This window comes from Polypterus senegalus, chromosome 13 (genome assembly GCF_016835505.1).
Source record: "Polypterus senegalus isolate Bchr_013 chromosome 13, ASM1683550v1, whole genome shotgun sequence".
Lineage (NCBI taxonomy): Eukaryota > Metazoa > Chordata > Cladistia > Polypteriformes > Polypteridae > Polypterus > Polypterus senegalus.
In genome coordinates, this window is record NC_053166.1 from 106,676,563 (window position 1) to 106,748,651 (window position 72,089).

General features: G+C 37.8%; 1 protein-coding gene across 2 annotated transcripts; it reads left to right on the plus strand.

Annotated features, from left to right (window-relative positions):
- The first annotated feature begins 7,380 nt into the window (after nucleotides 1–7,380).
- LOC120543005 lies at nucleotides 7,381–45,420 on the plus strand. Of its 2 annotated transcripts, none has more exons than XM_039775816.1 (5): nucleotides 7,381–7,590; nucleotides 31,727–31,888; nucleotides 32,161–32,326; nucleotides 42,477–42,553; nucleotides 44,934–45,420. In XM_039775816.1, the coding sequence occupies exons 1-5, from the start codon at nucleotides 7,512–7,514 to the stop codon at nucleotides 45,071–45,073; spliced, it is 624 nt and encodes a 207-aa protein (XP_039631750.1). In that variant the 5' UTR covers nucleotides 7,381–7,511; the 3' UTR covers nucleotides 45,074–45,420. The 2 variants fall into 2 exon arrangements, with proteins under 2 accessions (XP_039631750.1, XP_039631752.1); XM_039775818.1 differs by lacking the exon at nucleotides 44,934–45,420 and adding an exon at nucleotides 42,642–42,733.
- Nucleotides 45,421–72,089: the final 26,669 nt, after the last annotated feature.

A 72,089-nucleotide genomic window follows, 5' to 3' on the forward strand; every position in this document is an offset into this window, starting at 1 on the left:
GAATTGGTTGTAGTAAAAAAGTTATTCAGTGTGGCTCACCAGGACAAGGCTCCAGCATATTGATTTAAGTTGCCTTGTCACTTTTGAGAGTAACAGAGACATCTCAGAAATATTTTTCTTTTTTATTCCTCAAGAACTTTTCACTTTAGTTGGCATTACAGTTCAATATGACATATTTTTCATCAAATATCACTTGCTTGGTCAATAGTAACACTAAACAATGTCTTAATCATAATACATTTTCCCTTAGTATTTTACAGAATTTGGTACTGATACAAGATTGTCCATTATTGGTTAACCCCTCTCCATCCCAACACTTTCCCTAGTGGCTCTCATCAGTGAGTACTAGGGTTAGTCCATTTTGTCAATCATAACCTTCCGAGCTCACATCACATAATCATGAATACAGATGTTATGTTTCTGCCATTTGTACTGTAAAAGCTCATTCATATTCCTGTTAGATCCAGCCTTCCAAAGTATTTAATTGGAACTGTCTTCCCTGATATCTATTAGCCAGTACTAGCTTTTCTACTATATATTAAGCAAATCAAGACCATTATTAGCCAAGTCCCCTTTTTCTAAAACCCTGTACAATTTCATACCATTTAGTACTCAGATCAACAAAACCACCCTTTTTCAAACTGCATTCCCTTGCCATCTCACACCAGTTGCAATCTGAATTTCATATAACCATTTTTCGCCTATTAGAAAAAAATAAGATGAGGAAAGCAAACATTCCTAAGGACTCTTTTTCTATTATCTTGTACAAGTTATTTCCACATTAATACCTTTCCATCCCAGTCACCTCAGTGATAACCCTTTAATTATTCACTACATAATGCACATAAAGGCTGTGCATCATGTCACAGCTATCCAATTTGAGACTCGACTCCAGTATCAGTAACAATAGTGTTCTTCCTTTCCTTACCTGGTACAAAAAGAGCTGATGATTGATAAAAAGACTGGTTGCTTGCTGTGACTTCTGCTGCACAAGATGCTGTATGGTTATCCAGTACCTTACCTCAGAGTACTATCTTTAAGCCTCAATGCTTTTCTGTGCATTCTGACTTGTCCTCCACTCCTTATGTCTCCCCCTATTTCTAATCATATGTACCCTTTCTACCTTTATGCACTCATGTCAATCAGCCCACTTCTGTTCCTTCCTCCCTCTCATTATACAACATGTCTTTCTTGTTTCTCTGAAGCACACCGTGATTCAGCGGCCAACCCTGGTGTAAGTGTACACACAATGCCCTTTTTGCAATTGATGTTAATTCGTTTATCTTCGTCTTGAGACATTTTCCAAACTTGAACCTGACTATAATAGTTAGAATAGGGAGGCACCGGGTGGAGTATATGGTGAAGTGGCTCTTGACGCTGTGGCTCTTCAGTAGAACAAATCTCAACAAGGGGAGTCATTAATGAGAAATCCCTCCATCCAGCTGTCCACCTCAACCAAAGTGTTCAGGTGTAACTTGGAAGCATTTGTGGAGAACTGAGTATGTCTGGCTGAAGAATGAGAAGCAGTGGGTGAAGCAGAGCCAGCCTTACACTGCCTCAGTTTCCATTATTCCAGCTTAATTCAGTATTATGATTCAAAATTGCAAAATTCTAGAAATAAAATCTGCCCTGCTAAAGAAAGAGTACAAAAAGTAATAGGGGGAAAAAGGAAACAAAATCAGATCCAAGGGCAATTACATAAGGAAAAGTGACAGTATCTTTTAATGAAGTGAAATAGACTTAGGAATATTAAGAACCGTAAATTAAAAGAGCACAATAATGAAAATTACATTGAGTAGTAAATTTAGTATCCTTTCACAATGAACACCACAGTAAATAAAGTGCTTTGAAAAAAGATACACACTACAACAATTTAAAACAAACTGTAAATAAATACATAGTTCTGCACAGACTTAAAAAAGGAAATACAAATACAGGATCATTGACATCCACAGAACATGTTGCCTATGCAAAATTTCCTCGGAATTACAATATTAATAATGTTCATAGAGACCAATTTAATAATTTAATAATAGTAAATAACACTGCTATAAAAAATAACCCCAAAAGGCATCTAATTCCTTGGCTTTAAAAGGCATTTTTACAATACACATTTTAGTTATTGATATTATAATACAATAAATTGGTAAAGTCTGCTGCAAGGTTAGAAGAGACTGTAATATGCATGGCTGCCTCTATCATCATGGTGACTTGTGTGTGCCCCCTGCCAGGGGGACAAGGGTGGGAAGTCCAGCATCTTCCCTGGACGCTAGATGGCAGCACCCCTGGGTTGCAGTGGTGCCTCAGACTCCCCCAGGGCTTCATGGTGGTTGGAGTTCTGTGTAGCTCTGTGGGGTTCCACAGACACCACAAGGGGGTGCTTCAGCAGGAGCGGCTGGCCCCTTTTGGGCACTAGTTTTGCCTTACCCAGAAGTACAGCCGGATGTCAGCAGTCAACCACCTGGAGCACTTCCGGGTGCCTGATAAAGGGGAGCTAGCAACCATCACTCAGCGGCCAGAGGACAAGGTGGGGGTGGAGGACGAAGCTTGCTGAGTAGGAGTGATGGTGAGAGAAGAAGGTGCTAGGTGACTGTACTGTGGTTTGGGACTGTGCTGTGGCTGGGGGGTTCACGGGGGAAGACGTGCCCTCCAGCTGAAGAAAAATAAAGGTCAGTGTTTTTATACGTGCCTCTGGTGTCAGTCTGTGTCAGTCGGGTGCTATACAGCGTCTATATTATAAACATCACGAGAGACAAGTGAGACATCATTTGTTGGATTGCTATTGGCAGACACGCTTCATATGCTCCCAGCTCTTAAAACAACGACAAGCGACAAGCAAAAGCTCGCCAGCAGCAGAATGCCAGCAGATGATCCGACCACTTCTCCTTAGCGTGTGTTCATCCGCATCCCCTTCACAAAACAAGCAGCATTATATGTCCTGCGAGAAAGAGATGTAACCACACCCAGGGCTGGAAATAAAGGACAAAGTATTGTTTTGACAAAAATTTTAAAGTAAAAGTGAAAATAATGCATGTGTAACACTTCCCATGAAACTAACAATGTCTTTAAATTGTATATCCAGTAAACCAAACCTGGGGGTGGGCCAGCAAAGTGAGCAGGGGGCAGAACCTCCTAGTAAATGACAAATTAGTCCTGATTGGTTGATATGAGTGAGGCATGATCAGATCAGCTGTTTCATTTGTCACTCTTATTAGGTTGTATATTTGAGCTTTTACAGTGTCATAAAAAAGTAAACGTTTGTATGGATAGTCATTAAAACAAGCGCTCATGCAGCAAGTTACAAATAAAAGACCCTGTTGTGCTTAAAACTGTACTAGTCATTTAAAAAAATATTAGTAAAGTGATATTAAGAACTGTGATGGGCTGGCGCCCTGCCCAGGGTTTGTTTCCTGCCTTGCGCCCTGTGTTGGCTGGGATTGGCTCCAGCAGACCCCTGTGACCCTGTGGTTAGTATATAGTGGGTTGGATAATGGATGGATGGATGATATTAAGAAGTACTTTGAAAATATCGCAAATACTGCAGCTGAGACCAACGAGTATGACCTTAAGATAATCAATTAAGGCTAGCATCACTGCTTCTGACACCTTTAGCATCAATGTGCAGTTCAACAAAGACAAAGGCATAAACAAATAACAATGTGGCAGACAGCAAGGTAACTTCAGCAGACAACATGATAAGCACGAAGCAAAGCCAAACCTAAAACCAGGACTACTTTCTGGTGTTTTATATTATTTTACCCCAGAGCAGTTACAGACAATTATAGTGTATCTAAATCAACAACTCTGTTAACTGTTTTAATGCTCTCGTGAACAGTAGCGACAAATTTGCATGTAAACACACTACATGTTTTTAGGTTTTATTGATTGATAATTTGGATACTGTTATAACTATTTGCATCAATTTCCACCTGGGTTACATAAATCCCGATCAGCGTGAAAACTAACGCTCGTGCACGCGCATTATGTAACGCCCCAAATCCTCCCAGAATTACGCCTCTTTGAATACGCAATCAATATAAATCACCCTTAAGCGCAGCCTTCTGTGAAAAGACAATGGGAAAAGCACAGGGAAAATATAAGAATTTCAGCGAATACCAAGTGGAGGCAAAGGAAAAACATACTATTTGTTCAAATAAACCGTGGTATAATCAACAAAATGAAGTTGATCGAGTGACATAGCGTGTTGGAGAAACTTGAAAGCTCACATTCACAAAATCGTACAGTGCCAGAAATAAAAAAGAAGTAACATATCAAAGTTGCCGTGAAAAAAAGAGTTGTAAGCCCACTGTCTGAGTGTCATATGAAAGTTTATTAGGGTACAGAGAAAAAAGGGCACGGTGGAGAAAAAGCACGAAATGTCAACTTCAATCTCGACATTTCCACTTTAATCTAGTAGTTTATTTTGTCATTTAGTAGAACATTATAAACTTCATCTTAAAATCGTTTAATTAACCAGTTTCTCAAATCACATCGTAATTAAAGTAGCATGTTAAATGCTTTGTTTTGTATTTGATCTTCTACTCGTATGTGCTCTATGTGTGTGAATCACTACTTGCTTCTTAAACCGGCTCTCTTCCTCCAACTGGACACAGAGTCCATTACATTCGTGATATTACAGCTCTCTGAATAACTAAAATACTGAGATGTATACGTGATGTCATTTTCATGATGATAGGAGTTAAAGCACATTATTAAACATGTGTTTCACTTCAATGAAATAATTTATTGCAGCAGTACTCAGGGGCGGCTCTAGGCTTGTGGTGGCACTGGGCAGAGGAAGAATCGGTGGCTCCTTCGTCGGCCAATGTCAGTAAGGTAGCTTATCACGGTGGATGGCCACGTCCGTTGCTGACACTGCACAGCAGCCTCGTGCTCATGACAAGCATTTATCTTTTGTCGAAATTTGTCGCTGCGTTTTTAGCTGTGTTGTTATTTTCTCTTTCTGTTTTATATTCAATATATATTGGAAGAGTGCTTTTCTTTCCCCAAGTAACCGATCGCCATACAATCAGCTCTGTAATAGGCGTAAAGCCATCTGTAAGCTTAGCTGATTCTTCAAAGCGTTTAAAGAACATTGAAATATCTTCGTAGTACATGTTTAATTATTCTATCCTTCACGACACTCCCAGTGAAGAATATAGATTATTTAAATGAAGTTAAAGTTTTATGTGTATAATTTAACAAACATATTTTGCTGCATTTCACCTTAAAAATGATATCGTCATCATATGTAAATACGCGCTTTATAAAGTGGCTCAGGTTGTGAGATATTATAACTGTAGTGCAAGTTTACAGTGGGGTGATTGTACTTATAAGTACAAACAGTTCTACAAGGAGCAATTGATTGAGTGCATTTAAAGTTCTTGGGATTAAACTGTTTCTGAACCGCGAGGTCCGTACAGGAAAGGCTTTAAAACGTTTTGCAGTGGCAGAGACAGCGTGTCCTTAAAGCTGTATACCGATAATTCTCTTTCCGATCAGCTGCTGCTGTGATTCATACTCAGATACAGTGATATCAATACTCCGAGTGGTGCAGTGAGAGAAATATGGAAAAAGATGATCCGCTGTGGCAACTCCTAACGGGAGGAACTGAAAGAAGAAGAAGAAGAAGAAGAAGAAGAAGAAGAAGTGAGAGTAACAACGCTAAAGCAGTTATGGTATTTGGAATACTATGGCTGTTCCCTGGACCATTATATTGTTACCAGTTAATTACAATCAGATGCATTACACTAATAAACAATATGCGGTTAGTTTCTTTGTATTTATAAAGCCGCATCATGAAAATAATGAGTAATCACACAAGAACAGTACCATTGCTTTGACGCTGGGTGCTGCCAGTTTGCAAAACCGAGCGGAGAACTTGCGTACGACAAGGCATGAGGTACCGTGGAAAAGTGCGTGGCTTTACGCCAAGTGTAGGTTTTATACATCGCGATTTGAACGTGGAAAAGTTCTTACGCAACATTTCTGTGCGTACGCACCGTTTATACATGAGGCCCCAGGCCTGGAGGGCAATAGTGGCTGCAGGTTTTCATTCTAATCCTTTTACTAATCAGTGACCAGTTTTCACAGCTAATTAACTTATTTTCTGTTCCATTTTAATAACCCTGTTTTAAGGATTCAGTCATTTCTTCATTAAATTAGTGCCAAACAGAAATGTGATGTGAAACAAGCCAACAGTTGGCCAGCTACTTTGGGGCTTCAAACTCCAATCAGTTTCTTACTGAGAAGCAAATTCTTGCTGTTAATTAAACTCATTCTTTAATTCCTTGGCTAATTGCTGCTCTCATTCTGCCACAGCAGACATTTACAAAACTGTTGATTTCCTGTTTTTTTCTATGAACACCATCAAAATGTTTTGGTGACCTGAGCAGATCAGCCTTATAAGATCTTCACCAATTTTTATTTTCAGAAACTGTGTGATGGGCACAGGTGAGCTGCATAAGTGGCGACTCATTTTGTCTCATCATTGTTTGGCTACTTATTAAGTAAAAAGAAACAACTAAGGCAGGGTTGGTGAACTCCAGGCATCGAGTGCCGCAGTGGCTGCAGGTTTTCATTCTTTCCTTCTTCTTAATTAGTGACCAGTTTTTGCTGCTGATTACTTCTTTTAATTAACTTGATTCAGGCCCCATAGTTGTTTCTTTTTTTTTAAATTAGCAGCCAAACAATAATGAGACACAAAACAAGCCACCACATGATCAGATCACCTGTGCCCATTACACAATATCTGATATTAAAGAGAGGTGATGATATTGGTAAGGTTGATCTCACAGGTCACCAAAACATTTTGACGGTGCTCTTAGAAAGAACAGAAAAACAACAGTTTTTGAAATATGTACATATGAATGAGAGCAGCAACAAGCCATGGAATTAAATAATGGGTTTAATTAACAGCAAGAATTGGCTTCTCATTAAGAAAGTGATTAGAGTGAAATTGGATGGAGTTTGAAGCCCCAGTTTAGCTGGTCATCTGTTAGCTCATTTCTGCTTGGCTGTCATTTATTGAGGAAAGGAATCAATTCAGAGGGCTTAACTCTTCTAACAGGGCTATTGAAGTGATGGGGAAAAAGTTACTTAGCAGTGAAAACTGGTCACTGATTAGGAAAAGGGTTAGAATGAAACCTGCAGCCACTGGGGTCTGAGTCAACTAAGGCAAAAGAAGTTTATTAGCAGAAAAAAAACCTGCTCACTAATTAAGAAAATAGAATGAAAACCTGCAGCCACTACTGTCCAACAGGACTGGAGCTCGACACCCACCCATGCTTTAAATACTTATGATTCAAAACAACAGACTGATTGCTTCTTTTTTCTAAATTAGCCCATACTAGCTCCTCCCCTCTCCACCCACTCGTTATGTCGACGTAAGCGGTCTAGTACCTTCACAAAGGTAACGATTACGCGACTGCTCAGGTGCTAGAGCGCTTCAGTCATCTCACCTCCTTGTGATAAGTGCGGCGTACTTTGTTTGCCGTTAGTAAATTGGCAGAATGCGTATTGCCTTCATTTTAAGAGCACTCTTTATTCTTTTATTTTGCCTGAACCCCGCTGTCCTGGAAATCGTTATAGGTGAGATTTTGTTTATGGCACGTTACGTTTATTGTAAATAACATTGCTGACAGACGCTTAGGTTATTGTTTCTTGTCCACCCCTATAACGTGAAGTTAAAATAACAAAAACTATGTACAGAGCTGTAACGTGCTTATAGGTTAACTATTTTCGCGGGTACAAAATGCGGTGAAATGCTTACAGCCATGTGCAATCAAAATCAACCCTTCTTAGAAAATCTCAGAATTCTTTCGAAGTTTTTTGATTTCACACATATTCTTTTTTGATTAACATCGATCTGCCTTTGTTTTTTTTTTTACACAATACATCTTGCCTGACGAAGGGGCCCGAGTTGCCTCAAAAGCTTACATCTTGTAATTTTTTAGTTACCCAGTAAAAAGTGTCATTTTGCTTGACTTCTCACTGCACACAATCCAGTAATTTTTTTTTTTAGTTCCAGATTAATGGCTATCTAAATACGTGTTTACATTAAATGTTCTACTTTTTGCTTAGTTGTTTTGCACATTCATTCGGTCCTATAGTTGTCTTTTAATTTGCATGCCTCCAAACTTTTTTTTTTTTTTTGTGCTATTTAGAAAGTTAAAAATAAAAGTAAGCTGTCTTCCAGTGTGTCCAGTTTACCAAATAGTATTTTGCTTAATTTTCAAATATCTTGCTACTTCTTGGGGGTGGGGGCAGTTATAATTCCAAATGATCTGAATGTCTACAAATATAAAACCCAAAATGCTGCCTAGTAAACTCCACTTGTACAGTATCGTTCAGTGTGTTTACATGTAGACTAAATGTCTTTGCGATGGCAAGAAAACTGTTAACAGCGCACGCTTGGGTAATATACTGACATCGGAAGAATAACGCTCTCTTAAGCTTCTTGACTAGGGTAAGATACACCGGTCATGCAGTCTCCTTTTTATTATATATATATATATATATATATATATATATATATATATACTTGCACACCTCCATGCACTAAAATCACGTAAGCACTTAACAAAGGGAACACATCTTTCAATTGAGAGCATTTTACATTTATATGTTAACACAGTGCCACAAAAAGATCTGTGTATAGTTAAAATTAGGAAGTCCTGTAAATGTTTTATTTAATATTTTCTATAGCAAGGTACTCTGCATGGGTAGAACTAAAGGAATTGTCTATATTATGATTGAATAAAAGTTTGTTTGTGTGACTTGTTCAGGTTCATCAGGTCAAAGGGGAAGAGTGGCCTTGTAGTTTATAATTCAGTACTTTTGCCACTCCTTAGGAGTTCTGCATGAACATTTTAATTTGTAATGATGTTGTATTTTACCTTTTTGTTTTTTCTTCCACTTTGTTTATGAATTGTCTTATTATTCTTTTTGCATTATATCAGATATTGTATGCTATGGAAAGCTTCTACCTGAGGTGTGGACAATATTCAAAAGCACTGACTTGTAAATACAGTTTTGTCCTTTGCTGGTATTAACATTTGGTGTCACAAAAAATTTAAGCCATTGCTTATGAGGATCTGCTTTGAAACCTTTGATTAAGAGTTTGTGTGAGATTCTCTGTTTAGTATGGCAACTGAAAGGTGAAAAAACAAATTGGTATGCAAACTTTTATATTATTGCCAAGCCCACGTTTTTCTGAAGAGTTGATATTTTTCATATTGGGCCTTATTTAAAATGATTTATGGAATATTCAAATAGTTATGAATTACTTGTCATATACCATCAAGTTAGCATCTAGTATGTGTATTTTTACTAACTATTAATTTAGTAAGTTTATGAAGATTAAGGTAACATCTTAAGTAGTAACTGCTTACAACTTAGGAGGTTTATTTCCAATCTGTTCCTATATTTATGTTGACATCTTGGCCTGGACCTGTAAAGTATCTTGGCAGTCCTGCAGGTTAATGTTCTCACCTCTTTTAGCTGGCAAAACTACTAAACTGTGAACTCTTGTGTCCTGTGACGTGATTTGCAGCTAAATGGAGTTTGGCTGGGGAAAGCATTCATACCTCAAAATCTGAAACAAAGGTTAATTTCAGGAAGAGTACCTTGATCCCTGCCTATCAAGAAAAAGCAAGTGCCTTAAGTGACAGGACTGATTTACTTTGGTATATTGCTCATGAGTGAATGTAGAGTTGACTTTTGAGTTTTGTCTGCTGAATCGATGCAGCACGTGCAATTTTGCGAGGATTGTGGATAATATGAAGTACGTTTCTGAAAAGGTTGCAAGTTTCATGCTCTTTAATAGCATGAGGAGCTGAAAACTAAAGTCATCAGAGTAGAATCAGTGTTTTGTTTATCAAGAGGAGCCAGTATGCAGTTAGTATGTAAACTTGGTGCCAGCCACAGTAAGTGTAGTAGACTGAGCTAAGTGGAGAATGTCCTTGGACACAGACCTATTTCATACTGAAGGGACTTTTAGCTATCTTGAGAGGAAGAGAAATTCCTCCGAAATACCTCCGCGCTATTGGTAGCAACTGGCTAGTCCAATCAGTTACACATTCTATCACCAGAACAAAGACATGGATAGTTAGTGGAATATAAAAAGTGCAGCGACTTGGCATGTACAATGTTCTTTACAGAAGCAAATTTAAAATTAAAAAAAAAAAAACTGTACACATTTATTATTGTTACATATTGTAAATCTGCTATTCAGTTCTTGTCTTTCTGGTGATCATTGGTTGAACGTTTGGGTGTCTTTTGCTGTTCTGGTTAGGATTGAATTTTTGACCTTGCCATTTAGTCTGCCAGTGAATAGAGGCGAGAACATTAACCTGCAGGACAGTCCAGATATTATGACACAGGCTCTATTACAGCATTGGTAATTGTTGGCAACAGAGTGTGTCGTTCTTCAGAGCAAAACATCCTTGTGTGTCCTGGGCAGTTATGGCACTGCACTTTCTTTGAGGTGCAATACAAATTCTGTAGTATGTGTATTCTAGGCAGTTTGTCTTGTTACAGGTCCACAATATACCAACAGAGATTTAATCTCTGGGAACATGAGGCTATGAGTCTTAAAATAAGAGTGCTATCAAATAGTGCTTTCAGTTTGAATTTCTATAGATCTCTAGCATGAGATGGCTACTTATTTTTAGATTTGTCACTTTGACTATTGCTGCATTTTCAAGTGTGATTATAAATGCCATTTATGCAAGTGTTTTGACTGAACTGTAACATGATATTTTTAGTATATAGATATTAATATATTAGAACATGATCAGAGTTATTCTGTGTTAATTATAACTCATTTAATTGGTGAGTTTCATTCAGTCTGTTAAGATGTTGCAAATGTTTTGCTAGGTCAGCCCACTCTTCTTTCTTGTTTTAATCATAAGTTTAGCTATTCTAGTCTGAGATGATTCAGTAATAATGACTATGTATATGGCCTGAAGGTATGTTTTAGAGTTTCAAAAGCACTCATTTATATATAAAGATAAAGATCAAACAGTCAAAAAAACTGAGCACTTAAAATGTGACGACTTCTCCTTTTTAGAATATGTAAAACAGAACAGTTCCTAAGATTTATAAAGGAACAAAGTGTCACACTTCTGTGTTTATAGCTGGCTGCTTGCATGTGTTTGGAGCAGGGCGCAAGCATAGAAAAATACAATGTTAAATGTTAAATAGAATGTTAAATTGAAACAATTCAAAACCTGCGGTTATTACTGAATTGTGTTAATTTATGACTATCGGATTTCTTTGTAAAATTCCATTTGAGAAAAAATTCCAGGTAAGGTACATTATTTTCAGCTAGTATATATATTTTGATATTCTTGCTAATTGGGGTTACAGAGATTTGTGACACGTTGCTTCTGAAGCAGGCATCCATTTTACAGGGCTTTTTACAAAAAGTAGTTATTCTTAGACACTAACTCTGTGTTTTTTTTTTTTAATGTTGAGCTAGTTTATTGGAGTACTGCTAAAGATTGTCACTATACTGTGTTTTATTATGATACAGACATTGTGTGGAGTGTTAGAAGTACCATTGATTCAGAATATTTTGTTAGATTGCACTTTTCAGGTTTTATAAAACATAAGCCTGTTATATTTCTGTGTCAAAATTATAACTTCTAGAGAAGTAGACTGATTTCTGTAGGGTAGTAACAACCATCTTTTTTTTTTTTTTATTACACTTTTGACAGTCAAAATTTAAGTTGTCGCTCGTGCAACTACATTTTATTCAATATAAGTGTATTTGTTTTAATTTTGTTTCAATGTGCATGATTTATTTTTTTTATTGATTTAAACAATAAACTAAGTAATAACATTCTCAATACTCTTGGGACTATCTTTAATACACTAAGAACCTGTTTCAAATTCCCTGTTTTACTAAAAAGTAGACTACAAGAGCATAGCACCAAATAGTGCTACCACTAATGGCCTCCCAACTAAGTATATCATTAGATTAAATTATGTTCAGAATTCTGCTGCTTGTTTACTTAAACACACTAAAAAATCTGCTCACATCACTCCTGTCCTCTATGATTTGCATTGGTTACTGGTTTCTTCAAGAGTCAAATATAAAATTATTCTCACCTTTTAAAGCCTTTCATGGTTTAGCCCCTCATATTCCTGAGCTGCTGCTTCCGTACACTCCTGCCCGTGCATTAAGATCATCGGACACTAACTTACTCACTGTACCTAAATACAGACTAGTAACTTTGGGGGACAGAGCTTTCAGTGTGATAGCCTCTAAAATTTGGAAAGCTCATCCTCTCAGCCTTGATGAGGAAACATCTATTATTCATTTCAAACTCCTGTTAAAAACACATCTTTTTAATAAGTATTCATTTTCTTATATGAGATTTCTACTGTCTTGTTAATGTGTTTATTGAATTGTAAAGTCTCCTTGAGTGTATGGAAGGCACTAAATAAATAAAACATCATTATTTATTATTATAATAAGGCAGGTTGGTTAAAGATCTTACCGCCGCTGAGTTTTAGTATGAGTGCTAAATGTTAAAATTTCATTATTTTTCAGTCATGCAGTTATAGACGTATTAAAAAAATTTGTTTGCCATACTTTAGTTGACCCCATGTGTTCCTCCAGAATATACTATTACAAAGAGGAGTTCATGGTAGACATGACTGTGAAACTCCCTTTCATTTTCACTGCTTGAGTGTTATTATGAGGTTTATGTGGTGATGTACTATGATTTTGTTTTTTTTTATCAGACATGACATTTAAATAATTAGTAAACATTTACATTTTTTTTTGTCTTGAAGGTCCAGATGACATTTTATTGCAAAAATCTCATGTTCAGTTAGGCTGTGTAAACCTAAGCTGTGCTGGCACAGGTTTTTCCTAGCTACCTTTTCATAGAGTCATTAACAGTAACACTTACTATATTAACAGATGAATGTAGATCATTGGCTCTACCATTAAATTATTTTTGAGCTAAGAGTATCACACAGGCAATACTTGTGTTCAATTTGCAACATTGACTGTTCTTTGCAATATCGTGAACTTTCTTAAATATTCTCCATTTGTCACTGATTCTTCCTCCTGTAGAGTAAGGGGGTCATATCCCAGGTATCTGTTGTTTATATTTGTGCGCGTGCTTTACGTAACTCTGGAAGATTCCACCAAGTGGCAGTGTGAGATATCATCATTGTGAGAAAACAGCATCCGACTTCACTTTTGTGAATTACCTGAAACCTCTATTAAATTCTCAGGACACCTCGTCACAAAACATGAACCTTCCAGGCAGGGAACACCAGGAATATGACTCCCTGTGAGGCGGCGGTGCTGCTGCTCCATCACCATGCTGCCCCCACATGTGTAATTATTAACATTATTATTTAAATGAAGTAAAATATGACGTGCATGCTATAGCGCATTTCATCCTGAAAGTGATTCTATCTATTGAATGATCGATCATCCCTATGTCTGTCCGCTTTTCACAAGAGAACTTCTTAATGGATTTAGAGCAGGTGTTTTTTTTTTTTTTTTTTTTCCTCTAGAATTTTGCTTGCACATTCTGGTTTATTTTGAGACTCCTCATTGTGCCAAGAATCAAAGTTTGCTTGCCGGAACGATGTATTCGCTCTAATCTGAGACAGAGGCTGTGGGCCAAGGGGAGGGGGGAGTGTGACGTTCGGAGCTGGGCATGGCCCTCCTCCCTGTCCTTTTTCACTAATGTGTGGGTGGAGCCGCGGGGAACTGCTAGTCAAGTATAAATCTAAGGATTCTAAATGTCCTTGAGAGCTGGAATATCATAACTTTTTTTAAAGTGTTCTGTGTGGCAATTGCTGCCTGCCGCTGCACTGGTTTGCCAGAAGTACAGGGCAATTAACACATGTTGATAGTTAAACAAAGCCTCTGATGTCCTGTTCCAACTTGCACACTGTGCCCCCGATATTTTGCTAGTACTGCAACTACTGCATGCATTGATTTTTAATTTCCAAGTAGAGAGAGGATGCATCAAATGAGCTGGGGACGGACCAATTTTATCCATCTGTAGGTCAAAGACTCTCATCCTTCCGCGCCTCCAGCATTTAGTGTCTGTTCTCTATCAAATCGCTTTCGTTAAACTAGTAATCTTGATTTAACCCTGTAATCCTAAAGGATGATATTAGTTTGCATTCCTCCAATCACGAGGCAAGAATCAGAGTTTTTGTTTATTATTATTGTTGTATTTCATTTTTAGAAACAAATGTATAATATGATTCAGGATTCGATAGTTAAAAGAAAGAGGACAACTTTTTTTTTATATTAAGGAAACACCATATTAAATATGAATGTGGTTGCTAGAATTTACTATAATAGAAGTTACATTATTCAAAATATTTGAAACTAGCAAAATACCTGCGCTTCGCATCAGTGAAATACTGTCTGAATATTTTTATTAATAAAAAAGTAAACATTTTTAGACTGAACGAAAATATGTAAAAAATTAAGGATCTCTCTGTATACCATGTTGTCAGTTCGGCCCTCTGGTTGTAATATGACTAAGCTGTGTGCTGAGCTCACTCTTGAGCATGCAACATACAGTTGGCCATGTGAAAAGCAATCCCGCCTCAAATCAATGCCAACCTTTTGTAGTGTTTGTCCCTGAGACTTATTAATTGTCATTGCGAAGCAGAGCCTTGCTGGAAATTGAACGCGTTTGAATTGAAATGGGAGATTCGATGGTATAACGGGGATGCGAGGAATAAAAACTGTCACCTGAGGCACTGCCAGTAAATATAGTTGCTTCAATTAGGTTGTTTTGTAGAGATGCGACCTGAAGTCTTGTGCTGTTACAAAGTTTCGGTGGTTGTAAGTTTCTGCTTCCTTGGCGAAGGTCGTAAACGAAAGAAGACACCGCAGTGAACACAGAAGAGAACCCTTGGATTAAATAAAACCTACACAATAACTGGAACAATCGTAACAAATGAACAATAAAATAGAAGCGAACCCGTGAATTAAATAAAAAGGTTGCTTCATTGGTGAAGCAAGGAAAAAGCACTTTCTTGTATGTCGTTCGTTTTTAAAACAGTGCAGAAGCTATGAGAAAGCTGCTTCCTTCGCAAAGTAAGGAAATGACTGAAGAGACGGCGGGGACGCGGTAAGTGTTCGGCAAGGCAGCTGAAGCGCTGCATTATGGGATCTGTAGTTTGTTACCAGTGCTTCATATCCCCGGGCCATTAATAACAATAATACAGTATATAAAATGATCTCGTGGGCCGGATGTTGCCTGCGGGCCTTGAGTTTGACACATATGGAGTAAATAGAACTTGAAAAGATATATTTTTTCGTACATCGAGCCCGCGTGCTATTGTGGTTTTGCTTGCATGCCTCAATAAGTCATCCTCCCCTCACTCTTACTTTTTTACCGTTCATCTAATGATTACACAGAGTATGGCTTTACCAAAACAATCATTGATGGCGAATAAAGTATCCATTATTCGAGTATGTAGATCGGGATATAGATATATAGATATATAGATATACTAGCAGAATACCAGCCAAGAGCGGAGAAGTAGTGTGTTAAAGAAGTTATGAAAAAGAAAAGCAAACATTTTAAAAATAACGAAAGATGATTGTTAATGTAATTGTTTTGTCATTGATATGAGTGTTGTTGTCATATCTATATATATATATATATATATATATATATATATATATATATATATATATATATATATATATATCTATATATATCTATATATCTATATATATCTCTATCTATCTCTATATCTATATATCTCTATATATATCTATATCTATATATCTATCTATCAAAATAGCTGCGATTAGCGAATATTTTAATAGAACATATTGACAATGTAATTGTTTTGTATAGATATAGATATAGATATAGATATATATATATATAAAATATATACAGACACATATATAAACATATATATACATATATATCTATATCTATATATACATATACACACATATATATATATACTGTATATATACACACACATATATATCTGTATCTACAACATATACATATCTACATATCTGTATATATATATATATATATATATATATATCTCTATATATATATATATATATATCTATATCTCTATATATATATCTCTATATCTCTATATATATATCTCTATATATATCTCTGCAGCGGATAACTTAGAAAAGATATATATATATATATATATATATATATATATATATATATATCTATATATATATATATATATATACTATATATATATATACACATATATATCTCTATATATATATATATATATATACTATATATATATATATATATATATATATATATCTATATATATATATATATATCTACATATATATATTAGGTGGGACTCGATTAAAAAATTAATCCAATTAATTAGAGGCTGTGTAAGAATTAATCTTGATTAATCGTATGTAATCGCACACGTAAATTTGCCCCAAATCGCAAATGTTTTTTTTTTATTTAAAACGGTTTTAGTGGGCTTACAGAATCAAATAATAGACATGGACATGAATATTGTAAACTGAAGCTGTTTTAATTTCTGAAAAAAGCTTTTAAACTGCATTTGAATTCAAAACAGAAACAAAAATATCATCCCTGGTTAAAATTGGGCAGACTTAAAAATAAAGTGGTAGTTTAAGTACTTTAAGTACATTTTCAGAATAGTATTGTCTTTAAATAATAATAACCAAAATTTCACCATAAAGTGCAGTTTTTCTTCTTAAAAAATAAGTCAGAAACATAAAAGGTAATTTGACCAGCTTACTCTTTAAACTCTGAGTAACATTAGCCAAAATTATTTTGTACATTAGGCTAAAACAGTGTGATCATTGAACATTTTGTAATTAGATGTATTTAGAATTACTAACGGTCACGGAAGTCCAATGATCCCCAGTAAGAGCCACAAAGTCCGCTTTCTGTAATGCATCTAATTTTGCTTGCTTTTCAGTGTGCACAAAACCATGCTTTTATCAAGGCTTCGCTGGTAGTCGAAATGATCAGTCGTAGGAACGCGCTTTATTCCGACTCTAACATTTTTGTAGCTGTGATGTGTGCATCAGTGTAATGGATGTACCAGGAAATCATGCATTGACAAAAGTTCCCGCTTGCTTGGAATTGAAAGTGTGATTAAATGCGTTATTTTTAACGCTTATGGAGTACATGCATCAAGCTTCTCAACTGTGCTTGTGCTAAGAAAGGGAAAATTTTAAAATAACGTAACATGATTCTGCGCTAACCTAATATTTTTTCATACGCCCCAAACCAAGGAGATGGGAAGAAGGTAAAATGAATCGGTAGCGCTCTACAATTGCGCCACATAGTCAGTACATCCCTCTCGAATCAAAAAATAACCTCAATATACAGTAATGTCGGCGTTAGAGGCTTAAGACTCTACAATTGCGCCACCGCTTGTCTATGCTAATCAATAAACAGTATATATTGTAGATCGGGCTATAGATATACATTTATATATATATACCCGTGCACTGCATCGTTCAGTGGAGAAGTAGAAGTTATGAAAAGAAAAGGGAACATTTTAAAAATAACGTAACATGATTGTCAATATACAGTAATTGTTTTGTGAGTGTTATTGAATGTTGCTGTCATCAAGGATTTGATTATCATTATTTCTTTCAATCAGGTAGAATCGATTTGTAGGATGTGTTGCCAAATTTCAGCCTTCAAGTTACATTCCGTGTTTGTCAATCGCTGTAAAGATAAGAGGTTTCATTCATCGATTAGTTATTTCTTACTGCATCAATAAACAGCTCGCCTTCTTTTTATCTGAGATGTGACACACTGCATGCACAGGTTTTTTTTTTACACTGTCTTCCTTTAGCGGGACATTGACTTTTTCCAATGTGTGCTTTGTTTCCGCAGTAGTTGCATTTATGAATATGCTTGTATGTATCAAACGCTTCATATTTTTTGCTGCCTTTTCAATTGTGTAATTCGGTTTTTGTTCAGCGCTCTTTGGAACTGTTGCTTTTTGTCTGTGCACTGCGTCCGTTCACGTGAGCCGCTCGGTGTACATGCATCGAAGTTTCCCAGCTGTGCTGGTGCCATGTCGTGCTATGTCCATGGCTGTATCTAATGTTACAGAAGTCCCGGCACTTAAAACTTTCTCTCGCAGTTTCGCCGAGTTTGTGCCAAACACCACCCTGACCATCATTTTCCTCTGCATAAGGACAGTCCTTCACCCATGAATATTTACCCGTGGCAGTTTGCTATTGGATTGCTGCTGACGGACGGCCTTATATGGGTAGGCACTAAATTACAAACGCCAGCGACAGCCTGTCTATGAACTTAATTTAAAGTTTAGGTTTACATCGTGCTTTGTTTCCGAAGTAGCAGAACTCATGAATATGGTTGTATATGTCACTCGCTCGCTTCTTATTGTTTCGCTGCCTTCTCAATTATATAATGCATGTTTTCTTTAGCGCTTTTTGGGCCTCTTCCTGGTTTTCTACGTACTGCGTGATTACGTGGAAGGCGTGATGATGTCACATGAAACTCCGCCCCCACGGGTTTCAAGCTCATCTCCATTACAGTAAATGGAGAAAAACAGCTTCCAGTTATCACCATTACGCGTAGAATTTCGAAATAAAACCTGCCCAACTTTTGTAAGGAAGCTGTAAGGAATAACCCAGCCTTCTACCTTTCAGCCTTCTACCTACACGGGAAGTTGGAGAATTAGTGATGAGTCAGTCAGTCAGTCAGTGAGTGAGTCAGTGAGGGCTTTGCCGTTTATTAGTATAGTTTATTTTTACATTTTTTCTTGAACCTCATTCAATAAAAGGGAAAGTTCCATAATTACATTTATTACAAAATTAACATTGATCAACACGCATGAAGATGAAAGTCTAAATTTTCAAGTTCTCAGTAAAAGGAAAACAAAACACTTAATTTTGTTTTGAACAGTTTTTGAAATAATTCATTTTGCAGTCCACTATTGTCTGTGTTTTCTTAATTTTGTTCTACACTGCAATTATTATAATGTTGATTTCAAATGGAATTTTTAAACTTTCAAAACGTTTCCCTGGTTTTTAATTTTAATACACAATTCTCCCTGTGAATATTGCAGGAATAGTATAGATATATTACTTAAAAATGAGTGTTTTGGTAAATGGTTTTAAAATTATATCACTTGAGTAAGGTGTTTAGTACTTGAAGTACCAATACTTATTAAATGATTTTTTTTTTTTAATATACTGTTGGTATCTTGGTAGCAGCACTGCTGGCTCACAGTAAGGAGATCAGGTTTGTGTTTCAGGTCCTCCTTGTGTTGAGTCTGCATGTTCTCGATGTGTCTACATGGGTTTCCTCCCTACATCCAAAGACATGCAGGTTAGGTGGACTGGTGTTGCTAAAAATTAAAAACACCCGGTCTAGGCTTCGTTACTGCCTTGTGCTGTATGTTGGCTGGAATTGGCTCCAGCAGACCCCTGTGACCCTGTAGTTAGGATAAAGTGGGTTGGATGATGGATGAAATTTTACCCTGGATAAAAATGTTTAAAAGTTTTGGTTAGGGTGCCTTCATTATAAGAAATAATAATGGATATTTACATATCATTTGCCTCTGTTTCAATAACTTAAGTATGTACTTCTCAAAAAAAGTGAATCAAATCTTTTAAATTGATTGATAAAGAATTCTAAAGGAATTTGCATTATTGAAAGTTGCATCCTCTGTGCCTTATTTCCATAGACTGTCTCCTTTTTTTTTTTTTTTGAACTGAATTAAAACATTGATTCAGATTTTAAGCATATAACTTCTAAAATGTTTTGTTTGGATAGATGCAATAACTATTCATCCATCCATTATCCAACCGGCTATATCTCAACTACAGGGTCGCAGGGATCTGCTGGAGCCAATCCCAGCCAACACAGGGTGCAAGGCAGGAAGAAAGCCCTGGGCAGGGCGCCCACTGCAGGCAATAACTACAAATCTTCTTTTTTTTTTTTTTTTTAATCCTTTAATCGCCATATAACATTTCTTGTATTAGGAATTTGTAATATCTCTCATAGCCCAACTTACTCTCCATACACAGGTATAATTTTTTTGTAAATAAGATTAACATTATTAGGTCAAGATCATACTGTCTGCTCAGGATTCATCTCTTCCTGTAGTGTGTTCAGCTGTCTTTGACCTCTTTGAGCCTGCATGTGTCATCATCTCTGTTGTATGATTTGGTGTAACGGCTGAATCCTACAAATTGCCCCCTGGACATTGCTCCTTCAATTAGTTAAGGGGGTTTTTGATTCTGTCAGACCAAGTATTGTTACTTTTAATAAATGCTAGCTTGATTTCTGGATGTATTCCTGTTCCCTTGAAATGTGATGTAGTGCAGTAACTTTATTAAAAATCTAAATTTGGACCCTATGTGTCAAATTTCAGGCCAATTTCTAAATTTTATCTAAAGTCTTAGAAAAAGTTGTCATTACTCAACATTTCTGGATAAAAATAGTATTCTGGAAAACATCCAAACCTGATACAGATCTTCTTACAGCAGTAAAACAGCCTTGTTCAAGGTTTACAATGACCTTCTAACTACTAATGCTGGTGATTCTGCTATTCTTGTACAGATACTGTGGATCTTGCAATTCTTTATATCCCTTCTTGAACAGTATGTAGGCATCCAAGGTAATGCCTTTTAAATGGTTTAAATATTATCTAAGCAATGGGAGCTTTTCTATTCTCTTGGGTGAGTTTTCAACATCTTTAGCTCCTCTTACTTGCAGGGTCCCACTGGATTTCATCCTTGGACCAGTTCTCATTTTGTATACATGTTGCCGTTAGGCTCCATTGTTAACAAGTATGTCTCCTCCTTTCACTGCTATGCTGATGATGCTCAAATCTATTTGCCACTAAAATCAAAGTGAGACGATGCAGACCTTCCATGCCTGCTTGAATGATATTAAAATCCTGATAGCAATGAATTCTCTTAAACTAAATGATGATAAAACTGAGATTGTGGTGTCCAAAGGTTCAGAAGGTAGGAGTGTCTCTGATGTTGTTCTTGGACCCTTTGCCATACTGATGTAAAGCTTCAGTATAGGAACCGAGGTGTAATGTTTGACAGTTCATTGAAACTCGATAAACAGATCAATTCTGAGGTTAAATGTAGCTTTTTTTCCAGCTAAGACTTTAAGTAAAGACTTTTCATTCTTTGTTTTCTTAAATACCATCCAAGATTTTAGAACATCTCATTTTGGACTCTTGCAATTCTTTGCAGGTGTGAGCTGCTAAGGTCTTGTTATGACACCTGCAACTAGTCCACAACCTTGCTGGTTGCTTATTGAATGGCTGTTGTAAGCATGGCAATACAGTATTTTGCCAACACTGACCTTGTTTTATTGGTTTCCGGTCCTCTTTAGAATTGATTTTAAAATTCTATTCCTTGTTTTCAAATGTTTAAATGGAACAGCCCCCATCTTACCCCTCAGAACCTCTTCACTTTTATATGTGCCAACAATAACAGTGCCGTCTACTAGGCAGATGCTCTTAGTTATCCTGAGGTTGAAGCAAACGGTCGGGGAGTTGGGTATTGGGCCTTTGCGTTGGCTGCTTCATTTCTTTGGAAAGGGCTCACCTTATTATATTAGGTCTTCTCCAACACACGCCATTTTTAAGTCATCATTAAAGTCTTATTTTGTCTCGCTGGCATTTGACCCTGCAAAAGGTTTACATTCATTGTTTATGTTGGCTCCTGTACATTCATGATTATAAATACTGTATGTATGGAGTGGGTAATTCGAGTTTTTTATTTAATGGTTGGTTATGCTAGCTGTTTTGTGATGTGTACATTTTAACTGCTTTATTTACTCTTTCTTGTACAGCACTTTGATTTAGTTTAGGCTGTTGTAAATGTGCTTTATAAATAAACTTTGCTTTGCCCCTGTCTTTTAAAACCTTATTTTAATTCATAACATTAAGAAGTGCAGATCTGAGACAATGTACTGCAAAGATGAAATTGGTTTGCAACATTTATTACAAAAGATTTAAACAATACATACATTATAGAGCAAGAATTGTAGGTTGTAACAGAACAATGAGGGACATGTATGCTTATGTTACATTTTCTCACAAAACCTTTTTTTTTTTTTTTTTTTTCCCCTCTCGCATTCTGTAAAAACTGATGCTCATCTTTCATGTGTGAAAAGGGAAGATGAAGGGTCTAAAGACATTTTCCCCCTCCTCTTCTGGAAATTCAGATAGCAAATCAAATTTCTGAAGGGCCTTTACGTAGGTTCTTTCTTCATTGACGGTAACAAAGGGAGTGAGACTCGCCCTCTGAACAGAAATTTATTCTCCGCACACTTCTTTTCCTCCATAAGAAGCTGAAAGATGCCCTGTTGCTGTAATACTTTTTACGGAGAAAAAAAAAAAATCTATATTCTTTATCATAAAGCTTATAGCCTTTTCCTCCACATTTACAAGGAATGTTAAAAAAGGAAAGAGAAACCAAGTATATTCCTAATTTGTTATACATTATTAACATTACTGTTTTTGATCACAGATTCTTTAAGTCTTCAATATTTCTTACCATACACTATTACTAACTCAGTACACAATTAATTTTCTAAGGCCTTTAAGAGTTGTATTTCTGTGCCAGAAGAGGTAAAACAGGCTTGTAGTCTTTTTGGGCTTTGACTACTACTGGTTAATGGGTAACAGTATGCATCTGAGACAAGCATTAAAAGTCTTTTCATACATTTTATTCACTATACAATAAGCATTATAAGCCAGCATCAACAAAATGTATTTCATCTCTCCCAAGGAATGTTATAAAATGATGTCTGTATCTGGTCATCAATGACCTGTGCTGGATATTGGAGAAGGGAATCTGATGTTTGTTCTAAAATAAAAGATGTGAAACCTGTATTAACACAGCACTATAGGATAGCAAGACACTTTTTCACTTAATATGTAGTGCAAATCTGTCTTTTCATTAATGGTTCAGTAGAGTCTAAACCTGAAAACAGAAAAAGATAGATATTTATCTAAGGCAATGCTTTGAAAGAACATGCACAAAAATGACATTGTCTAGGCTGTGCATCATTTCTGTACCTTCTAATATTCTGTTGGGTTCTTGGCCTTCATTTAGAAGGGTGTTTGCTTGCTTACTCCGATGTATTTACTTGAGTGATTTCAAAAAGAAACGTTAAGTTTATAATGGTAAACATTTTGATTATTTGTCTTTGATTTACAACATGGCTAAGCATATCTACCACATTACCGCAGAACTGAACAAAAGTTATTAAAGGAAATTTTAAACTCCATTTATCCCTTGGGGCTGAAGTTCTCAAGCAACATTGTAGACCAGCACGTCCTTAAAGCTGGCATGTCATTCTAAAGAGGATTGTGTAGAATCTGCTTGTTTAAAAGGAGTTTAATGTACAAATATACTTATGCAAACAAACATTTAAAAATGTGAATTTTGAAAGGTAGGCGTTCTCTGGAACATCAAAACCACTAGGGACAGTATGCTAAAAGTTTTTTTTTTTAAAAAAGAGATTTGTGCCATTATTTCTAACACAAATTGTAGAATGTGCCAAAAATGGAACCCCCACAGCCAGATATAATCCTCACTCCACAAATGCTACAATGAAAGAAGAGAGTACTAAAGTTGAGACATACCTCATTAAAATTGAAGGGGGCCTCAAAAACAAATACAGAGAAACCACAGAATGGTCAACTAGAGACCTGGGGCCTCATGCATAAACGGTGCGTACGCACAGAAATGTTGCGTAAGAATGTTTCCACGTTCAAATCACAATGTATAAAACCTACGCTTGGCATAAAGCCACGCACTTTTCCACTGTACCTCATAACCTGTCGTACGCAAGATCTCCGCACGGTTTTGCAGACTCGCGGCACCCAGCGTCAAAGCAGTGCTACTGTTCCTGTGCGGTTACTCTATTTTCCTGACACGGCTTTATAAATACACTAACCGCATATTGTTGATTAGTGTAATGCATCTGATTGTAATTAACTTGTAACAATATAATGGTCCAGGGAATAGCCAAATACCATAACTGCATTAGCATTGTTACACTCGCTGCACCATCTTCTTTCAGCTGCTCCCTTTAAGGGTTGCCACAGCGGATCATCTTTTTTCCATATTACTCTCACTGCACCACTCGTAGTATTTTATATCACTGTATCTGAGTGGGGAATCGCAGCTGATCGGAAAAAGAATTATCGGTATACAGCATCAAGCCCACGCTGCCTCAGCCATTGCAAAACGTTTCAAAGCCTTTCCTGTATGGACCTCGCGGTTCAGAAACGGTTTCATCCCAAGAACTATAAACGCACTCAATCAGTTGCTCCTTTTAGAACTGTATGTACTTAAGTACAATTACCCCACTGTAAATTTTCGCTACTGTTCTAATACTGCACAACCTGAACCACTTTATAAAGCGCGTATTCACATATGACAATCTCATTTTTAAGATGAAATGCAGCAAAATATGTTGATTGTATTATACAGATAAAACTAACTTCATTTAAATCTGTATTGTTAATAATTAAACATGTGAGGACACGGTCCTGCTGCGCTAGCAAGTTCATGTATTGTTCCTACCTTGCGCTGTATATTTGCTGAGGCTGGCGCGACACTGGAAAGATAGATGGATAGAATAATTAAACATGTACTATAAAGATATTTAGTGTTCCTTAAAATATTTGAAGAATCGTAAGCTTACAGATGGCTTAACGTCTATTACAGAGCTGATTGTGAGGCGATTGGGTATTTGGGGAAAGAAAAGTAAGGACAGGAATTGAAGGTTAGTACGTTTGAAAGAGACAGTACTGCTACAATTATTTCATCGAATGTCACGTATGGCGCAGCAGCATCTTGTGTGAGACATGAACAATCGCATGCTTTCATTCCAATCATCATGAAAATAATACTACGTATACATCTCAGTATTTTAATTATTCAGAGTGCTGTAATATCACAAATGTAATGGATTATGTGTCCTGTCGGAGAAAGAGAGAGAGAACGGACGCACATAGTGATTCACACACACAGACCACATAGAAGATCAAATACAAAACAAAGCATTTAATGTGCTACTTTTATTTACCACAGGATTTTAGCAACTAGTAAATTAAATGATTTTAAAGGTGAAGTTTATGATGTTCTAATTTAATGACAAAATAAACTACGAGATTAAAGTTGACATTTCGTGCTTTTTTTTTTTTTTTTCTCCACCGTGTGCCTTTTTTTTGCCTGTACCCTAATGAGCTCTTACAGTAGGCTACAACTCGCCTCGTACTTTTTTATTTTGGCACTGTGCAACTTTGTGAACTTGAGCTTTTGGGTTTCTTTTTTCTGTCACTCGATAAACTTCCATTTGTTGATTATACCACTGTTTAAATCAACAAATAGTATGCTTTTCCTTTGCCTCCACTTGGTATTCGCTGAAATTCCTATTTTCCCTGTGCTTTTCCCATTGTCTTTTCACAGAAGGCTGAGCTTAAGGGCGATTTATATTGATTTGCATATTCATAGAGGCGTAATTCTGGGAGGAGTTGGGGCGGGACAGAAGGCGCGTGCACGAGCATTACTTTTCACACTGACTGGGATTTATGGAGCGGAAGAACGTGGAAGTTGGAGTATGCACAGGTTCCTGCATCTAGATTTTTCTGTGTGTAAGCACATTTTGGCTTTTGTGCTTGCGTCCTGTTATAGTGCGAATTCTACACACAGCATTATGCATGAGTCCTCTGGACACATTTTAAATACAGGCATAAAAAAAAAAATAATAGTTATTATATGAAATGATCATACCATCAACATGAAAATTTCAGTCACAGCTAGTCTTCTGACTTGGAAGGCCCTAATACAAGGAGTAAAAAATTAATCAAAGAAAAACATTAAATACTGAAACAGTAAACTGTTGACAATAACTTTTAAACAAAAACAATGGAAAAACAATGTTGGATTGTTAAACCTCTCCAACAATAGAAAATGCAAGGTTAGGTCAGTTTTTTTTTTTTTTGTTTTTTTTTTTATATGCTGTATTTAAAACGTTCTAATTTAGAAATCTAAACATCGGCATTGTTTTCAAGTAAAGCTTCTTGCTGTCTTTTTTTTTTTTTTTTTTGATTTTTATATAAATAAAACACTCATGCATGCACTATTTGCACAATTACCTGTATACTTTACAATGTGGGGTTCATGGCTCTGAAGGTTAGGGCACTTATATATATTATATATATTTTAATCAATGTAATCAATGCTGGTTTAATATTCTGTGCCTTTATGGAGAAATGTAGATGAGGAAATCCAGATGAAATATGTAATACTAATTTGGCAGAAAGCACTATCAGGCTTTTAGAAATCGCTAACTTAACTACACAAAAATCAAGGTAAATAAGATATATCTAGCAAACATTAATGATAAAACTAAACAAATACCTTTCAAATTGTATAGTAACATTGCAGATAGCTACATAACATCTAATTTAATATAGCTGAAATAAAACAAATAAAGAAATACAAGAAGGAAAATATTAAATTTAAAACTAAATGCAGCCGAGCACTTCTCGGGATGCATGGCATACATGATGCGTGTGTATACACGTTCTGAGCATGAAGTATAAACCTGTACTTATTGTGTGGTGGTTGCATACATGGAGAAAGAATGAAAATCTGGCAGGACAGGAATTAGAGGTTGGTATGTTTGACAGAGACAGTACTGCAGCAATAAATTATTCTATCCAGGATCACGCCGATCTCTGCAAGCATCATGTGTGAGGTAGGAGCAATCCCTGGATGAGAGCAATCCCTGGATGGGGCGCAAGTTCATCGCTACTACTGTGCCGTCATGCCCCCAGCTTGTTTAATTCATGTTTTAATGCATTTCATTATGAAAATGATTTCAAATTTACATTTTAGTTGCATTAGTTTTTAGTTTTCATTTCCGGCGCCGCATCCGAGTGGCAGCCTTTCCAGCAGCTCCGTATATGACTTTATCTTTTTGCCTTTTTTTCTCAATTTCACTGATCACTTTTACCACTTTCTTTTATGTGGAATTGCTCCCTGGACACTTTTTTTACAATTTTTTTACTACTTGACATGGATTTTTACACTCCCGAGAATCGCCTATTCAAGTAGTCAGCTTAAAGCACTGAGAAGAAATGCTTATGCCGGTGTGGTTCCTTATTTACCTGACGAGGTAAGAAGATATCGGGCAGCCGAGCCAGCACAAAGATAAAAGATAAGATTAAATCGAGACAACTTGAGAGAAAATGGCGTTATAAACCGTCGGTGCCTTCTGTGATCCTGGGAAATGTAAACTCACTACCAAATAAGATCGACGAACTGGCTGTGCTGGTGAAAATGTCAGAACCTACAGAGAATGCAGCTTGCTGTGTTTTAGTGAAACATGGCTAACAACTACCATCCCAGATGCTAACGTGGAGCTACCCGGGTTTAGCACAGTTAGAGCGGACAGAGACGCAAGTACCTGCGGAAAGAAGAAAGGAGGAGGACTCGCTCTCTATGTCAATACAAAGTGGTGCAACTCAGGACATGTAAACGTTAAAATCTCCAATTGCTGCAGGGACATCGAACTGTTGGCCGTAAGTCTGCGTCCCTATTACTTGCCCAGAGTTTGGACACGTGATTGTTATTGTTTACATCCCCCTCAAGCGAATGCGGAGATGGCGAGTGACATCATCCATTCCGCAGTTGCTAAGTTACAAACGCAGCACCCTGAGGCACTTGTGCTAATCGCTGGAGACTTTAACCATGTAACGCTGGACAAAACATTACCTGCCTTCTCCCAGTATGTGGATTGTAACACTCGGGAAACAGGACTATCGACCTACTGTATGCAAACGTTAAAGACGCATACACTGCCACCCCGCTGCCTGCGCTTGGGAAAGCAGATCATAACCTGGTTCTGCTTCAGCCTCAATACAAACCAAGAGTGAGGGCGCTACCTACAACTACACGCTCATTCAGGAAGTGGTCCCCTGAGGCAGAGCAGGCTCTGAGAGACGGCTTTGGAACTACAGACTGGGATATATTGCTTGGGTCACATAGTGAGAACATTGAAGAGGCTGTTGAATGCACAACTGATTACATCAACTTCTGTATGGACATTGTAGTTCCAGTAAGAACAGTATGCTGCTATGCTAACAACAAGCCATGGATTACAAGTGACATCAAGGGCCTTTTGAACCAGAAGAAAAGGGCTTTTAACGGTCAAGTGCGTGCAGAGGGAACTCCGAGTCCAGCTCAGGATGGCGAAAGAGCAGTACAGGAGAAAGCTGGAGCAGAAGTTGCAGAACAACAGCATGAAGGAAGTGTGGGATGGGATGAAGATTATCACTGGCTGCAGCTCAAGCGGGTGCCGCCATCGAGACAGACGTGGAGAGAGCAAACCAAATGAACAACTTCTTTAATAGGTTTGATCACAGTAACCCACTCTCACCTCGAGTACTGCATCCTCCAACCATCCTTCTGCTGATACCAGCATAGGTGAGACATCCCCACCCACAATTACAGCAGCCCAGGTGAGCAGAGAGCTGAAAAGACTTTGTGCCAGCAAAGCAGCGGGTCCAGATGGTGTATCGCCACGACTGCTGAAGGCCTGTGCGTTGGAACTGGGGAGTCCTCTACAGCGCATCTTCAACCTGAGCCTGGAACAGGGAGAGTCCCAAGGCTTTGGAAAACATCTTGTATCACCCTGTCCCAAAGGTATCACGTCCTAGTGAGCTGAATGACTTCCGGCCTGTTGCTCTGACGTCACATCTGATGAAGACCATGGAGCGGCTGCTGCTTCACCACCTGCGGCCACAGGTCCGCCACGCCTCGACCCTCTGCAGTTCGCATACCAGGAGAAGGTGGGAGCGGAGGATGCCATCATCTATATGCTACACGATCCCTCTCCCACCTGGACAGAGGCAGTGGTGCTGTAAGAATTATGTTTTGGACTTCTCTAGCGCCTTCAACACCATCCAACCTCTGCTCCTTAGGAGACAAGCTGACTGAGATGGGAGTAGACTCACACCTGGTGGCATGGATTGTGGACTATCTTACAGACAGACCTCAATATGTGCGTCTTGGGAACTGCAGGTCTGACATTGTGTTCAGCAATACAGGGGGGGCCGCAGGGGACTGTACTTTCTCCGGTCCTGTTCAATCTATATACATCAGACTTCCAATATGACTCGAGTCCTGCCACGCAAAAGTTCGCTGATGACACTGCTATTGTGGGCTGCATCAGGAGTGGGCAGGAGGAGGAGTACAGAAAGTTAATCAAAGACTTTGTTAAATGGTGCGACTCAAACCACTTACACCTTAACACCAGCAAGACCAAGGAGCTGGTGGTGGATTTTAGGAGGCCCAGGCCCCTCGTGGACCCTGTGATCATCAGAGGTGACTGTGTGCAGAGGGTGCAGACCTATAAATATCTGGGAGTGCAGCTGGATGACAAATTGGACTGGACTGCCAATACTGATGCTCTATGTAAGAAAGGTCAGAGCAGACTATACTTTCTGAGAAGGTTGGCATCCTTCAACATCTGCAGTAAGATGCTGCAGATGTTCTACCAGACGGTTGTGGCGAGTGCCCTCTTCTACGCGGTGGTGTGCTGGGGTGGCAGCATAAAGATGAAAGACGCCTCACGCCTGGACAAACTTGTTAAGAAGGCAGGCTCTATTGTAGGATTAAAGTTGGACAGTTTAACATCTGTGGCAGAGCGACGGGCACTAAGCAAACTCCTGTCAATCATGAAGAATCCACTGCATCCACTGAACAGTGTCATCTCCAGGCAGAGGAGTAGCTTCAGTGACAGACTTTTGTCACTGTCCTGCTCCACTGACAGACTGAGAGATCGTTCCTCCCCCACACTATGCGACTCTTCAATTCCACCCGGGAGTAAATGCTAACATTAATTTTTTTTTTATTTTTTCATTTTATTACTATTTAATTTAATATTGTTTCTTTGTATCAGTATACTGCTGCTGGATTATGTGAATTTCCCTTTGGGATTAATAAAGTATCTATCTATCTAGTATTCTAAAATGTTCCGAGAGCTGTAATGTGAGGAATGTAATATATTCTGTGTGGCTATCGCTGCCCGTGCGCTCCTGTTGGCATGAGAGAAAAACGGTATAAGAAGTATGTAGAGATTGACTGGGTCAAGGAACACTAAGAAGCATTTCACATGCTATTTTAGTTACGTTTGGGTTTGAGGAACTCTAGTAAATTAAACATTGATTTTTAAGGTGAAGTTTACAACATTCTACTTTAATCTCAGTTTATTTTATTATTAAAGTAGAAATTTAGAGATTAAAATCGACATTTTGCCTTTAATTTTGACACTTCCCCCCCCATCCTTTCCAAACAGTGTGCTGCTACTCGCCTTTTCACTGAGATTTTGATATCTGACCACTTTTTTGTGTGTGTGTGTATACACACCATGTCTTAGAGGGAATTCAATGCATGGTGTTATACATGATGTCCTAGGTGATTATTAGTAATGACATGTGCCTGTATTTATCAAGTGTTTTAGAATGACTCCTAGGAATTGTACTACAGATCTTACTAAGAAACGAAATTCTTACCCTAGAGTAGGACATGAGAACTAGTTATCAAACATCCTACACCCACTTTCGTGAAAATGTAGGGGTTCACATTTGAGTATGACGCCACAATGTTATGGCATCCTGAGCAAGAAGATGGCATTCATGAAGGAATTTTGTAGTTTCCTTGGGAATATCTGTGTTCTTACTGTGATATTGCTTGTGATTCACATACAGTGTGTGTGTGTGTGTGTGTGTGTGCTATTGCAAAGCTTCATTTTTCCCCAAAAAATGTAGCATTCCTAACCCTTTCATTACAGTTAACACTGCATAGCTGCTTCACGCAGATGATGCAATCACGTGACCAGTAAGTTCTTATAAATCTCTCTCCATCTCTGTCACATCTGTTTTAGAATATAATTGATTTGTAGCATTTCCAAAACATTCTGTCTTTCTCAGAATATTTGTGCTGATCTTTGGCTGAATGTCATCTTCTGGAGAATTAAGGCCGCTCCCAAGCTCTTCTAAGTCATGGTGAAGTTAGAGGTATTTTCCATCCATTATCCAACCCAGTATGTCCTAACTACAGGGTCTGCTGGAGCCAATCCCAGCCAACACCGGGTGCAAGGCAGGAAACAAACCCCGGGCAGGGTGCCAGCCCACCACAGGGAGTATTTTCCTCAATTTGGAAAACTGATAAAATGCGATTACTCTTACTTCTTAGACTAACACCAAATTTGCATTACACTGAGATTTTTGTGCCTGTTGGAACAATTATTTCCTACTCTGAAATTCTTGGATAAATGGGGTCAGTAGTATATAAACCCATAAAATAAACAAAGGGTTATGTCCTTTTTTTTTTTTTTTTAAAAAAAAATGTCTATATGGTTTGTCACAATTCAGTGCATTATAGAATCAAATGCATCATTGTTACAAATAATAAATTAATTAAAACATTAATGAATAAATTAGTTCAATTCTGTAAACTGTATTAAACTTCAAAATATTTAAATTCTGTCTCATTTACATGCCTTTGGAGTGTTGGTAGCTCATTGACCTACCAAAAATGTGGAAGTAATAATTTATGTAGTTCTTGCTTTGTTTTTTAATAGGTCCTTATTATGATTAAACACCTGCGTATGTTTTTGTGTTTTTCCCCCCCAAGATTACCCTATATCTTTGGCTTATGGTGAAATGTCACGCTTCAGCACCACTCTTTGGCTCAAACCAGCCTTCTGCTTTTATGAACAGTGGCTTGGCCAAGCAGTTGATAAAACTGTGGTTAATCGAACCACAGCCACAATCCAGATTCAGGTGCTGAGGGAAGGTGTGTGAATTTATACTTCTGCCTTTTATTGTCTCATAATATACCTGACACGCATTTGGTAAACCTTCCAAAATATAATTAAATTGGTGCAATTAACAGAAGGTAGGATTTCACTAAACTATTACTCATTAAACTGAATTTTTAAGTTCTGTTTTTGTCTTTCGAGTATTTCATCTCGCTACACAATGTTATATATTCTGCTTTTTTTATTTACCAAAAAGGTTAACCCAATTCAAAATCATAAATGCCTATTTTATTTATTTTTTATATAGGAGATAATACAACCTACAAGCTTCCTGTATTGTACCCAGTCCCTAAATGTAATCCTGTATTTATTGTGCCACTGCTAATCACAGATGCAAAGTATCAACTGGGGCCCATTATAAACTGCCTTAATGACAGTTGTGAAGTGCAGGTGCTTCCCAACAAGAAATATAAGTAAGTACTTTTTTTTTTTTTTTTTCCCCCCTACTAAGTTTCTGTTTTCTTGCAATATTGTATATGTCCAAATGACTTCTGTACAACCAGTCTACAATTCCAGTCATCAGTAGCTGGCCAATATCAAATACTAGCTGTGTAAGCCTGGGGTCCTAGAAACCATTGAAATCATTTATATAAAAAAAAAACAAAAAAAAACTGAAATGTAGAGATGTCAGGTAATTTGAAAGGAACTACTCTGGGCATCTCTCTCTTAGGAGGATACGTTTTGTTGACATGCTTGCTTCACTTGTGTATTAGCAGTGGGAGGAAAAGTAGAAGGGGATACCGTTTTGCTGATGTTAGCGGCTAAGTGACTTTCTTCAGGGGTTTTGTTTTGCTGACATGCTCGCATTGCTTGTGGTGTTGGTGGCTAAGCGAGTTTCTTGTTTCCTCTGAGGTGGAGCACTTACCCACCTATCCCTTCCGGGCTGGACAGAGACACACACTTCCACGCATGTGTGTATGTATGTAATGTATGTAATAAATAAATAACCCACTTTGGAATATTAGCTGTGCATGTGTTAACTACATTAAATATTGTTGATGATCTTGTCCTGAAGTACAAATATACCTTTATATTTCGATCTCTGAGAAAATATAATTTGTTTATTGCTGCCTGGGTACTCCTTAGTCTTACGCTTTACTATACAATATAACTTAACATAAAATATGTCTTTCAGGGATGCACTTGTAATATGAAGATTTTAATTTTGCATCTAAACACATCTTCATAGTAATAGCATTTTCAATTAAAAAATATTTCACTGTGGAGGGATAAACATATGTAGGTAGTAATCTGTGAATAATAGTGTATTGCTTTGAATGCATTTATGTGGGTTTAGTGTGTTCTTTTTTTTTTTTTTTTTTCCTCTCTCTCTCTCGAACCCCAACAAACCACCCCCCAGACCCCACCCTCCACCGCATCCTGCTAAGTCCAATACAGATTTGAAGTTCTTCAGGCACATCATACCAGCACTGGGCATCCATATAGTTACCACGCCTACCTACATTCAATTAATCTTGCAGACATCTTGGAAATGTGAAAGTAAATTGAATGCCTTTATGTCTTGTTTTTCATAACCTTTTATGGACTTTATTTTCAAAGACCATACTTAGGTCTTGCATAGTTTAACAGTAGTAACAAACTCTATTGCATTAGATATTTTACATGTAAATGAAGTACCCTTTTTTTTTTTTTTTTTTTTGTGTTGGTCACATCTTTCACAGCATATAAAGATTTAATAAGCTGTACAAGAATGCAGTTTAAAAAATGTAATTCATATTGATATATATTTTTTCTCTTGCCCCTGTTTAGACAGAGGCAAAAAGTATTTATGTAGCCATATGCAATCTACCCCTAATCCACATAACATTAGTATTAAAGCAATAAATATTTGTTCTTATGCCACTCAATGCAATATCCTCCAGAAAGCCACTTGATAGAGATACACCAGCAGGTTCCTATCAAACAGTTATTTTGTAATAACGCAGTTTCATCTCCCAAAGAGAGCCCACACAGAAGACACTCGGTGAGCCCAAAATATAAACTGATAACTCTTCTCCTCCGACCCCCGCCCCCATAATAAAAGAGCAAATATAATATGTTATTACACGTACACTGGATTACCCCCTAGTGACAACCCTTTACAGTCCTCCTCAATAATACTACACTAAATGTGACCAAGATATCCATTAGACCAATCTTTCAATGCCTTAAAACCGAGAATGAAACCCACAAAACAAAATTGAATAACCGATTATTTAGTATATTTAGATATACAATACAAAGTAAAAGGTTTGTAGCAGAAATGGCAATGTAGTATTGGGCAGAAAAAAATCTAACATGGAAAATGAAGAACTTGTAACTGCTGTGCTTACAAAGCACAAAGCCTTGATTTTATATCTAAGAAATTTACTTATAAAATTTTATTCATGTAATTCATCACATTTAGAAACATTTGAAGAGAGTAATAAAAAATACAAGAATAAACTCTGTTTCACGTACTCCCAATTATAAACCTACTTTTTCCCAACCCTGTATATAAGGAGTAGGGAGACATCCAGGATTGTGGGAATTAAAGGTATGAAGCTAAGAAAGAAAAATGGTTAAAAGGCTGAGAAGAGAGAGACAATAGGGCAAGAACAATTTGGATTTATGCTAGGAAAAGGTACATCAAATGCATTTTTTTCTGTATGTGGTATTTAAAGATTATAGGAAGGTATATGATAGAGTTCCCAAGCAAGAAAAGTGGAAATGTATGAAAGCAAAGGGAGTACTGGAGAATTATGCAAGGACAGGTAAAACATATTTTATGAGGGTGCCTATACAAAAGTCAGAAGTAGTTTTAGAAATAATATATGTGTTTGCAGTTAAGGTTTAATAACATTGTGGAGAAGAGCTATGATTTGTTGTAAAAAGACAGAATAACTTAAATTCAAGGGAAAAAAAAAAAGATTTAACCTCCTGGCAGAAAGGATTAAAAACAAAGAAAAGTGCAAATCTCTCGTATCAACCATGATGGAGGATGGAGAGCTTTAGGTCTAGAAATAAACCATAGAATGCAGTCGGGTTGAAAAAAGGTATTGGGAGTATTAAGTGATGTGAGGAATCGGTACAAGAGAGAAGGGTAATTTGTATAAAATAGTGGTCAGACCAGCATTGTTGCTTGGATCACAAACCTTTCCTGTTAAAAAGGGGCATGAAAGGAAACTGGATGTTACACAACAATATTGATGTATATCTAAAGTAATAGCTTGTTGAGATCAGAAATGAAAATTGGAGGTACAGTTAACATTGGTGTAATCTAAAAGAAAACACAGTAAAGGAGTGGAAAGTGGAATGGTTGGGTCCTATGATTTCCACGATGCAGAGAACACAAGGATTCGTGAAATGAGCACATAAACGGATTTTAGATTTAAAAATGGAAATGTGCAGAATTTAAGGCCTCAAGGGGTGAGTGTTACAAAACTTCCCAATATATTAAACGTTCGAGCAATCTGTAGTTCTGTCATACAGATGCTATTTTCTAGTTTGTTTGTTTTTCAAGCAAATGCAATTTTTCGTAGCAATCCAGTTGTCTCCACCTGTTGTGCGCTTGTTCCTGTATGCTTTCTCGTTTAAGGCACGTGAGTTAACTAGCTGCACAAGACCGTAGCAAATGTAGAAGCAATTAGTATCAGATACCCCAACTACATCCAAAAAACTGAAACGCTAGCTTAACTGCAAAACTGATGACACAACTGTGCCCCGGTGACTTATGAATCTAGACAACTTTTCCTGCAGGTTTTGCTAGCATACTATAGACTGGACATGAAAAGATGTCATTTTCAACAACCACGTCAAATCTAAAACTAATCTTGAGAACAATGAGAAATTAAGAGCAATGAGTGTTCCTCTTCAGGTAACTATAGAAGAAGAAACAAAGTCGTCAGATGCAAGATGTCAGTTTGTGGAGCACTTTGTGGCCATTTGTGCGGAGTCATTGTAAACAGGGAGGTGCCAGAAAATGAGTGCAGTCTTCATCAAAATCATTTGCCCCGTGTCTTTGAACAACATATAGATGTCATTCTTTGAAAGATTTTGCTTTGTAATTATTTATTTTAAAATATGCAGTAGATGAAGCTACAAAAGTATAGCTTTTTAAGCTACAGATGTAATGCTATATGGTTCGTAAACATTTTAAAGGTTAAGAATCATTAGAAATAATATGCATAATTACAATGGATACTGAAGATCAGTATTTTCTGGCAGAGGTTATCTTTATGGAGAGCAGCAACTTTTCACAGACAGCACTTCAGTCACTTCACAACAACCAGCTGAATCTAAATGACATTTTAGCGGTGGTTACAGACAATGCATCATACTGTCTCTGAAAGCATACCAGGAAGTTTTAAAAGGAGTTATGCCTAACCGTGTGCATTCAACCTGCTTGTGTCATGTCATCAGTTTGGTGGGAGAGACCTGGCAGCACTGTAAATACTTCAGTGAGGCTGCATCACTAGTGATGTAGGTAAAGTCTGCATTCTTCAAGAAACCTGCCAGGAAAAGGAAAGAGGCAACCTTCTTGCCACTGAAAGAGCTTATGCTGACCAAAGCACCACACACCCAGATTTCCCCCCCTGGTTCAAATCAGTACGGTACCACGCTGAAAATATTCACCTCTACAAAGAGTTTTCTGCCCAAAAACACATCAGCTCAGACTGTAATGAAAAATCCCAGAGATGATTGAAACTGAAGGAAAAACTGGAGACCCTCACATTGAAGTTAACCTTCATCTCAGAGGGATGCATCAAACTAGTCACAGCTCTTAAAATTCTGCAGGGCACTCACTGTCCTACTGCAGTCTCGGCATACAGTATTATGGAGGATATGGGCTCTCCTACCTAATGAATGGAGCTGCAAAAACCTATGGCTTTGATGCCAAAACCAAAGAGCTGTGTAATCAAATGGGTGTGCAACAGAGGAGAGAAGTGCTTGACCACATGTGTAATGCATTCCACCTAGCCTTTGCTAAGTTTTCAAAACATTGGGATGTCCACCCTGTGAAGGAGGTATATGAGCTGGTCAGAGTGTTTGATCCCAGCCATGCCCCTGCTTTAAACACATTGAAAGATGCATAAAACTAAAACTTCTGATTAGCCCATCAGCGGAGCTAAGTTTAAAGTGGACAGTGCATTTAAACTGTGCTTCAAATGAACGTCTCTGTTCTTCAGTGGAGCTGGCTGATTAGTGGAAGGGTGCAAGACGGCATGTTCCAAGGGGCCAGAGAAAGCATTGCCCAACATGTACAGTTAAGTCCATAAATATTCGGACAGATAACTTTTTTCTAATTTTGGATCTGTACCACAATGAATTTTAAATGAAACAACTCATATGCAGTTGAAGTGCAGATTTTTAGCTTAAATTCAGTGGGTTGAACAAAAAATTGCATAAAAATGTGAGGCAACTAAAGCATTTTTTTAACATAATCCATTTCAGGGGCTCAAAAGTAATTGGACAGTTGACTCAAAGGCTATTTCATGGGCAGGTGTGGGCAAGTCCGTCATGTTATCAATTAAGCAGATAAAAGGCCTGGAGTTGATTTGAGGTGTGGTGCTTGCAAGTGGAAGATTTTGCTGTGAACAGACAACATGCGGTCAAAGGAGCTCTCCATGCAGGTGAAAGAAGCCATCCTTTAAGCTGCGAAAACAGAAAACCCATCTGAGAAATTGCTACAATATTGTGAGTGGCAAAATCTGCAGTTTTGGTACATCCTGAGAAAGAAAGAAAGCACTGGTGAACTCGGCAATGCAAAAAGACCTGGACATCCATGGAAGACAACAGTGGTGGATGATCGCAGAATCATTTTTATGGTGAAGAGAAACCCCTTCACAACAACCAACCAAGTGAACAACACTCTCCAGGGGGTAGGCGTATCCTAGTCCTAGGGTAGGCGTATCCTAGTTTATCATAAAGGGAAGACTACATGAAAGTAAATACAGAGGGTGCACTGCAAGGTGCAAGCCACTTGTAAGCCTCAAGAATAGAAAGGCTAGATTGGACTTTGCTAAAGAACATCTAAAAAAGCCTGCACAGTTCTGGAAAAACATTCTTTGGACAGATGAAACCAAGGTTAACCTCTACCAGAATGATGGCAAGAAAAAAGTATGGAGAAGGCGTGGAACAGCTCATTAACCAAAGCATACCACATCATTTGTAAAACACGGTGTAGGCAGTGTGATGGCTTGGGCGTGCATGGCTGCCAGTGGCACTGGGACTCTAGTGTGTTTTTGATGATGTGACACAGGACAGAAGCAGCCAAATGAATTCTGAGGTGTTCAGAGACATACTGTCTGCTCAAATCCAGCTAAATGCAGTCAAATTGATTGGGCGACATTTCATGATACAGATGGACAATGACCCAAAACATACACCCAAAGCAACCCAGGAGTTTATTAAAGCAAAGAAGTGGAAAATTCTTGAATGGCCAAGTCAGTCACCTGATCTTAACCAAACGGAGCGTGCATTTCACTTGTTGAAGACTAAACTTCGGACAGAAAGGCCCACAAACAAACGACAACTAAAAGCCGCTGCAGTAAAGGCCTGGCAGAGCATTAAAAAGGAGGAAACCCAGCATCTGGTGATGTCTATGAGTTCAAGACTTCAGGCTGTCATTGCCAGCAAAGGGATTTCAACCAAGTATTAGAAATGAACATTTTATTTCCAGTTATTTAATTTGTCCAATTACTCTTGAGCCTCTGAAATGAAGGGATTGTGTTTTTTAAAAAAAAAAAAAAATGCTTTAGTTGCCTCAAATTTTTATGCAATCTTTTTTTTCAACCCACTGAATTAAAGCTGAAAGTCTGCACTTCAACTGCATCTGAGTTGTTTCATTTAAAATTCATTGTGGTAATGAACAAAAACAATTAGAAAAAAGTTCTCTGTCCAAATATTTATGGACCTAATTGTACTTCCCAGTCTGCTCAGTTGATGGTGAGAGGAACTTTAGTAAATATTAGACTCTGCTCACAGACGAGAGAGTCACTCCATGAGAGATACAATAAGGAATAGTTGTGGTAGTGTACTGTTTCATTAAAAGGAATGTAAAGTTCCATTTCACTATTGTTTGAAAGTAGCAACAGCTACAGTAAAACATACAGTACAACAAAATTGGTAAACATTCAAAAACCTAAAACAAAGAAGAAAATGTGAAAATGGGGAGAAAAAATGGAATTTGTGAAAAAATTAAAATGGATTTCATAGAGTCCTATATGAGCATGTCATGAGAAAAGGGGTAAACCATGTGGGTAGAAGAATCGTGGATATGGAGTTGTAAGGGTGTAGAACAAGAAGACAACCAAAGAGAAAGTGGTTGGGCTGTGTGAAGGGGGATCTAAGGGGGGAAAAAAGGGTACCAGGCCAGGGAGTATATAACTAATGAGAGTGGAAAAGACTGGCCCAGTGTAGCCACTTCACATGAAATTGAGGGGAAAGCTTTAGTGGTAGAAGAAGAAAAAAGCATGATCGGTTTAACACGTCTAAGCAAAACTAGTACTACTAAGTACAGCCATTCAAAGACAATGTGCTTGTCATTGCTATATTGTTCGCAAATCTTTTCATATGATTGATAATCTAAAGAAGTAAACACATGTAATAATATAAACAATATTGAATTTATACTTTTTAGTTATTTTATATTATATAACTTATTATTGCAGCTGTGGTGCTCTCAGATTTGAATGCCTAAAATAACCGGCCTTCACACAGACCGTGAATGAGTTTGATAAAGCAGTGGATAGAATAAATCAATACCCAAATATTTGGTTAGTAAATAGCCAAGTTTATTCCAGACAGCACCTCAGGATTTCAACTCTGACTCTGTACTTGGCATCAGATTCTCTTGACCCTTAATTTGAAGAGGTTTTTACTGGATTCCATCTTGAACGTTTTTCCATTGCCATCCTCAAGTTAATGATTTTCTATTCAAATGAAGGGAGACTGATGGATTAACACTTTTTTATATTTTATGTATTTTTTAATTATTAAATGCTCAAAAAGAGTGACAGAAAAATCAAAGTGCCTTCTAGAAATATGAAGAAAAGTTACTTAGGGGCAAAATAAATTGCATTTCTATGCACAAATTACATTTGTACAAATGTTAAATAAAATTATTTAAATATAAAAAGGTTCATGTACTGTATGTAGTAAATTTTAAAATTAATAAAATCAACAAATCATATTAAGAAAATGATAGTATTTTAGGTGTGGTAATTCAAATAAATATTTATTATTGATTGCATTCACTATGGATACATGTTTTACTGCATAGCTTTTTCAAACCTTAATTTTATTCATGGTTACAGGGGTCAGAGTCTATCCTGGTAGCACTGGGCAAAAGGGATGAACTGATCCATGAGACTGCAGCTTTAGCCATTGTGCCACAAAGTATAATTTTATAGTCATGAGGAAAAAATGATAATACAAAAAAGTAAATATGTATAACTCTGAAATAAACCTCCTACCCACATAAAAAATGGCTTCAATGATCATTTGTGTCCATCTCAGAGGAGCAAAAGGTATTGTCTTAAGCGTTAGAAGCTTCTACAGTTAGTTGGAATGTTAAATCGCCCACAACTCAGTCCACAGATTCTTTCAAGGAAAGGAAGAAACCGACTAGCTTTAATTAAAAAAAAAAAAATCCATTTTGGGAACATTAAGAAAACAAGTATAATAATGCTTACCTGGATTAAACCTATTTTTAAGAAAAAATATAGTGTAAGATGGTCTTTTAGTTTACAACAGGACAATGAGTGTTCACAGGACTCTCTTCTAAGATTCAAGATGCTTTATTTTCCTTTTGTACAATTTATACTTTGAGAAAAATGTCCTCTGTGTCTAGTCGGGTACATGAAACACAGTACAGATCACCTATATATACACAAGACGCAACATAAAGTGCAAGACCATACAAATACAATATAAAACACTTATTGTACACGACTAAGAAAGTCATTAAAGGCTTGGTAAACATTCAAGCAACGAATTTCTTCCTCTCATTTTAACCTAGGGGATGTTTGAGAGATTATTTCAAATCACCTTCTGAGTAGTAGTTTTATCAGTTATTACATGAAAGGCATGCAATGTCTGGTATAGGAAATAATTATTCCTGTGATGAATTTTACAAATGTTCAGCAAGCTCATAAATTGGCATCTAGTTTCACAGAGCAATTCCACAAGCTATTCTGTTTTATACTGTACAGTAATTCTACCCCTTGTAACGCTACCCCCTTCTGTTTCTGCCACGTATAACATCTGCTGTAGAACATCTTCCTTAAATTAACACAAAAGCAATGACAGTTACAGTTCATTTACATTTATTTTCTTGTTCTTCTGGCTACATAGTGGTACTTGGTCTCGTATGATAAGAAAGATAGATGGCAAGTGATAAGATGATCTGGCTCATCAAAGTAGCTGCATTTAAATAACTGCATTTTTGTGAGGTCATATACATTTAATTATCTCTTGCACAGTTTTCGAAAATGTAATACACAAAAGAGCAAGGTATTCTAAAGAATTCCATGTTTCAGTATTTTAAAAAATGTGTTATTTGTCTTACACAGTGGAAAATCAGGAAGTATGACCGCAATAATGTGCGATTTCAAAAGAAAGGATGGTAGGATATGTCCAGAATTTCTGAAATGTGGAAAATAGTTTCAAATATTTTCATCATTTTTAGTCCTCAATTCTATCATTTTAAACAATTTACTATCAAGGGTGCTGTGCAAAATTAAATCGATTTGAAATTAACTGTACAGGTTAACTCAATGTTATGGGATGCCTTTTTTTTTTTTATTTAAATATAATTTTTTCCTCATGCTGACCCAGTTATCCCACCACTACCACATAAATGTAGGCAGTAAGGGTTAGACCAGGGGTGCCCATTGCGTCGATCACGATCGACCGGTAGATCGCAAAGGTAGTGCAGGTAGATCACATTGCATTACAAAAAAAAAAATTTTTAAACATTAGTCTATCTCATATCCTCCTTATGGCATTTTCCACTTGATTGACATACAGGGCGGCCAGTCTGAGATTTCTTTTTTTTTCTAACACACTGGTCATCCCGCACGCATGATCAAACACAAAACTCAGGCTGTGATCTATTTAGCCTTCTAAATTTATATCGACTAAAGAAGGGATTTCAAAAGCTCCTTGACTGCATTATTGGGCTGTACTTATTTATGCGAGTCAGCCTTTTCCCACATGACGATTATTAAATCCAAATACTGTAGTGACCATAAATGTATTGAATTTTTGTTGTGCCATAAAGGTTATTCAGTTATGCAAGGTATGACAACCTATATTTTATATAAAGTATACTGAAAATATATATAGCATTTTTAATGTAGGTAGATCATTTCGAACTGGTCATTTTAAAAGTAGCTTGCAAGCCAAAAGTTGGACAAATCCATATACTGTATATGAGATTTTACTAGTAATGCATTATTTCCCTTTGCAGTAAAAATGGCCAAACCCTCAATGGATCAGAGGCTCTGCATGATCTTAAACAGTTTTACATTTTTTTTTTTTTAAATCTAAACATGTATACTTTTGATTTGTGGTTCACAGGGTTTGCTTCATGTTGTACAATGCCAGCCGGACTCTGCTGGCCTCTACAAACTGGTCTGAACCACTGCAGACCAGAGGTGAGTACCCTAGGTGAATTTCAGTTTAGGCAAGTGTGTGGGTTTTTTTTAATCATATCTTAACTCTCTTTAAATGTATCTCACTCAGACTGAATATTGTGCTGAATTTGTTGGAAGAAGGCCTATGCATAACAGTAGCTGGAGAACATGATCAGGAATTCTCTACATTGGTGTTATTCTTTCTCCTACCTCCTAGAACCTTTGGTTTTCAAAATACAGCTGAATAACTAAATTCTATTCACCTAGTCATTTTTACATTGCACTACAGTACAATACAAGGCTTTTTTTTGCTAAATCCCACCTGTGCAGAAACATTGAATTTAATCTTATATACTACGCTACTGTGGCTGTCCGTTTCTGTCCAGGATTTAAGTCCCCTGTAGCTCACTAACCATTTGACCTATTTACTTGAAATTTCGTACACATATACTACATGATGTCTACTATCTGCTTTCTGGGTGATGATTGACCTCCAAGGTTATTTCTCTTTTTATTTTTTATTTTATTGTAGAATCAACTCTTGGTAGTGGCCAGCAGGACAGCCATGTGGCACTTGCGTATGGGCACCGTTCTCATTCCCTACCACCTTCGCCACCACTTCCCCTACCTCTTCATATCTTAAATCATTCTTGAAGCAGATTGAAGACTTAACTGCCAGCTTAAGTGAAAAATTAAAGAAAACGTACTAAGTAATTGTAATACAAACACTGACTTAATCAGTTTTAATGCAAAAAGATGCCGACAAAAGAGAAGTGGGCCACTAGGGTGGAGAAAAGAAGAGCTGCTCAGGAAGCAGCAAGCGCATCACCTCTGAGCAAACGAATGCCAAACATACAGAGAGAGAGTATGAAAACCATGTATACTCAAGTCAAGTATATTCACTGCACGTTATCGTGCAGTGCATCATTACTGGTGCATAAATACTGTACAATAGAATAACCACATAGTTCAACAGAAACTGATGACTAAACAAAAGAATAACTATATACACTAGTAATAAATATCCAATTTAATATGTAGCCATTTTAGATTCAAATGTACATATTGGGTATGAATATACATATTGGGTATAATCACTTGAATGAACCACTGACTAACTAGAATTACTGTGCTATACAAAGCAGTCCTACATTCAGTTCTTTTCCTGAGATTTTTTAATTTATGACTGAGAGGGGTCTATCCCAGCAGCACTGTGCATAAAATAAAAAGTATCCTTTGATTATGCCTTGGTCCTTCAGCATTTGGCCAGTCTTTATTTTATGGATGGTGGTCACTACATGTAAGTTTTGTTCCCAGGTATAATTTCGGGTAAAGCACCATTCAGACAATAAATCCAATGACTGGTATCTGGGACTATCCTGAATATCAGGTGATAAAAAGGCATCAAGAGCTTGTGGGTTATTCTTTCCAGTTTTAATTCATTAGAACAAATCTAAACTTCCAGTTCATGACTTGTAAAAGAGATTGAGAGCGCTGGCCCCTTTTGTTCTGTACTTTTTAGTCACAGTTGAATTCTAATTCAACCAAAATGTATGGCTACTGAGATCAAATTTGCATTACTTTATTGATTGTATTAACAATTTTGTATTAACCTCATTCATCTGCCAATGTTAACTAATTTAAGAATATCCAATATAATTCCTCATTGTCATTTTGCAGTTCCAGCATTTTGATATTGCATTTTATATTTTTCTTATCATGACTGTAAGTTTGTTTTATAATCAAATTACCTGTGTTATTTATTGATGGCTGATACTTTTACGCAGGTTGAATTCCAAGATTCAGATACTATACATGTACTTTGGGTGCATGTATTCACTAGTGACCCATGGTGCCCCGAGATTTCCCCACATTAACAAGCTTTCAGTGTTGCTCAGAATCTTCTTATAGTTGTGTGACACAATGACCAGCTTAACTATATTTGACAGCATGGGGATACAATAATTTTTGCTTCTGAATCACAGCTCCTTTTGGCCTTTGTTTGAATCCTGCTTTTAGTCACTATAAGTGGAAGTTTGTATGTTCTCCCTGATTCTGCATTTGCTTACCTCTCAAAAGGTAAAAGTAAAGTTCATTGGCGATTCCAGTCTTGCTCATTTTTATTATGGCCGTTTGTGAGTGAACTCCGCAAAGAACAGCCACTTCTTCCATCTTGGTTCCTGCCTTGCATCTGATGCTGCTGGAATATCGTGTGGTCCACGCAACCCTGAATTGACTTATGCAGGTTTAAAAATGTCATGTCCTTTAGTTATCTGAGTGAAAGAGTGCTCCTTTTATTTACTAGAGCTGGGAGCTCCTTAGCTGCCTAGACATAGGTGTGATATGTGGTTACAAATACTATACTATTAGGGCAAGTTTCTGATGTGCTCCTCTATTTCAGGTGTTTCCCAAGATTTGGACTTGCTCCAGCTGACTGTATTTCGCTCCGGAGGAATGGTTGTCATTACTGTGCTGCTAAGTATTGCCATGGCAATATTGGTTATTTCACTGACTGTTGCTGTGGCTATGGCCAACAAGTGAGCCAGTCATACAAAAAAAAAATCTGCATTATTATAAATTTAAATAAAGCCTTAATTTTCCATTTAAAGGTAAGATCTATGGCTTTACCACAGTCCTATCAGTCCATGGATCCAATGATGATGCTGTCCATCATTTTGTCCATCAGTGACTTTTCCCCCTGGTGAGACAGCAGACCAATTTGGCAAAAACAGACCTGGGTGCAGGATTTGCTGGAAAAATACTACCCAGGGGGCAGTAGATTGGCATTGATAGAGATGTCTTATTTTCTCTTCTCTTCATGTTGATGGGTCCACTGTTGTTCAAAATGATGGACTCCTTTGATAACAGACCCTCTCCAATATATGTAATCCCCAGTGTCTCGAGCTGCCTATATGGAATGGTCTAGGCCTTGGCAGAGTGCTTTAAGTGATCCTTCCAGGATTTTCTTCAGGCCATTTCAAGGTTAAGATCCATAGGCAAGTTCACCATACAAGACCATACAGGGAAGCAGAGACTCATCCATGTGGATCATATGCCTGGTCCAGTGGAAGGTACAACTTAGCAGAACATTCTCTATGCTGGTTTATTAGTAGTGTTCCTGATGCCCAGGATCTTCTGGAATGCTTCTAGGATATGAGTTTGCTTGTGGTAGAGGGTTCAGGACACACATCTATTTTGTATCAAAATACAAATCACATCTAAAAATTTAGGCAACTTTGCATCCTTTGAGGCCTTCATTTTAAATATTAAAACGGATTCAAACACAATTATAGTGCTAGTCTATGGACCGCCAAAGTCTTATTCATTGTTCATGACTGAATTTAGCAACCTTTTATCTGATTTGGCTATAAATTATGATCACATAGTACTGATGGGGGATTTTAATGTACACGTTGATGTGGAAACTGACACTTTTAGCAAATGTTTTACTTATTTGTTAAATTCAGTAGGATTTTGTCAGATTGTCCAACTCATAATCATAACCACACGTTAGATTTAATTATAACTTACAAAATTGTAATTAAAAATTTAAATATTATTTTTGATCACTACTCAATTACATTTGATTTAGTCCTGCCCTTGCCAATGCTCTCACAGATTAAAACAAAGACCATGCAACACTTAGATTGTAATTCTGCTTCAAAATTTATAGATACTTTGAGTAATTCGACTGTAATTGTGGAAAACCATTTAGACCAGATAATGTCAAATGTAAACGTGGAAAAACAATTTAGATCCGCTAACATCACATTATAATGTGACCTTGAGAGATGCTTTGCACTCAGTGGCCCCCCTTTAAACAAAAGTGATCAAAGCACATAGAAACTATCCCTGGTTTAATGAAAAAACTCGAGCTCTTAAATTAGAGTGTCGAAAACTGGAGTGCAGATGGAGAACAACAAAGCTGCATGTCTTTAAAATTGCATTGACAGTGTTAAAAAATATAAAAAAGCTCTCTTTTAAAGCTCACTCAGAATACTATTCTACAATAATAGATAGCAATAATAAAAAATCATTTAGGTACTGTTTAGAACAATTGCTAAATTAACAAATGGGAATTCAGATCTACAGTGCAAAATGTCAACAGATATTAGCAGTACAGACTTTATGAACTTCTTCAATGAGAAAATTAAAAACATAAGATTTAATATCTCCGCATCACAGTGCAAACCGCATACTAGCTTAGCAGCATTTGACACCATTGACCATTCTATTTTACTGCACAGGCTAGAAAATGATGTTGGGCTTACAGGCACTGTGCTCACTTGGTTTAGTTCTTATTTATCAAATCGATTCCAATATGTACAGAAATGTGCTGACAGTACTCCATTATACACAGAAGTGAGATATGGTGTCCCACAGGTCTCAGTACTGGGGCCTTTACTTTTTTCACTTTACATGCTTCCACTGGGATCTATCATTAGGAAACATAATGTTCACTTGTATGCAGATGACAGCCAGTTATACCTTTTCATTTAGATCAAAAGAAGTTTCTCCGATTGTTGTCTTTAATTAGTTGTTTTAGTGAATTAAAGGAGTGGATGGATGAGAACTGCACAGATAAAACAGATGTTAATTGTTGGAGGGAATGACTCTGATCAGAACAATATTTTGTCATCATTTAACTTGGTTGGAATCGCCATTAATTTTACTGAATCAGCCCACAACCTAGGAGTTATCTTTTGACTCTAGCATGTCATTTAAAGCACATATTACAAAGTTGTCCAAATCATGTTTCTTCCATCTTAAAAATGTTGGGAAATTAAGGTGCTTTCTAAATAAACAGGATTTTGAGAAATTAATTAATGCATTTATTTATAGTAGGATTGACTACTGTAATGCAGTGTTCACTGGTTTTTTCAAACTGCTCTTTATACAGCCTCCAGTTAATCCAAAATGCTACTGGAAGAATTATTACAAGAACAAGAAAGTATGAACATATAACTCTAGTTCTTAAATCCTTACACTGGTTCCCGGTTAAGTTTAGGGCAGATTTCAAAATCCTCCTCTTAACATATAAAGCCTGTATGATCTTATCATGACTTACAAACCAGAGTGCATATTAAGATTTCAAGATGCCGGTCTGCTTATGATTCCAAGGATTAATAAAAGTGGGACAGTGGGAGGTCGAGCTTTTAGTTGCAGGGCCCCTAAACTGTGGAATGGTCTTCCTGGTACTATAAGAGATGCCCCTTCAGTCTCAGCCTTTAAATCCTGGCTGAAGACTCCCTACTTCAGTTTAGCATATCCTGACTAGAGCTGCTGATTAACTGTACAGACTGCATCTCTGTTGTTAGTCATTAGCACTAAAACCTAAGTAACATCCATCCATCCATCCATTTTCCAACCCGCTGAATCCAAACACAGGGTCACGGGGGTCTGCTGGAGCCAATCCCAGCCAACACAGGGCACAAGGCAGGAACCAATCCCGGGCAGGGTGCCAACCCACCGCAGCACACACACACAAACACAAACACACCCACACACCAAGCACACGCTAGGGCCAATTTAGAATCGCCAATCCACCTAACCAGCATGTCTTTGGGCTTTGGGAGGAAACCGGAGCGCCTGGAGGAAACCCATGCAGACACGGGGAGAACATGCAAACTCCACGCAGGGAGGACCCGGGAAGCAAACCTGGGTCTCCTAACTGCGAGGCAGCAACGCTACCACTGCGCCACCGTGCTACCCACCTAAGCAACATGATAGTTCTAATTTGTTACTAACTCTCACCTATTCTATTCTGTTTCTCTTCTCGCTACTCAAATGTGGCACTCGGTGCCACGGCCCACCTGCCAAGTTGTTTTGCCTGCCTAAGGTAAAGTCATCCCTGATGAAGGAATTCAGGAATCGTGGGATACAGGGGACTTTCATCGGGTTGACTGGCCAAGCGATGTTTCAGCAGTGCAATGGCCAAATGGGGGAGGCAGCTTGATGGCTGAGGTCTCCAGAGGGCTGTTCCACAAAGCGAGCTAACCTCAAAATCCAGGTTTATTTCAATAATCCCGGCTTAATTTCTCGAAATTCGGTTCCACGAACAAGGCTAACCTGAAGCTCCGCTTAATTACTATGCCAACATATGCTCTTGGACAAGCCTGCTCCGTGGCAGGTTAGTTGTGAAGCATAGCTTAGCTTGATGAATATGATTGGACAAGCCATGTGATGTCACAGCACGACATTCTGCGGGGCTGGGATTATTCTGCTGCTGTTCACTCCCTCTTTCGCACACATCGACCCTCCAATATAAAATTATTACAGATTACATGCAGGCGATTCTAATTACTTAGAAAGTATAAAATGACAAGGAGTGCATTGAAGGCTTTTACATGAATAACCACGGCGTGCCCATTTATTAATAATCCAGTTGATGAGGGAGCGAGGCTCATTCGTAGAGCTTTAAGACAACAGGTTCCACAATTACTTCGGTCCAGGATAGATCCGTTGCATTTTGCGGATGATTATTTATACGAGCGCTATAGATTTAGTAGACACAGTATTGCATATTTGTGTACATTTCTAAAAACACACGTCGCTCTAAAGCCCTTACGGTTGCACAGTCTTTGTGTATCGATTTGCGTTATTTTGCCAGTGGTTCATTTCTGTACAGTGTGGGGGATGCTGAACATTTAAGCAAAGCTACAGTGTGCCGTGAAATCAGGAAGGTTTGCGTTGCATTAAAGTCCTTTTTAAATATATTCATTACCTTTCCTGGCTACCGAGGAATTGTTGCCATTAAGGAAACTTTCTTTGGAATTAATGGTGCTTAATCTTTAAACATCTACTCATTTACAGCACATAAATCATTAACTGATAAGTAACTGAATTTAATTTGTCAGGCTTTCCTAACGTCATTGGAGTCATTGACTGTACACACTTGAGGATATAGGCTCCAACAGAGCCTGATTACATAAACCGCAAATCATATCACAGTATTAATGTACAGGTAAGTACTGATAATATCTCACATTTATATACAAGAGGTGAAAGTGTAGTCGTCCAACATTAGCAATGTATGTCATTACCATTTCCTAAAATGTTTCAGATGGTATGCACTGCTGAACATCTAATTTCAAATATTGTGGCAAAATGGCCAGGATCAGTACATGATGCCAGAATTTTTCACGAGTCTTCACTGGCTCAAAGCCTCAGACAAGGCAAGTCAACTAAAATTCACAAATATACTATAGTTTATTATACTACAGTCTAATGTGTCTACTTTCCATTATAGGAATTTTTCCCGGTGTGCTGCTTGGAGACAGAGGATACCCATGTCTACCGTTTCTTCTCACACCATATCCTGCAACACAAGCAGAAAGACATTTCAACCATGCCCATTGTAAGACAAGGGCACGCATTGAAATGACATTTGGACAGTTAAAATCCAGGTTTAACTGCCTGCGGCATCTCCGAGTTACACCAGACAGAGCGTGGGACATTGTAGTAGCCTGTGCAGTTTTGTATAATGTGGCAATACTGCAGCAGGAGCGTATGCCAATAATGACGCATTCTTCACTTGCTGCCAGGACCTTTTCGTTCCACTCATGTTGCTCCTGAAACCAAGCATTATTAATAATTATATTAATAATTACAATTATATATCACTTTTTATCCAAGATGAACCCATATAATTTAACATGCTGTCCTGTTTATCAATGTGTTAAAATAACCTTAAAGTACCTTACAACTGGTAACTAAATGCATATGTAAAAGGAAATTTTAATGACTATACATTTTGAAGGCTTGAAACTGTTCTCATTTAGTTGTTAAATAGTTTGACATCCTTAACACAAAAGTTACTAAAATCATGTTCTTACGCCTTTAACTTGTCAGCTATTTTCTGCCATGCAGCCTCACGAGCTTTGATAATACAGCTCGTGTTCCCCTTTCTAGTTATTATAGCTTTGTAGTCCTCATAGGCTTGTAATAATCTTGCTCCGCCTGCGAAAAAAAACGCAGCTCTTTCCTTAGTTTCCATTCTTACTTATCCAGCATCGATTAACAAGGCTGCCTTTATATCGCGTGGACGCCAAGACGAGCCTCACTTATCAAGCTTGGCTTGAATTAGCGGAGATTAAATACACCTGAATTTTGTTCGTGGAACTCAATGAGCCTGAAGTGAACTGTTAGGCTAACTCAAGCGAGGCTATTACAAATAATCCTCGATTTTATAAGCTCGCTTCGTGGAACAGCCCTCTGGGCTCTAAACAAATCCAAATCGTTTTATGTGATCTATATATGTATATCGGGCAAGGTCAGGATGGGGAACATGCACTGGTACAGTGCGTGTCGAACCACCACACACTAAAACCGCTTTGACAACACCCAGTCAGACACATGGTCCAGTCCCATCCTACGGATATGACCCTCTATCTGCCACAGCCAGGTGTTACTTTTCAACCTGTTGGACTGCTCTTCGACTTGGGTCATCAACAATGCAGATCCTACAAGCCGGATCACCCTCTGGGAATCTCACAATGTCTCATTCAGGACTCCATGAGCAAACCATAGGAATCCAGTCTTTGACTCGGGTTACTGGATCGTGTGCATGTGTTGCAACCACGCAGCAAGACAGGAAGCACCAGGACTCTAAACTTGGACCTTCGTCCTTTTGCACAGATAGCAGGAGTGCCACGCCCCTTTCCACTGACCTCATGACCCCCAATCCCCCTTCCATTCTCTTCCCCCACAAAAATGGTCTCCCATTCAGTCTACTGACTTTATAGGAAGAGTCACCAGAGTCACTGCCAAGGTAAGTAAACCTGTCAACAAGGTAAACACTCTATTCACAGACAGAGACATTGCTGAGGGCTGTGCCCAAGAAGTCATTAAAAGCCTGGATCTTGGTTTTTATCCAGGACACTCAAGCTTAGACACTCCGGCTCCTCGCTCAGTCTCTTGAGAGCCCCGATCAGAGCCTCCATTAACTCCATGAAGATCACAGCATCGTCACCAAAGTCAAGATCACTGAATGCTTTTCCGCCAGCAAATGCCCCACAGCTGCTGGAGCAGTGCCCAACACCAAGTCTAATCAAGCATTGCACAGATATTTATATAATGTATTTATATAATAGTACTGTATTAAAGCACAAGTGTTCCTCACCAAAAAAGAAATAAGTACTTTTGTATACATTGTGGGCACTGAACATTTTTGTTTGAATTTCTGACTATTTGAGGACCGTAGGTGGTGATATTTATCTGTAGTCGAATGTTTTCAAACTGCCTTATTAGAGTAGGAGCATTTCTGTGATGATTTCCCAAGCGAATTTTTTTTTTAATTCTCCAAAGGGACAACAGACAATGCAGCCACATCTGTGGAAGGCGATATTTTAATCATAACCTAGGTTTGAATGTGTAATTGTGTTGAGTGTTTTTTTTTTCCTCCAAATCCTCTATAAATTAAAGCATGTTTCCTTTTATAACAACCATCACTGGGGCTGCAATGAAGGCTGTTTTGTTGTGCAAATGAACAGGTAAACCTATCACAACTTAAACAGTATAGCTCAGTGAGTAAATTGTGCAGAAGAACTATAAATTGCCAAAAAAAAACCTTTTTGTTACTTTTTAAATGTCCTAAACTTTTAAAAGTACAGTTTTAATTGTTTTAGTGGTTCAGATGTCTATGGTTCCTTAGAAGTGTCTTCAGTTCTTTTCATTGAAATTGGATCTTCTCCTAGAATGCGGTTTGAAGCAGTCAGCTTTGTGATACATGTAAAGTATCACTGTGTTACAATAAAATCATTACATTGCCTAGCATGCTAAAAAAAGCACCAATAACAACATTTATTTATTTAGCATGTTTTCATACAACAATGTAAGATCAGATTGATGGGAGGGCAGAATAAACAAATAATAGAAAAAAAAATTTGTAGGGGTTCAAAGGCCACCAGCCCCTCTGATGGGCAAATTCCCAAAAATCTTCAATCAGTAAAAAAGTTTAAAGTAAGAAAAAGGTTATTAATTAACAGCAGGTTAACAGAAAACCACACTCCCAATAATGAACAAGAAAGCATTATGGGCAATCACTTCAACACCTGTCACATAAGAATGATTCATTTTTTTGGTTCTCTTTTAAAATTGCTGTTCAGCCTTTCTTTTAAATGTTGACAACAATTGGAGATTCCCCACTTTTACTTTCCAACCATTTAAATATCAGATTGATGAAACTAATTTTACTCATCATTGAAATAAAATTGCCTGTGTCTTTTAATCTCCGTGTAGTCTCTGGTGATATAGCATTCATAATTTCAGTCACCTGAAGGATTATTAAGAAATATTTTTGAAACCTAACTATCAGTCATTAAAGATCTATAAAATCTTCACTAATATGATTGCACCATTATGGTCATTTTCACTGCATTTAGGTAATTGTGAGACAAGAGAATGATCCAAATTGCTTGAAGAGAAAGTCAGGGGATACATTGTACTTACCGGTATGTGTTCGTTGAAAGTCTTTCAGACATCTAAACTGCAGTAGCATTCAGATTTTTAAGTAGAAAATTTTTAAAGAACTCTGTTTCATTGAAAGTTCAATTTAAACACACATTCTCTCAGGCTTAAGTATATTTTTCAATTGCTTATTCAAAATTAGTGCCACAGTAGTTAAGGTCACTGCCTGACAAAGACTGTGTTCAGTCCAGCATTTGCTCATATGGATTTACTTTCTCCATCTGGAGTTCTGTATGTGCTGTCATTTATATCCCACATTGCAAAGACATTCCGGTTTAAATGGTTTGTGGCTCCAAATTGGTCCTGTGTGCCCTGTGACTGAGTGGTACCCGTCTGGGTTAAGCTCTTGCACTGCAAAAAATGAAATCTAAGCAAGTGAAGACTATTTATATTCTGACATTAAATCTGTTTTCCTTATTGTAAGAATTATTGACTTAGTAATAAGTTTTGTATTTATGATAATTTATCTTACTTTAAGAAATCTTATCAAGTAAATTTTGCTTATCCCATTGGCAGATTTTTTTTTTGCCTAAATAAAAGCAAAACAACTCCTGTGTTACTCTTTTTTGGTGTAGTTTTTGCATATGCTGTATAATAATATGGTTAATGGCACCCTAAGCTAGATTTGGCATTCAGTAAATGTGTGGTTGGAAGATCATCTTTAGGGACAGAATCCAACTCCTCAAAATTCTACCTTGAATTTAGTACAGTAGGTCATAAATTAACCAAGAGGTGGCTAAATACTAACCAGGACAATCCATCTGAAAGTGATAAGCTGTGTTTAAGTCATTGTTTATTGTTCATACAGTTTGTCATTAGGTTAAGCAGCACTAGTGGGGTTTGTTCTCTGCCTGTCCTTTTTATATGTAGACTTTGCTTTCTCATCTTCAACATGTTAAATGAGATTCTCCAATCCTGGTTGATTTACTAGTTGAAATGAATCTAGAGATTAAAAGATGATACTGGATTTTACATTGCAATTTATTTGCTACAGGTGAACTCCACTCCAATAAAATTCTTTAGCAAGTTTTTTCACATTAAACCGACATGTATTAGGTGTTTTGTAAAAGCAGAGATGGGGGATTCCATTCTGAAAAAGGCACTATTAAAAATGATTTAAAATAGAATAAGTAAGGAAGGTGCAAGCAACAATGAATGTGAGCAAAGTCAGGTTTTAAGTTTCATTTATTTTGGTAAGGTGTTTATTACATTATAGAAGTACAAACAGCTTAGTTCAAGCGTGGCAATTTACGAAAAAAAAGTGAGAAGGGGTCCAAGATGTTACTACAAAATCTAAAACATTAACAAATTAAGTCTCTTGTGGAAGGACAACTATCCTCCCACTGACTACAAAGGTAAATAATTGATCATAGTACCAGACAGATGACCACCCTTAAATATCCCTTACCTTTACTATAGAGCTGAAGTACTTTCATAGTGGACAAATATTTCCTTCCCTTTCTGGAAACTTTATGGGTTGTTTGGAACAGTGATGCACACAGTGAGTGAGCAAGTATTTTGTGTTTAATAATATTTTCTTTTTACAGAACACCAGAAGTGACTCGATTCCATTGGGCCTTTCAGCAATGCCCTTAACCTACAGTTGCTCTGTCCTGGGTATAATGTTAACCTGTATCCAGCCCTGCAAGTAGGCCCTCCAACCTGCAGTGAAAATTTGGCGGTTGGTGGCAGAATTGGTACTGCAGCCACCATAAAAAAACCTCCCACAGTTCCATTCCATCTGAACTATTGTGGTTTTGAGGTGTCACCCGTTGCATGGCTGCACTCGGGTCCTAATCTGGGATCCTGAGGTGACTTGTCATTAGTGGCATAGCTAGAAGGGGGCGGTCTGCCCCGGGTGGCACATCTTTGGGGGCGGTATTATTGGCCAAAATGCTCAGTACAAATTGTGTGTAAGCAGCAGGGTTCAGAAAAATATCACTCATGAATGAAAAAAGTTAAATTCTCTGATTTTTATCCACTAATGCTTCAAAAAGAATTTTCACACTGTCCTTCTGTGACGGCATCAGACACAGCAGTTGAAATTTATGAGGCAATAACAGAAATGAACATAAACATTACACCAATAATAATTTCTGAGATGATAAACATCTAATTTATAATTTCATTTCATTATCAATTCGAATGCGTTCTTGCTCTGCGCAGAAAACATCCCCACCTATCACTTGTACACTACACTGACTCTGGTTTTAGCAATGTAATTATATTAAACTAATAATTAGGACATGGTTTATCAGTGTGTCAATACTATATTCTTGTCGAGTTGCTGGTTATAAATAATTCTATGTGAAAAATGATTGCTGTTTATATGTGAATAAATCTATGCAAAAATTATCTTAGTTTTTCTCTATACAGTATTTTAATTTTCTATTTGAATAGGTTAACATATTCAGACATGTTGGAGGGTGGCAAATTGAAGCCCCGTCCCAAGCGGCACAAACTCTACAGTAGGTATGCCACTGCTTGTCATGTCGTGGGTGTGGCAATGCGCTGTATCAGCACTTGCTCCTAACATCGCTGTCCTTTGTGTTTGGTGCACCTGACATAAGCATATTTAACCTTTGACCATAATTGTATCATTTCTTCAAATTATTTTTTTCTATGTGGTATTTAACATTAAAAATACCAGTTGGCATGTGTCTCAAGCAAAGCCGAAGCACAATAATTGATATTTGATTCAAAGTAGGCTGATCCCCATATTCCATTTAAGAGAAGCTAACAAATGAAATATACAGCCACTGATAACCTGCCAAATAAACAGCTACCATCAGTTAGAAGTTAAGTTTCAAATGGAGAACTGCTGTCATTATGAAATCTGTGGCTTTTTGGAGAAATAACATTGTTTTCCATTTCACTGTGCTCATTTTTTAAGAACCAGTTGAAAGTTGTTGGGACGTGAAATTCATCTTAGCAGCCCAAAGCACACCCATGCTTATTGGCACCAGGCCATTTTAGAGTAAACCGGTAATTCAATGTGCAGTGGCAGAGAACAAGGAGAACAGATGGACGCCACTTGGGTAACACCTAGGCTGGTATCTGCAGCAAACCTAATCACTCTGCCACCATGTCAGCCTTCTTTATAAATTACTTTTTTAAGTCATTTACCATTATTAATATTCAAAATGGTAAAGTATAACTATGATCAGCAACAACAAGCTACACATTAGGAGAAGTAAGCAATACACCAGGCCCTAGATTCCAAAAAAATCTTTTATTGTATATCGCCTTGCCATCATGCTGGCAAGCAACTACCTGAGCATCATACAATGTACAGAGGTACAGGCTATTGTCCATGACTTGAAGGTAATATTGTGAAGGACTGACAGCTAATGTCTTTCATTCCATTCAGCAAGTTCCATCACACAGCACAAAGAAAAAAAATGCAAATATGTAAATAGTTGGGAGTGAAAGTCATAATTCTTCTTAATAAATGTTTTCTGTAAAACATCTACATTTCTGATGAGCAGATATGATGAAGTGCTAATTAGTACCTGTCACTCACACAATGGTCCACTGTTCAAAAGTGACCAAACATTTTCCCACTGATCAGGGTAAAGTCAAAGAAAAATTTGGTCCTATCATGTTGAATATAAGATGTGAGCCAGCATTTGAAATGAATGGTCACTTTGTATGCTTTATTTAAATAAGGGAATTAGAAAATAATAGATATAAACAATCAATGTCAACTCTTGGCTCAATGTAACTTCTTACTTTCAGATTGGTTAACATCATCACTTAGCCACTACAGCTCTGCAAGACTAGTTTTGCCCATTTCCCCACCTGTGGTTTATGCTAGTCATCAATTCTAGGCAGATGTTGCCATGCAAACTAAACCAATGAAGACATAAGTAGGTGAACATGAATATGATATTATAGCAGCCTTAGAAATCGAAGTCCTGGCAAGGAAGGGAGCGAGCAAAGTATAAATGTGTACACACTATTTAGAAAATACAGGTGTCACACACGTGCGAATAGGAGGACGTTGTGTGGACCAAATAATGGTAATTCCACGCCAGGCCAGGGGAGGGCGGGGTGTATTAAACCTTCTCTTGCTATCTCTGCAGACCAGCCGCGGGAAAATCTGAATCAGGAACGTCACTTCCAGTTCCGGCACCCAGGAGAACGTCACTTCCAGTTCCGGCGCCCAGGAAAATGTCACTTCCAGTTCCGGCGCCCAGGAAAACATCACGTCCAGTTCCAGCGCCCAGAAGATTGTCACTTCCGGTCCCGGCTCCCCGACTGATGTCAGAGAAACACCACTTCCGGTCAACCTACATCACTTCCAGTTAACATACGTCACTTCCTGTTTGACCATTTAAAACCGCCATCTTTTCAAACCTTGATCAGTTCTGTTTTGGACTCCGTACTGGCAACATCATTGCATGAACTTAAAAGAATCCTTTGCAGCTAGGAATATTATACGGTAGCTGCCCCAAACCTTTTATACGTGTGTTGAGTTGCTTCATTTCACACAGGTCAAATAAAAAGGTGGGAGGATGACCATTTCTGTAAGAGAAAAAATAAATATGAATCTTCTTTATATAGGAGATGAGTCGTATTTTACTAAAAATATGTGGATTTGACAGTGGGCATGGTTGCCTGACTTGTGGAATGTTCCACATAGATTTGCAAGCACAAATAACAGTGTGAGAACATTTTAATAATATCTAAACAGTTCACAAAGGAATGCTATAATGTGGAACAGGGACACAGTTAAAAAAAGGTTAAAATGACCACTTCAATCTCAAAGTTTCCACTTTAATCACGTAGTTAATTTTGTCATTAAAGTAGAACATCGTAAACTTCAACTTAAAATCGTTTACTAGTTTTCCAAATCCCATCGTGACTAAAGTAGCACGTTAAATGGTTCATATTCTATGTGTTCATCTATGTGCTCTACGTGTGTGAATCACTACGGGCTTTTTCTTATGCCAACAGGACACAGAACATATTACTTTCATGATATTACAGCTCTCTGAACAATTTAAATACTAAGATGTATACTTAATATCATTTTCATGATGATAGGAGTTAAAGCATGTTATTAAACATGGGAACGCGGTGGCACAGTGATAGTGACGAACTGGTGCCCTGTCCAGAGATTGTTCCTGCCTCCCGCAATATGCTTGCTGCCCCGTGCGCGACCCGTGATGAAATAATTTATTGCAGCAGTGCTGTCTCTTTCAATCACACTAACCTCCAATTCCTATCCTTCCTTTTCTTTCTCCAAGTAACCAATTGCCACACAAGACCCATAATAAATGTAAAGCCATCTGTAACCTTAGAATGCCGATTCTTCTAAACTTTTAAGGAATATTAAAATATCTTTCTAGTACATGTTTAATTATTCCATCCATCTATCCATCCAGGGTTGCGCTAGACTCAGCCATCATACAATTAGAGGGAGGAACAATCCCTGAACGGGACACCAGCTCATTGCTACTGCTGTGCCACCGAATCCTCACATGTTTAATAATTAACAATATACATTATTTAAATTAAAAATGTATCTGTATAATGTAATATACAGTGGTGTGAAAAACTATTTGCCCCCTTCCTGATTTCTTATTCTTTTGCATGTTTGTCACACAAAATGTTTCTGATCATCAAACACATTTAACCATTAGTCAAATATAACACACGTAAACACAAAATGCAGTTTTTAAATGATGGTTTTTATAATTTAGGGAGAAAAAAAAAATCCAAACCTACATGGCCCTGTGTGAAAAAGTAATTGCCCCCTGAACCTAATAACTGGTTGGGCCACCCTTAGCAGCAATAACTGCAATCAAGCGTTTGCAATAACTTGCAATGAGTCTTTTACAGCTCTGGAGGAATTTTGGCCCACTCATCTTTGCAGAATTGTTGTAATTCAGCTTTATTTGAGGGTTTTCTAGCATGAACCGCCTTTTTAAGGTCATGAGATAGCATCTCAATTGGATTCAGGTCAGGACTTTGACTAGGCCACTCCAAAGTCTTCATTTTGTTTTTCTTCAGCCATTCAGAGGTGGATTTGCTGGTGTGTTTTGGGTCATTGCCCTGTTGCAGCACCCAAGATCGCTTCAGCTTGAGTTGACGAACAGATGGCGGACATTCTCCTTCAGGATTTTTGGTAGACAGTAGAATTCATGGTTCCATCTATCACAGCAAGCCTTCCAGGTCCTGAAGCAGCAAAACAACCCCAGACCATCACACTACCACCACCATATTTTACTGTTGGTATGATGTTCTTTTCTGAAATGCTGTGTTCCTTTTACGCCAGATGTAACAGGACATTTGCCTTCCAAAAAGTTCAACTTTTGTCTCATCAGTCCACAAGGTATTTTCCCAAAAGTCTTGGCAATCATTGAGATGTTTCTTAGCAAAATTGAGACAAGCCTTAATGTTCTTTTTGCTTAACAGTGGTTTGCGTCTTGGAAATCTGCCATGCAGGCCGTTTTTGCCCAGTCTCTTTCTTATGGTGGAGTCGTGAACACTGACCTTAATTGAGGCAAGTGAGGCCTGCAGTTCTTTAGACATTGTCCTGGGGTCTTTTGTGACCTCTCGGATGAGCCGTCTCTGCACTTTTGGGGTAATTTTGGTCGGCCGGCCACTCCTGGGAAGGTTCACCACTGTTCCATGTTTTGCCATTTGTGGATAATGGCTCTCACTGTGGTTCGCTGGAGTCCCAAAGCTTTAGAAATGGCTTTATAACCTTTACCAGACTGATAGATCTCAATTACTTCTGTTCTCATTTGTTCCTGAATTTCTTTGGATCTTGGCATGATGTCTAGCTTTTGAGGTGCTTTTGGTCTACTTCTCTGTGTCAGGCAGCTCCTATTTAAGTGATTTCTTGATTGAAACAGGTGTGGCAGTAATCACGCCTGGAAATTGAACTCAGGTGTGATACACCACAGTTAGGTTATTTTTTAACAAGGGGGCAATTACTTTTTCACACAGGGCCATGTAGGTTTGGATTTTTTCTCCCTAAATAATAAAACCATCATTTAAAAACTGCATTTTGTGTTTACTTGTGTTATATTTGACTAATGGTTAAATGTGTTTGATGATCAGAAACATTTTGTGTGACAAACATGCAAAAGAATAAGAAATCAGGAAGGGGGCAAATAGTTTTTCACACCACTGTACATACTTTACTGCATTTTGTCTTAAAAATGATAGCAAGAGATACAAGAAGATAACATTTGGAAATCTAAATCGACTTAGAAGTCAGTCATCATAATATATAAATGTGTAGCGGACAGAAGCCGCTAAGATTCACACCGTCGTGAGTGACGGTGATTTATTTATTTTATACGAGGATTACCAGGGACATCCCCAGCCTTGGCACGACACACACACACAACAGAGACAACAAAGAACATGCCACACTTGTACAACCGACTACATAAGAACACGACAAAGAGAAACATTATAATGCATGTCTTTGGGCTTTGGAGGAAACCGGAGCACTGGAGCCTAGTCAATCAACCTTTGTTACTAACTCTCACCTATTCTATTCTGTTTCTCTTCTCGCTACTCAAATGTGGCACTCGGTGCCACGGCCCACCTGCCAAGTTGTTTTGCCTGCCTAAGGTAAAGTCATCCCTGATGAAGGAATTCAGGAATCGTGGGATACAGGGGACTTTCATCGGGTTGACTGGCCAAGCGATGTTTCAGCAGTGCAATGGCCAAATGGGGGAGGCAGCTTGATGGCTGAGGTCTCCAGAGGGCTGTTCCACAAAGCGAGCTAACCTCAAAATCCAGGTTTATTTCAATAATCCCGGCTTAATTTCTCGAAATTCGGTTCCACGAACAAGGCTAACCTGAAGCTCCGCTTAATTACTATGCCAACATATGCTCTTGGACAAGCCTGCTCCGTGGCAGGTTAGTTGTGAAGCATAGCTTAGCTTGATGAATATGATTGGACAAGCCATGTGATGTCACAGCACGACATTCTGCGGGGCTGGGATTATTCTGCTGCTGTTCACTCCCTCTTTCGCACACATCGACCCTCCAATATAAAATTATTACAGATTACATGCAGGCGATTCTAATTACTTAGAAAGTATAAAATGACAAGGAGTGCATTGAAGGCTTTTACATGAATAACCACGGCGTGCCCATTTATTAATAATCCAGTTGATGAGGGAGCGAGGCTCATTCGTAGAGCTTTAAGACAACAGGTTCCACAATTACTTCGGTCCAGGATAGATCCGTTGCATTTTGCGGATGATTATTTATACGCGCTATAGATTTAGTAGACACAGTATTGCATATTTGTGTACATTTCTAAAAACACACGTCGCTCTAAAGCCCTTACGGTTGCACAGTCTTTGTGTATCGATTTGCGTTATTTTGCCAGTGGTTCATTTCTGTACAGTGTGGGGGATGCTGAACATTTAAGCAAAGCTACAGTGTGCCGTGAAATCAGGAAGGTTTGCGTTGCATTAAAGTCCTTTTTAAATATATTCATTACCTTTCCTGGCTACCGAGGAATTGTTGCCATTAAGGAAACTTTCTTTGGAATTAATGGTGCTTAATCTTTAAACATCTACTCATTTACAGCACATAAATCATTACCTGATAAGTAACTGAATTTAATTTGTCAGGCTTTCCTAACGTCATTGGAGCCATTGACTGTACACACTTGAGGATATAGGCTCCAACAGAGCCTGATTACATAAACCGCAAATCATATCACAGTATTAATGTACAGGTAAGTACTGATAATATCTCACATTTATATACAAGAGGTGAAAGTGTAGTCGTCCAACATTAGCAATGTATGTCATTACCATTTCCTAAAATGTTTCAGATGGTATGCACTGCTGAACATCTAATTTCAAACATTGTGGCAAAATGGCCAGGATCAGTACATGATGCCAGAATTTTTCACGAGTCTTCACTGGCTCAAAGCCTCAGACAAGGCAAGTCAACTAAAATTCACAAATATACTATAGTTTATTATACTACAGTCTAATGTGTCTACTTTCCATTATAGGAATTTTTCCTGGTGTGCTGCTTGGTGACAGAGGATACCCATGTCTACCGTTTCTTCTCACACCATATACTGCAACACAAGCAGAAAGACATTTCAACCATGCCCATTGTAAGACAAGGGCACGCATTGAAATGACATTTGGACAGTTAAAATCCAGGTTTAACTGCCTGGCATCTCGAGTTACACCAGACAGAGCGTGGACATTGTAGTAGCCTGTGCAGTTTTGTATAATGTGGCAATACTGCAGCAGGAGCGTATGCCAATAATGACGCATTCTTCACTTGCTGCCAGGACCTTTTCGTTCCACTCATGTTGCTCCTGAAACCAAGCATTATTAATAATTATATTAATAATTACAATTATATATCACTTTTTATCCAAGATGAACCCATATAATTTAACATGCTGTCCTGTTTATCAATGTGTTAAAATAACCTTAAAGTACCTTACAACTGGTAACTAAAATGCATATGTAAAAGGAAATTTTAATGACTATACATTTTGAAGGCTTGAAACTGTTCTCATTTAGTTGTTAAATAGTTTGACATCCTTAACACAAAAGTTACTAAAATCATGTTCTTACGCCTTTAACTTGTCAGCTATTTTCTGCCATGCAGCCTCACGAGCTTTGATAATACAGCTCGTGTTCCCCTTTCTAGTTATTATAGCTTTGTAGTCCTCATAGGCTTGTAATAATCTTGCTCCGCCTCAAAAAACGCAGCTCTTTCCTTAGTTTCCATTCTTACTTATCCAGCATCGATTAACAAGGCTGCCTTTTATATCGCGTGGACGCGCACGAGCCTCACTTATCAAGCTTGGCTTGAATTAGCGGAGATTAAATACACCTGAATTTTGTTCGTGGAACTCAATGAGCCTGAAGTGAACTGTTAGGCTAACTCAAGCGAGGCTATTACAAATAATCCTCGATTTTATAAGCTCGCTTCGTGGAACAGCCCTCTGGGCTCTAAACAAATCCAAATCGTTTTATGTGATCTATATATGTATATCGGGCAAGGTCAGGATGGGGAACATGCACTGGTACAGTGCGTTGCCGTAACCACCACACGACGAAACCGCTTTGACAACACCCAGTCAGACACATGGTCCAGTCCCATCCTACGGATATGACCCTCTATCTGCCACAGCCAGGTGTTACTTTTCAACCTGTTGGACTGCTCTTCGACTTGGGTCATCAACAATGCAGATCCTACAAGCCGGATCACCCTCTGGGAATCTCACAATGTCTCATTCAGGACTCCATGAGCAAACCATAGGAATCCAGTCTTTGACTCGGGTTACTGGATCGTGTGCATGTGTTGCAACCACGCAGCAAGACAGGAAGCACCAGGACTCTAAACTTGGACCTTCGTCCTTTTGCACAGATAGCAGGAGTGCCACGCCCCTTTCCACTGACCTCATGACCCCCAATCCCCTTCCATTCTCTTCCCCACAAAAATGGTCTCCCATTCAGTCTACTGACTTTATAGGAAGAGTCACCAGAGTCACTGTCAAGGTAAGTAAACCTGTCAACAAGGTAAACACTCTATTCACAGACAGAGACATTGCTGAGGGCTGTGCCCAAGAAGTCATTAAAAGCCTGGATCTTGGTTTTTATCCAGGACACTCAAGCTTAGACACTCCGGCTCCTCGCTCAGTCTCTTGAGAGCCCCGATCAGAGCCTCCATTAACTCCATGAAGATCACAGCATCGTCACCAAAGTCAAGATCACTGAATGCTTTTCCGCCAGCAAATGCCCCACAGCTGCTGGAGCAGTGCCCAACACCAAGTCTAATCAAGCATTGCACAGATATTTATATAATGTATTTATATAATAGTACTGTATTAAAGCACAAGTGTTCCTCACCAAAAAAGAAATAAGTACTTTTGTATACATTGTGGGGCACTGAACATTTTTGTTTGAATTTCTGACTATTTGAGGACCGTAGGTGGTGATATTTATCTGTAGTCGAATGTTTTCAAACTGCCTTATTAGAGTAGGAGCATTTCTGTGATGATTTCCAAAGCGAATTTTTTTTTTTTTTTTTAATTCTCCAAAGGGACAACAGACAATGCAGCCACATCTGTGGAAGGCGATATTTTAATCATAACCTAGGTTTGAATGTGTAATTGTGTTGAGTGTTTTTTTTTTTTTCCTCCAAATCCTCTATAAATTAAAGCATGTTTCCTTTTATAACAACCATCACTGGGGCTGCAATGAAGGCTGTTTTGTTGTGCAAATGAACAGGTAAACCTATCACAACTTAAACAGTATAGCTCAGTGAGTAAATTGTGCAGAAGAACTATAAATTGCCAAAAAAAAACCTTTTTGTTACTTTTTAAATGTCCTAAACTTTTAAAAGTACAGTTTTAATTGTTTTAGTGGTTCAGATGTCTATGGTTCCTTAGAAGTGTCTTCAGTTCTTTTCATTGAAATTGGATCTTCTCCTAGAATGCGGTTTGAAGCAGTCAGCTTTGTGATACATGTAAAGTATCACTGTGTTACAATAAAAATCATTACATTGCCTAGCATGCTAAAAAAAGCACCAATAACAACATTTATTTATTTAGCATGTTTTCATACAACAATGTAAGATCAGATTGATGGGAGGGCAGAATAAACAAATAATAGAAAAAAAAATTTGTAGGGGTTCAAAGGCCACCAGCCCCTCTGATGGGCAAATTCCCAAAAATCTTCAATCAGTAAAAAGTTTAAAGTAAGAAAAAGGTTATTAATTAACAGCAGGTTAACAGAAAACCACACTCCCAATAATGAACAAGAAAGCATTATGGGCAATCACTTCAACACCTGTCACATAAGAATGATTCATTTTTTTGGTTCTCTTTTAAAATTGCTGTTCAGCCTTTCTTTTAAATGTTGACAACAATTGGAGATTCCCCACTTTTACTTTCCAACCATTTAAATATCAGATTGATGAAACTAATTTTACTCATCATTGAAATAAAATTGCCTGTGTCTTTTAATCTCCGTGTAGTCTCTGGTGATATAGCATTCATAATTTCAGTCACCTGAAGGATTATTAAGAAATATTTTTGAAACCTAACTATCAGTCATTAAAGATCTATAAAATCTTCACTAATATGATTGCACCATTATGGTCATTTTCACTGCATTTAGGTAATTGTGAGACAAGAGAATGATCCAAATTGCTTGAAGAGAAAGTCAGGGGATACATTGTACTTACCGGTATGTGTTCGTTGAAAGTCTTTCAGACATCTAAACTGCAGTAGCATTCAGATTTTTAAGTAGAAAATTTTTAAAGAACTCTGTTTCATTGAAAGTTCAATTTAAACACACATTCTCTCAGGCTTAAGTATATTTTTCAATTGCTTATTCAAAATTAGTGCCACAGTAGTTAAGGTCACTGCCTGACAAAGACTGTGTTCAGTCCAGCATTTGCTCATATGGATTTACTTTCTCCATCTGGAGTTCTGTATGTGCTGTCATTTATATCCCACATTGCAAAGACATTCCGGTTTAAATGGTTTGTGGCTCCAAATTGGTCCTGTGTGCCCTGTGACTGAGTGGTACCCGTCTGGGTTAAGCTCTTGCACTGCAAAAAATGAAATCTAAGCAAGTGAAGACTATTTATATTCTGACATTAAATCTGTTTTCCTTATTGTAAGAATTATTGACTTAGTAATAAGTTTTGTATTTATGATAATTTATCTTACTTTAAGAAATCTTATCAAGTAAATTTTGCTTATCCCATTGGCAGATTTTTTTTTTGCCTAAATAAAAGCAAAACAACTCCTGTGTTACTCTTTTTTGGTGTAGTTTTTGCATATGCTGTATAATAATATGGTTAATGGCACCCTAAGCTAGATTTGGCATTCAGTAAATGTGTGGTTGGAAGATCATCTTTTAGGGACAGAATCCAACTCCTCAAAATTCTACCTTGAATTTAGTACAGTAGGTCATAAATTAACCAAGAGGTGGCTAAATACTAACCAGGACAATCCATCTGAAAGTGATAAGCTGTGTTTAAGTCATTGTTTATTGTTCATACAGTTTGTCATTAGGTTAAGCAGCACTAGTGGGGTTTGTTCTCTGCCTGTCCTTTTTATATGTAGACTTTGCTTTCTCATCTTCAACATGTTAAATGAGATTCTCCAATCCTGGTTGATTTACTAGTTGAAATGAATCTAGAGATTAAAAGATGATACTGGATTTTACATTGCAATTTATTTGCTACAGGTGAACTCCACTCCAATAAAATTCTTTAGCAAGTTTTTTCACATTAAACCGACATGTATTAGGTGTTTTGTAAAAGCAGAGATGGGGGATTCCATTCTGAAAAAGGCACTATTAAAAATGATTTAAAATAGAATAAGTAAGGAAGGTGCAAGCAACAATGAATGTGAGCAAAGTCAGGTTTTAAGTTTCATTTATTTTGGTAAGGTGTTTATTACATTATAGAAGTACAAACAGCTTAGTTCAAGCGTGGCAATTTACGAAAAAAAAGTGAGAAGGGGTCCAAGATGTTACTACAAAATCTAAAACATTAACAAATTAAGTCTCTTGTGGAAGGACAACTATCCTCCCACTGACTACAAAGGTAAATAATTGATCATAGTACCAGACAGATGACCACCCTTAAATATCCCTTACCTTTACTATAGAGCTGAAGTACTTTCATAGTGGACAAATATTTCCTTCCCTTTCTGGAAACTTTATGGGTTGTTTGGAACAGTGATGCACACAGTGAGTGAGCAAGTATTTTGTGTTTAATAATATTTTCTTTTTACAGAACACCAGAAGTGACTCGATTCCATTGGGCCTTTCAGCAATGCCCTTAACCTACAGTTGCTCTGTCCTGGGTATAATGTTAACCTGTATCCAGCCCTGCAAGTAGGCCCTCCAACCTGCAGTGAAAATTTGGCGGTTGGTGGCAGAATTGGTACTGCAGCCACCATAAAAAAACCTCCCACAGTTCCATTCCATCTGAACTATTGTGGTTTTGAGGTGTCACCCGTTGCATGGCTGCACTCGGGTCCTAATCTGGGATCCTGAGGTGACTTGTCATTAGTGGCATAGCTAGAAGGGGGCGGTCTGCCCCGGGTGGCACATCTTTGGGGGCGGTATTATTGGCCAAAATGCTCAGTACAAATTGTGTGTAAGCAGCAGGGTTCAGAAAAATATCACTCATGAATGAAAAAAGTTAAATTCTCTGATTTTTATCCACTAATGCTTCAAAAAGAATTTTCACACTGTCCTTCTGTGACGGCATCAGACACAGCAGTTGAAATTTATGAGGCAATAACAGAAATGAACATAAACATTACACCAATAATAATTTCTGAGATGATAAACATCTAATTTATAATTTCATTTCATTATCAATTCGAATGCGTTCTTGCTCTGCAGAAAACATCCCCACCTATCACTTGTACACTACACTGACTCTGGTTTTAGCAATGTAATTATATTAAACTAATAATTAGGACATGGTTTATCAGTGTGTCAATACTATATTCTTGTCGAGTTGCTGGTTATAAATAATTCTATGTGAAAAATGATTGCTGTTTATATGTGAATAAATCTATGCAAAAATTATCTTAGTTTTCTCTATACAGTATTTTAATTTTCTATTTGAATAGGTTAACATATTCAGACATGTTGGAGGGTGGCAAATTGAAGCCCCGTCCCAAGCGGCACAAACTCTACAGTAGGTATGCCACTGCTTGTCATGTCGTGGGTGTGGCAATGCGCTGTATCAGCACTTGCTCCTAACATCGCTGTCCTTTGTGTTTGGTGCACCTGACATAAGCATATTTAACCTTTGACCATAATTGTATCATTTCTTCAAATTATTTTTTTCTATGTGGTATTTAACATTAAAAATACCAGTTGGCATGTGTCTCAAGCAAAGCCGAAGCACAATAATTGATATTTGATTCAAAGTAGGCTGATCCCCATATTCCATTTAAGAGAAGCTAACAAATGAAATATACAGCCACTGATAACCTGCCAAATAAACAGCTACCATCAGTTAGAAGTTAAGTTTCAAATGGAGAACTGCTGTCATTATGAAATCTGTGGCTTTTTGGAGAAATAACATTGTTTTCCATTTCACTGTGCTCATTTTTTAAGAACCAGTTGAAAGTTGTTGGGACGTGAAATTCATCTTAGCAGCCCAAAGCACACCCATGCTTATTGGCACCAGGCCATTTTAGAGTAAACCGGTAATTCAATGTGCAGTGGCAGAGAACAAGGAGAACAGATGGACGCCACTTGGGTAACACCTAGGCTGGTATCTGCAGCAAACCTAATCACTCTGCCACCATGTCAGCCTTCTTTATAAATTACTTTTTTAAGTCATTTACCATTATTAATATTCAAAATGGTAAAGTATAACTATGATCAGCAACAACAAGCTACACATTAGGAGAAGTAAGCAATACACCAGGCCCTAGATTCCAAAAAAATCTTTTATTGTATATCGCCTTGCCATCATGCTGGCAAGCAACTACCTGAGCATCATACAATGTACAGAGGTACAGGCTATTGTCCATGACTTGAAGGTAATATTGTGAAGGACTGACAGCTAATGTCTTTCATTCCATTCAGCAAGTTCCATCACACAGCACAAAGAAAAAAAATGCAAATATGTAAATAGTTGGGAGTGAAAGTCATAATTCTTCTTAATAAATGTTTTCTGTAAAACATCTACATTTCTGATGAGCAGATATGATGAAGTGCTAATTAGTACCTGTCACTCACACAATGGTCCACTGTTCAAAAGTGACCAAACATTTTCCCACTGATCAGGGTAAAGTCAAAGAAAAATTTGGTCCTATCATGTTGAATATAAGATGTGAGCCAGCATTTGAAATGAATGGTCACTTTGTATGCTTTATTTAAATAAGGGAATTAGAAAATAATAGATATAAACAATCAATGTCAACTCTTGGCTCAATGTAACTTCTTACTTTCAGATTGGTTAACATCATCACTTAGCCACTACAGCTCTGCAAGACTAGTTTTGCCCATTTCCCCACCTGTGGTTTATGCTAGTCATCAATTCTAGGCAGATGTTGCCATGCAAACTAAACCAATGAAGACATAAGTAGGTGAACATGAATATGATATTATAGCAGCCTTAGAAATCGAAGTCCTGGCAAGGAAGGGAGCGAGCAAAGTATAAATGTGTACACACTATTTAGAAAATACAGGTGTCACACACGTGCGAATAGGAGGACGTTGTGTGGACCAAATAATGGTAATTCCACGCCAGGCCAGGGGAGGGCGGGGTGTATTAAACCTTCTCTTGCTATCTCTGCAGACCAGCCGCGGGAAAATCTGAATCAGGAACGTCACTTCCAGTTCCGGCACCCAGGAGAACGTCACTTCCAGTTCCGGCCCAGGAAAATGTCACTTCCAGTTCCGGCCCAGGAAAACATCACGTCCAGTTCCAGCGCCCAGAAGATTGTCACTTCCGGTCCCGGCTCCCCGACTGATGTCAGAGAAACACCACTTCCGGTCAACCTACATCACTTCCAGTTAACATACGTCACTTCCTGTTTGACCATTTAAAACCGCCATCTTTTCAAACCTTGATCAGTTCTGTTTTGGACTCCGTACTGGCAACATCATTGCATGAACTTAAAAGAATCCTTTGCAGCTAGGAATATTATACGGGTAGCTGCCCCAAACCTTTTATACGTGTGTTGAGTTGCTTCATTTCACACAGGTCAAATAAAAAGGTGGGAGGATGACCATTTCTGTAAGAGAAAAAATAAATATGAATCTTCTTTATATAGGAGATGAGTCGTATTTTACTAAAAATATGTGGATTTGACAGTGGGCATGGTTGCCTGACTTGTGGAATGTTCCACATAGATTTGCAAGCACAAATAACAGTGTGAGAACATTTTAATAATATCTAAACAGTTCACAAAGGAATGCTATAATGTGGAACAGGGACACAGTTAAAAAAGGTTAAAATGACCACTTCAATCTCAAAGTTTCCACTTTAATCACGTAGTTAATTTTGTCATTAAAGTAGAACATCGTAAACTTCAACTTAAAATCGTTTACTAGTTTTCCAAATCCCATCGTGACTAAAGTAGCACGTTAAATGGTTCATATTCTATGTGTTCATCTATGTGCTCTACGTGTGAATCACTACGGGCTTTTTCTTATGCCAACAGGACACAGAACATATTACTTTCATGATATTACAGCTCTCTGAACAATTTAAATACTAAGATGTATACTTAATATCATTTTCATGATGATAGGAGTTAAAGCATGTTATTAAACATGGGAACGCGTGGCACAGTGATAGTGACGAACTGGTGCCCTGTCCAGAGATTGTTCCTGCCTCCCGCAATATGCTTGCTGCCCCGTGCGCGACCCGTGATGAAATAATTTATTGCAGCAGTGCTGTCTCTTTCAATCACACTAACCTCCAATTCCTATCCTTCCTTTTCTTTCTCCAAGTAACCAATTGCCACACAAGACCCATAATAAATGTAAAGCCATCTGTAACCTTAGAATGCCGATTCTTCTAAACTTTTAAGGAATATTAAAATATCTTTCTAGTACATGTTTAATTATTCCATCCATCTATCCATCCAGGGTTGCGCTAGACTCAGCCATCATACAATTAGAGGGAGGAACAATCCCTGAACGGGACACCAGCTCATTGCTACTGCTGTGCCACCGAATCCTCACATGTTTAATAATTAACAATATACATTATTTAAATTAAAAATGTATCTGTATAATGTAATATACAGTGGTGTGAAAAACTATTTGCCCCCTTCCTGATTTCTTATTCTTTTGCATGTTTGTCACACAAAATGTTTCTGATCATCAAACACATTTAACCATTAGTCAAATATAACACACGTAAACACAAAATGCAGTTTTTAAATGATGGTTTTTATAATTTAGGGAGAAAAAAAAAATCCAAACCTACATGGCCCTGTGTGAAAAAGTAATTGCCCCCTGAACCTAATAACTGGTTGGGCCACCCTTAGCAGCAATAACTGCAATCAAGCGTTTGCAATAACTTGCAATGAGTCTTTTACAGCGCTCTGGAGGAATTTTGGCCCACTCATCTTTGCAGAATTGTTGTAATTCAGCTTTATTTGAGGGTTTTCTAGCATGAACCGCCTTTTAAGGTCATGAGATAGCATCTCAATTGGATTCAGGTCATGACTTTGACTAGGCCACTCCAAAGTCTTCATTTTGTTTTTCTTCAGCCATTCAGAGGTGGATTTGCTGGTGTGTTTTGGGTCATTGCCCTGTTGCAGCACCCAAGATCGCTTCAGCTTGAGTTGACGAACAGATGGCCGGACATTCTCCTTCAGGATTTTTTGGTAGACAGTAGAATTCATGGTTCCATCTATCACAGCAAGCCTTCCAGGTCCTGAAGCAGCAAAACAACCCCAGACCATCACACTACCACCACCATATTTTACTGTTGGTATGATGTTCTTTTCTGAAATGCTGTGTTCCTTTTACGCCAGATGTAACAGGACATTTGCCTTCCAAAAAGTTCAACTTTTGTCTCATCAGTCCACAAGGTATTTTCCCAAAAGTCTTGGCAATCATTGAGATGTTTCTTAGCAAAATTGAGACAAGCCTTAATGTTCTTTTGCTTAACAGTGGTTTGCGTCTTGGAAATCTGCCATGCAGGCCGTTTTGCCCAGTCTCTTTCTTATGGTGGAGTCGTGAACACTGACCTTAATTGAGGCAAGTGAGGCCTGCAGTTCTTTAGACATTGTCCTGGGGTCTTTTGTGACCTCTCGGATGAGCCGTCTCTGCACTTTTGGAGTAATTTTGGTCGGCCGGCCACTCCTGGGAAGGTTCACCACTGTTCCATGTTTTTGCCATTTGTGGGTAATGGCTCTCAATGTGGTTCGCTGGAGTCCTAAAGCTTTAGAAATGGCTTTATAACCTTTACCAGACTGATAGATCTCAATTACTTCTGTTCTCATTTGTTCCTGAATTTCTTTGGATCTTGCATGATGTCTAGCTTTTGAGGTGCTTTTGGTCTACTTCTCTGTGTCAGGCAGCTCCTATTTAAGTGATTTCTTGATTGAAACAGGTGTGGC

Coding starts and splice junctions, on each gene's coding strand:
- LOC120543005 (XM_039775816.1), top strand. CDS start 7,512: ATGCGTATTGCCTTCATTTTAAGAGCACTCTTTATTCTTTTATTTTGC. Junction 31,889..32,160: donor GATTCAGGTGCTGAGGGAAG/GTGTGTGAATTT, acceptor TTTTTTATATAG/GAGATAATACAACCTACAAG. Junction 42,554..44,933: donor TGAACCACTGCAGACCAGAG/GTGAGTACCCTA, acceptor CCTCTATTTCAG/GTGTTTCCCAAGATTTGGAC.